Source organism: Ambystoma mexicanum, chromosome 5q (assembly GCF_040938575.1).
Source record: "Ambystoma mexicanum isolate Mex_15411 chromosome 5q, UKY_AmexF1_1, whole genome shotgun sequence".
Classification (NCBI taxonomy): Eukaryota; Metazoa; Chordata; class Amphibia; order Caudata; family Ambystomatidae; genus Ambystoma; species Ambystoma mexicanum.
In genome coordinates this window covers 936231655-936303743 of record NC_090933.1, presented here as the reverse complement: position 1 = coordinate 936303743, position 72089 = coordinate 936231655, and positions in this window count along the sequence as shown.

Sequence of the window (72089 nt, the reverse complement as noted above, 5' to 3'; positions counted from 1 at the left end):
TATAATTCTAAACTATGCAACATTAACATTCCTTCCATTAGGTATGCTGCCATGCATTTCCCTCAGGGATCTGATCTGCCATCCCACCCTCCCTGAGAGGGGTCATGAAAGGAATCTTAGGGAGGAACTGACAGAACAGACCCCTTCTACTACGCTGGCACCACCCACATTCAAGAGAGGACTCGGTTAGGGTCGCTGGGGGTGGTGATCACTCCCTAAAGGTGGCCTTTTGCAGGCCACCACTTACCTTTACTAATTGATGCCAATGTAACTACTTTTCACACTTATAAACAACAAACCTTAAACGAATACATACATCACTATAAATGTTATAGTGCAGCGGTCGCCACACTATAGTTAAGTTGAATACTGAGTACCATAGGAAATCAAAAAAATAAATTGCTAATAACTTTTGACTCGTATAACGGATTTGGCTGAAATTTTGAGGCAAACATGCACTGACGAGCCCCCCAAACTGGACATTTTGGGAAAGCTGTGGTAAAAAAAAAAAATTGTTAAGAAAATAAATAGCACACTTTCGGCCTAGGCAAAAACCGCTGGACAGAATTGGACCAGGTACAAAACAACTTGGACACGAAGAGTTGACTCAATTTCCCATGGATGGTTGGGGAGGGTCTGGGATTATGGTGCCCAGTACTTTTTATTTTTTATTTTTTTTATTTTATTTATTGTTTGGCTGTACAAAACAACCTTTCAATAGAAAACATAATTCATCATCAAAACCTACAAACATTCTCATTGGCAACTAATAGTTTCAGCCTGACTAATATATCTTTGGTATGCCAAAGATTAAGGCGGAAACGCATATAGTCTGAATTTTGGAGACAGATATTTAAAAATATATGATTCAGTGGCTCTGAATCTCTTGTATCCAAATTGGGGAGCATTCCAGTCTTTAAGATTGTAACATTTTTCCAGGGTATATATCCAATCCCTTCGATACAATTTGATTTTAGCTCGATTTGGATTATGGATCAGAGTATCAATAGAAATGTCAGCATCAATGAGAATGTTTAATGCTGCATTTAACCAATTCTTATGGTACTGATGTTTGGAGGATATTAAATATTGACCCAGAATACAAGAAATGTCCATGTGTTGCAGTGGAATTATACACTTTCTTAAAAATGCTATCAGTTTCCACGCAACAGCACTAAATAGGGACAACAGCCCCAATTCAAATCTGAGGATTGCAATAGAAACACATGTAGGGAGATTAAAAACTGAACGCCAATACCTGCCTTCCATTTTATCCCAGAATATTTGTGGTAACATCGGGCAGATTCTGAACCATACGTAACAATAGGTTTAACCTTCATAGTGTAAAATGCTAATACTTGGTTGCATGTGAATTTACCAAATTTGTACAATATAACCTTAGATTGGGAAATTAAGGCATTTAATTTCAACTCAAGGTCAAGCTGGAATACTTTATCATTTTCATTGCAACCAATCATTGTACCCAGACATCTATATGAAGATGTAATAAGAATTTGGTCGCATTTGATCGACCAATTAAATTGAGAATATTTAGTCATTTTATGATTATGGAACACCATAATTTGAGTTTTAGTTGTATTGATGGTCATAGAATTTTCCAAGGTATACTCAGCCAACCTTTGCAATCCAGCTAGAGTTTTTGAGAGCAAAATAAGGTCATCTGCATAAAAGATCCAGGGTATCTGTTCCAAGCCTAATTTGGGTGCATCAGAGTTAATATTCTTACATTTTTTGCCCATATCCAGGATGAATAAGTTGAATATAGTAGCTGCTAAAATAAACCCTTGCTTCAATCCTCGAAATGTTGAAAGGGGAGGTGTCAACATACCATCAAGGGTTAGGCGAATATAAACTGATGTATTTTCGTGTAGGAGAGCAATGAGTTTTACCAATGATTGCGGGCAGCCCATTAACATCAATTTATGTAACATCAAATGGCGATCTATAGAGTCAAATGCCTCTTTAAAATCCACAAAGGAAATAAAGAGGGGTTGCTTTTGTTGACTACAGAGGGCTTTAATTGATGTCAGGGTGACAATATTGATAGCCGTTCCCTTACCCGCAACAAAACCAGTTTGAAACCTGTCTCGCATGTTGGATAAGTTAATCCGTTGGTGGAGGTCTCTCAATATTAGGGAGGCAAATATTTTCCCCGGCACATCTAACAAGGCAATAAGCCTATAATTAGCGGGATCGTGTCTGTCGCCCTTTTTATAAATAGGGACAATCAATGAGGTACACCACGAACTCAGGATCTTTTGGGCAGCAATAACTTGTGAGAATATTTCAAACAGGATCGGTGCCCATAGGTCTGGGAACTGCTTCAACATAACATTAGAAAGCCCGTCCGGACCAGGGGCGCGCGATCTACTGGCCTTATGGATGTAGCAAAGGATATCATCAATGGTAAAAGCAATTGAAAAGGTGCCCTCTAGTTTAACAGGTGGTATAGAATGAGCACAAGGAGGTAAAGCATAAAGGCGAGAAAAATGGGCTTGCCATGCTATAGAAGCAACGTCATTAATCTGCATTTGACACTGTGAAGTTTTATAGGTTTCTGTTATTAGAGACCAGCACCCTACTGAATTCTTTGCTAAAACTTTTGCCAGCATGGTTTAGCCATCTTTCTGGAACAGGGTCGATCGGTAAGATCTTCTCCAATTCCTATGTTGGGTCTTCACAATTTTAAGTGCTGCCCACCGCTGATTGACAGGTAAAGACAGAGCCAATTTCTTTTTTTTCCTAAATAATGTTTTTCCATTCTGCATTTTTAAATCAAAACAATGAGTTGCGGCTGAAGATCTCGTTAACCCTGATGTTGAAGCAAACTGATACATTAATTTTGAATAGTCATAATGACCATTCATAGTATTTCTCGAATTCCTACAGGTGGTTTTGAGTATCTCTGTAAAATGCAGTAACTTTGGTCGGGACCATCGTTATCGATTACGAGCAGGATTGGCCTGAATTGTACCTTTCATAGACGTATACGTAGGGGGCTGGGTAATCTCATAACTATAGAGCCAGTTTAGTTTCAGCATATTATGATCGCTAACAGAAGTAGCCAAAACCTGAAACCCTTTCAAGAGATTGAATAGATCACGACTAACATAGATAAAATCAATGATTACCGTAGAGTTGCCTCTCCTCCAAGTTGTACGAGGAAGACAGTCGTCAGGAGAAGAGCCATTCACCATAAGCATATCTTTTGAGTGGATGAACATATTCCAACATCGCAAGCGGTCGTCAGAACGAGTTTTGAATTTATTTAAGTAATGCAAATTTAGATCTCCCGCTAGGATAACATGGCACCGCTTAGGATGTTGGTATATTTTCTCCCATAAGGTTTCCAGAGTTCTCAAGTATGAATCAGTGGAAAGGGCAGCGGGATTCCAATATGTGTTGATTATAAAATAATGGACTTCTGCAATGAGCAGTTGAACAAGTTGAATATATCGTGTCGGGGATTCATATGTAATAATTGACATAGTCAAAGATGTTTTCATAAGCATCAACAGTCCAGACATAGGTTGACCCTTAACAGCAGAGATAGCAGGGTTTAAGAAGGAATGATAGCCGTCCCAAGACGGACAATGGGATAGCCATGCTTCCTGAAGCATGATGATGTCATAGTCTCTTAGCTTAGTAGAGGCGACAGAGAAAAGATGTTGAAACCCTCTAGTGTTCCAACCTAGTAACGAGATCTGTTTACTGGTAGATAATTTATGCATGTGAGGTGGAACATTGGCATTTGCACGGCTGTTTAATTTTTGAAGCATTAGGATTGTTGCCCGATCTTACACGGGGAATTCTTTAATGTGTCTCTTAGATTGTCAGTCGAGAGTTAAAATCCCATGTCCCACAGCGCTGATCGGGCAGCCCATAGAGTATTTAAAACTACTCTTGAGGGCAGCCAGATTCGCGCTGTGGAAAAGTCATATCTAGATGGGAATTCTATTTGCTCAATATCTCCTGAATTGATGTCCTCCAGAGCATAGATTTCACCAAAAATAGCCAATACACTAGATCGATTCAAATCGTAAGAAGGAAACGGCATAGGCCTACATTTGATTATTAATGAATGAAGATTGTTTTTAGATCAATTTCTTTCAAAATAGTTTGGTTATTGCCATTATTAATGGCAGGCGCACATAAGGGTTCTATCTGTTCTAAAAAAGGGGCTGAAATGTGTTTTCGATTATGTACAATAGTAGGTAAGGGCTGCTTTACTAAACCTTCAGCACATTGAACAACCCTTCTACTCTCGGCTGATTGATGTTTCAGCATGTATTGCTCTATGGCTGACGATATAATATAGTCCAAGGTGGAGGGCACAATTGTGGGGTTACAATACTACATTTTATTCACAGCCATCGGGAGGTCAAGGGGTAGCACATGAGGTACTATCTTAGACGTGGAAGGCTGGATTGGTTGATACGGCATCACTTTTTGTGGCAGCGTTGGGCAGCCATCTTTCAGACCATTGACATCAACAGCACTGATTCTTATGAGAGGCGAATTAGTAGTTTTAGCATTCAGTTAAAGATCTATCTCTTTACGCAACTCAGCACGTTTTAAACTTAAATCAGTCCTCTCAAATATATTTGTTTGTGAGACATTGGTTTGGGCCTGTGGGTTGGACAGACTCACAGGATTTTACTCAATTAAAGCCACAATATCATTTAAAGGAGAATATTTTACCAGTTCTTTCTCAGCTAAGAGCTCTTTCGACTTCCTTTCAGCAGTAAGTTTAGCATATTTGGTCTGTACTACTTTAGCTGCCATAGTAATTTTATTTTTTGTCGGTAACTTCAGCCCCTTAAAAAAGGATTTTGCTATAGATGAGGGGATCTGTTGTTTAGGACGATTTTTAGTTTTTTTGCCCGTAGGAATCATATTAGAAACCTCATTATGTTTAGGTTGAGATGCTCCCGAAAAAATAGTGAATAGTTCTTTAGATGGCTGAAGACTAACTCCGGTATCATTAACTGGACCAGTATTCGATAACAAACATTCAGGAACACAACTCTTAACAGGAGAACAGGCTTCCTGTATTATTTGTGGGAAAAAGGGGAGACCAGTAGGGGGTAATGGATCAGGAGTAACAGCAGATAGCTGTGGTTTTTCCGATAAGGTAGAGGTAACTCCCTTAGTTGATTTCTGCTGTTGTAAAAGCAACCTAGATTGCCATCTAGTTAATTTCGTAAGTTGTTTGTCTTGTTTTTGAAGTTTTTCATTTAAAGTTTCATATAGTTTAAATAATGAAGATATGGCTAAATTCATCGCATGCAAGGGGGTTTCAACCAATATCGAAGGGGAGAGTGATACAGTGGACGGGAGTGACGGTGGAAGAGGGGGAAGGGCAGATTGAGAGTCAGAAATAGGAACAGTCTGGGGCCGTCGTGGTGTAGGGGCAGTATATAAAGAAACTGATCTAAGTTTCTCATCATCCGAATAAATGTGGGAAACTTCAGGCAGGTCATAATTAGACTCAGATTCTGCATTTTCATCAATAAAGGACGAATTAGAATGTAATTCAATTATAGCCTGGTCTCTTATAGCCTCCTCAGGTAATAATACAGGAATATGTTTGGTAGGTATATCCGGCACAAATGGAATACTTGAAGCTGATAAGATTACAGGGGATTTTGGGCCTGGTACAATAAGGGATTGCCTAGAGATACCTAATTTATGAACCTGAGGCATCTTGGTAACCAAATATGGATAAGATGATGTGTTGTTAATACAAAATAATTTTTCTGAACTAATAGAAGGGGCCGACACAGCGGCGCATAACCGGGGGTCCATTTTGGGTAAAAATGATATCTCTCTACCTTTCAACATTGTAACATCAGAAATAAAACACCTGGGATCATGAGATGACAATGGATTAGGATTATTAGCAATAACACAGTTGGATGATAGAACATTATTAAATACCTTCTCATCTTGGCTAGAGTGCAGAGCATCTGTTGGATATCATGGGATACTACTTTGGACTTCGCTTTTTCAATTTTTGGAACTCGTGGCTGCAAGGTAACGCGCGGCCGTGGAGTGCTTCCCATTAGCTTTCCTTTCTGATTTACTGGAGGTGAAGAAGACGGGACAGACTCCAGCTTATTTGATCTCAGAAAGTAAACGCGATGGCGCATTTATGGCACAGCTAATAAACAATTGTATTATAACACAATATTAGTGGTAAATGGATAAATATTTCTGTTGCAAACTGGATAAGGTGAAAGCTACCTACTGCAGACTATACAGCAAACAACTAGCAGTCACTAAAAAATTACTTGTCAGATATACTTGTCACTGTGTAACTAAAAAAGTGCTTAAATGCTCTATATGAATTGAGGAGGAGTAATGTGTGAAGAACAATGAATTAAATGGCGGGATCAAAGAGGGAAACACCTCCATAGACTCCCGTCCAGTTTTCATGCACACAACCAGCGCCAAAGAGCCGCACAACAGCCGATGGACTTGACGCTACAGGGCTTAACGCCGCAGGGTGGCTCTAGCGCAGTTTTCGTGGTCACACACGTGGCATAGGCTGACTCCGCCTCCTCCAGGAAGCGCTATGGTGCAGGAAAGAGCGTCGCTCGCAGTGCCTGAAGAGTGTCAGGTGCAATGAAAGTTCGAAGGAACACAGAGCAGTCACAAGAGTGCGCTCCTGACACAATCCTTAGGTGGCAAAATAATACCACATAAATATGTGATAGAGAAGTGGGTGCTCCCTTCTCCCAAAATTATAGACATATCACCCATGGTGCTTTGCAGCAGAGAGGCTTTTCAGAAACATTTCATCAGGCTAGAGCTGGGCGGGGGGGCACCATGTGAAATTGGGGAGTTGTAGAGGGGCTATAGACGAAGTTAGGAGCATGAACAATATTAGCAGGATAACAGTGGCAGCAGAGGGAAAAGTGAGTGGGAATGAAAGTGCATCACACAGAACAACAAGGGTCTGTGGGGGCATGGGAGAGGGCTAGGAAGGGAAACATAAGTTTGTGGGAGTGGGGGGCGTAGGGCAGGAGGAGAGGGGCAACTGGTGAGTAACTGGGAGGGCAGTGAATCATTTTTTTTTCTCGCTGTTTTTCCCAATAACCCAGGTTATCCGATGACTACAGTTAACCGTGGCCATTTATAGTACTTTGGCCGCAGTTATGGGGTGGGGAGTTTTTTAAAGATTGGAAATAAAAAAAATAGTATTTGGGCATGGGTGATGGCCCTTTAGTGTTTTAAAATATACAGTGGCCACGGACAAAGGCCATGGCTAGTGGCCCGTTAGTGTTTTAAAATATATAGTATAGTGTTATTTATATATATATATATATATATATATATATATATATATATATATATATATATATATATATATATATATATATTCAGTTAAAAAAAAAACTTTGTTAAAGGGACGTTATGGTTAAGTTGTGCTACTAAAAACCTATGAAATTCAGTGAAAAAATGTTGTTAAAGGGACGTTATAGTTAAGTTGTGCTACTAAAAACCTATGAAATTCAGTGAAAAAATGTTGTTAAAGGGACGTTATGGTTCCAAGTAAAACTGAAAAACCCTTGAAATTCACCAGTTCTGGTAAGCTAAGCAACCATAACTCGTGCCACCACCGTGCACTGCTAAGACTAACACCCAGGACATCAAAGATGACATCACAAATGTCATTGATGACATCACTGATGACATCACATGTCTGGGCCCACCTTTTTTCCTTTACTGACATATCTAGGCCACATGGTTTTCTTCAGTAACAGTCAGGAATTTAAAGTGGAAAACGTAGTATATTTGTAGACGTAGACTTATCCTTCAAGTATGTTCTTACAATAATTCCCTTAGGGTCCAGTCATATCATCTGAAACATATACATAGGGGAAGACACAAGCTTGAAAGACAGCAATCCTTCCTGTGCATTAAAATAATCAGTAGAGTTGTCAGCACTTTCTGATAGTTCTGTTGCTTTTTATTACTGTACTTTCCCTGTATATGTTCCTATTTATATATCTTGTATTCACACTACTTTCCTTAGAGTCCAGGCACATCATGTGATATATATACATACGGTAAGTAGCAGCTTTGAAACAGAGCCTTCAATTCTCTGCATAAAGGTAATCAGTTAGGTTATGAACACTTTTTGCTACTACTGCTGTTTTTTTTCTTACTTCAATTTCCTTGTATATACTCATATTTATATGTGGTGTTGTCTCTTTGTGTTTTGTCTATAATAATGCAATTATGTAGTAAGTGAGTTTTATTATCTACTTATCACATGTTTCACAGTATGCAAAAGTCTAATAAGAAAACAGTTATAATTTCACTATTCAACATGGCAAGTTTATGAATATTGCACCTCCATCATGTATGCTGCACACAATGCCTATGTTTCTACATGAGCACCTTAGTATACTGGATGGACGAATTAGCACTTGATATTTATTCCAATAATCCTTGACACTTTTTTTTAATTAAAATTACAATAAGAAACCCTTGTACAGACTTTTCATGAAAGATAAATGCACATGTGATGTCATCAGTGATGTCATCAATGACATTTGTGATGTCATCTTTGATGTCCTGGGTGTTAGCTTAGCAGTGCACGGTGATGGCGCGAGTTATGGTTGCTTAGTTTACCATAACTGGCGAATTTCAGGGGTTTTTCGGTTTTACTTGGAACCATAACGTCCCTTTAACAAAGTTTTTTCACTGAATTTCATAGGTTTTTAGTAGCACAACTTAACCATAACGTCCCTTTAACAAAGTTTTTTCACTGAATTTCATAGGTTTTTAGTAGCACAACTTAACCATAATGTCCCTTTAACAAAGTTTTTTTCACTGAATTTCATAGGTTTTTAGTAGCACAACTTAACCATAATGTCCCTTTAACAAAGTATTTTCACTGAATTTCATAGGTTTTTAGTAGCAAAGCTTAACAATAGTAACGTTGACTTTATGTACATGTAATATGGAACATACTGAACCACTTCTACTGAATGTAATGTCCGCGAACATTTTTGATGTCCGCGGACATATTCGGACAACAGTACCACTACCTAAAAAGTCTGGGGGGGTATGTTTAATTGTTATATTACACCATGATAACATTTAAAAAATTCACAAAATAGTACACATACATATTATATGTAGTAATACATAAGAAATGTAACCCATATATGTGCCGCACTAACCATTCATTTAAATACTATATATTCTAAAATGGAATATACCAAGAGAAGATAAATAGGCTTCCAACATAATTACCTCACAGACACTCCACAACTAAGAGCAAGACCAGACCTACAGAGTACTCAGAACATATCTTACCTGAAATAGTAAGTGTACATCATTTTACTCATATCTTTATAAACTTTCTGTATTAGATTAAAAAAAAATATATATATTTTTTTTCTCACAGAAATGTCTAGTACTCTGGAATCACTAGAGGAGCACTTCCCACATGACAAAATGTCAGAAAATAGTGAAGCTAATGGTACACACTTTACAATATAAACCATTTAATTGTTATTATTTTATATATATTTAACATATATATTTCTTTTTGTACAGAGCATACCAAAATAGAAAATATGTCTGAAGAAACTGTTATGGAAAACACGCTTGACAGCTTAAAAGAAAAAATGGATTTATTATTGAGCAATTTTAATAATTTGAAAAGTTTTGTTGAGGATCATTTTAAAACAAAAACCTCATACCATTGTCCCACATGTACTTGTCCCCCCTCACCATATCCCAGTCAATTATCCCCAAACCCTCTCCATAATCCAAAACGTTTTGATGAGACTTCTATCCCTTCTTCACCTGATACCAATCATGTTGAAACCCCTAATTCTCCTATTTTTTTTCTGTTTCTGCCTCACCTTCTCTGTCATAAATTATTAATATATGTGAAATAAAGTTACATTTTTATATTGTGTTGTAATTACTTCCCATTTTTTATTTTTTTAAAAACAATGTAGATGTCTGCGGACAGCGCGGGTGTTCTGAAATGTTCGTAAATAAACGAAAATGGAGGTGTCCTGAAGAACACTATACCTGTCTGTACTGTTCGCTAGCAAGTTGAAACTATTCTAAGAACACAAGCGGTGTCCTGAAATGTTCGTAATTAAACGAAAATGGAGGTGTCCTAAAGAACACTATACCTGTCCGTACTGTTGGCTAGCAAGTTCAAACTGTTCTAAGAACCCAATTGGTGTCCTGAAATGTTCGTAATTAAACGAAAATGGAGTTGTCCTAAATAACACAATACCTGTCCGTACTGTTCGCTAGCAAGTTGAAACTGTTCTAAGAACCCAATTGGTGTCCTGAAATGTTCGTAATTAAACGAAAATGGAGGTGTCCTAAAGAACACTATACCTGTCCGTACTGTTCGCTAGCAAGTTCAAACTGTTCTAAGAACCCAATTGTTGTCCTGAAATGTTCGTAATTAAACGAAAATGGAGGTGTCCTAAAGAACACTATACCTGTCTGTAATGTTCGCTAGCAAGTTAAACTGTTCTACAAACACAATTGATGTCCTGAAAAGTTCGTAATCAAACGAAAATGGAAGTGTCCTAAAGAACACTATATCTGTCCATAGTGTTCGCTAGCAAGTTTAAACTGTTCTAGAACATACGAGATGTCCTGAAATGTTCGTTTGATGTGTGACGCACTTTTAATTAATTCAGGACCCGAACACTGTACGTAGAACATCAACGTGCATGCGCAAACCAATGTCCGTGCATTTCGTGTCCTGCGGACAGGAGCTTCCTTCGCGGACCCGTTCGCGAAGGGATCATGTGACCGCGCCCATGCTGATTGCGTGTTCTGAATGCGGACACTGTTCGTGTCCCCGAACAATTTAAAAGTACATTTTCGAGTAATCCACAATATTTTTCCATAAAAACTCATCATGGCACAAGTCCCACATAGTAATCCTGAGTTGCTACATATCTTTTGGAACTTTTTGAACCCTTTTTTGTGTTCGATCTGTCCGCGGACAGCGCGCATGTCTGCGAACCGCATACAAGCACCCCTATAAAAGACCACGCCCTAGAGCTTATTCTCATTGTGTTTCTGGCTATTCTTCAGAGCACAGCTATTTCTCCAGCAACTTGCTGATTCCACCATCGAGATGGCATCCCTGGCTGCAGAACTGCCACCTGGTGCTCCACCTGCTTCAGCACCACCCCCATCCCCTCCACCACCACCACCTTCCCAAGGGCCTGAAGAGGGGAACAGAAGTGAGGATGCAGAGAAGGAAGAAGAGGATGACGAGAATGAGGTAGAGGAAATCCCTACTACCCGCACTAGACATGAGTCTTGGGTGTGGCGGTTATTTTCCATTTATGGGAATGGTCCTAAGGCTCGTGCGAACCGTGTTACCTGCAATGAGTGCAAAATGATACTCAGTCGCGGGAAGCACGGTTCGTACAGCTTTGGGACCACAACCATGAAGCGACACCTGATGTCATTTCACTCTGGGGCTATTCGCAAGGTTGTACCTTGCGAAGAACATTGTAGGTTGATTTCCTCTACTTCATCCTCCGTTTCTGATCCTGTCACCACAAGGACCACCTCTGTGGGACAGTGTCTTCCTCAAGCTGCCTCACAGGCCATACAGAATTCTGATGACCCTTACCTTTCGAGGGTCACAGTTGTATGTATATACTCTGCAGAGGGGAGCGACTTCGGAGTGCTTTTGAGACTATCGTCTCAGAGCACGAGAAGACCTGCTCACTACCCAAATAAAACCCACTCTACATCTTCCTCTCTCAGCTCGCCCTTTCTTATCCCTGTGGTTGGTGTCCCCCCTTTACCCTCCTTTCCCCTCCTCTCCTAGTGTGTCATGTCTAAAAAACCACAAAAAAAATACAAAATTACAAAGAAAATAAGGCTGTTTTCAGAGCCGCCTTTCACAGTTAAAAAATAGAAGTGAAGATAAATAAAGCAGGGCCCTTGTTATTTCTCAAAAGTCCGCAGACAGTTCGCGAACATTAAAAAAATTGGGGCGCTACCCTATTGTTACCATTGCATTTTTCTCTGGGAGGAGGTGGTGGCTCTGAAAAGAGCCTTTGTGAGGTGTTTATATGTCAAAAATTATAAATACTTAACACCTACTTCAAAATGGATGCTGTATTTCTAAAAAAGGTCGCAATGCATTTTGTACATTTCTCAGAAAAATCTGATTGCCAGCATAAGTAAGATGGACTCCATCTCTGCGAAAAATGTATGTACTACGAAACATAATATTTTCATTGTGAAAAGCGGACATGCCAAAATCTCTTAGAAATGCACAAACAGCCTTATTAACATTGCGCCTTGCTTTTTCCATTTGTGGACCAAATGAAGAAGAACGAAGTCACATTTGTCTCTGTGCAATCCGTGAAAATATTACTTGAGAATTAGGAAACATGTCCATGACTTTCCCAAGTCCTTCTTTCATAGCAAATTGGAAAGAAATTCCAGTCACATGTCCTAAACTGTTCCCTCCACAATGAATTACAAATATGTCAGGATGTTGCTTTGTTTCCAAAGTAGCACAGAGAGGTAGCAAGTCCAACCACTTCATTCCACGTACTCCATGCCAGTGTACTTCCACATGTGGAAATCCAAGATCTACAGCTACTCCACAGCTTTCTGCATGCACCTTCAACCAATGTATCCACAAATCTCCCAAAATCCAAACAATCTGTTTTCTGAAACACACAGCCATAGCTATCTGTTGTTCTCTCAGCAAAAAGAGTATCTGAGAAACTCTCTCCTGGCACAACACACCCACTAAACTTTCCTGACCAATCCCTTTCACTGCTCATTCTCATTTGCATGATTTCTGAACCCAAAAATCCACGGATGTAACTCCCGATGTCCGCGAACTACCGCCATGTCCGCGGACATATTGTAACATGAGCAGCCCTTCTACCATTTCCACTTCACTCTCTGTGCCATTCCCTCATTGGATGTAGCTAAGAAATCACATGACCATGCACCAATCACATTCAAGACCTCTACATCTAACTGCATCATCATAGATCAGCACTGCAAATGTACTGAGAATCTCTCTGAGTACAAGTGTCATATCTTTGGCAAGCACCACCTACAAGAAATATTGTACAAGTCTCCAAGATGCAATATGCATGAACACAAACTACAGGTATGCATATTTTCTGTACAGTACATGAACACATTTTCAAACTGACTTTTAGCGTGTGTAATCTGTAAAATTAATCTACTGTCTTTTTTCCAATTTCCTTAAATCAACTATCACTTATAAACCTTTATACTACTTACCTTTATACTACTTACTTTCTTTATACACACAATATCAAATCATGTTAAACTAACATTTCTTTAAATGAAATTTATAGTGACATTTATAGAATACATATATTCAATCAAAATTGCAGGCATGCACACTCTATGTTCCAATCTCAAAAAATAATACTTATACAATTACATTATTTATTTATTTATTTATTTATTTATTTGATTACTTTAATTTAAGCATGACATTAAGGCACTATTACCTAGAACAGCTTAGTTACAGAAATGGTGGTATTCAGTGGTACATTATGAATTTCACAAGACATACTAAAGATATTTTGTTTGTTACAGTTACTCATTGCAATACAATGTGTTCATTAAGAACATATCATATGTATTGAACTCGTGCAACGTATCTTATGTCAATAAGATAGTTTTAATGGTTATAAGGAAGGCACTGAGTATTTCAATTAAAAAAATCAATATCTAATTGAAAAACAATGCTATACACAAACAAAATTACTAATTTGTTTCTTTTACAATTGCAGTGAAGACCATTCTCCTGAAAAGAAGCAGCCGAATTTCAAGAACAAAGAAGAACTAAGAATTAAACTGCTCATTTTAGAAATAAAGTAAGTAGAATATCACCATAATATTTGTATTATTACTCAAACATACTGTAAAGTTAATTCATGCTATTTCTGTGCCTAGAAATAGAGATTGTGCACCATTCTGTCCAAAAATCCCCATGTTTAAAACAGCGATTTACAGCCAGAATGGCGCACAAATTCCTACTTTTGGACACACAAATTACCCAAACGCTAGAATTTTCATATTATAGAACAAACAACTGTTTTTATTGTATACATTAGATTTACTATTTGTACTTCTCCACACCACTAGCTTATTTTTTTCTGTCATCTGAACCTGAGTTTAGTAACATATTAATTGAAGAATACACATCCCTACCAGTTGTAGTTCCCAATGCACAATCAGACACCATTACATACATCATCTTACTCAAACACTCATGCACACAGCACACATACATTGCAGAACACCCCAACCCATACCTTCTTTATTTTTTTCAACAGACCCTAAAGAATGCCTACCAAAAGTCAAGTCCGTAGAAAGCAACGCAGAAGTAGAGCAAATGAAAATAAAAGTGTCCAACATAAGCATCCATCTCTAGCAGAATTTGTAAAAATAGTTGAAACAAAACAGCTAATACAGTCATTTAGTGAAATACAAGAAGTTTCAAGTACAAAAACTTTGCCTCCTCTATCAAAATGTAAAACAAACCAAAAAACGATTAACAGAAAATCAGCTATCACTACCGATAAAACTACTTCTTTAAATTTTAATATAGTGCAAAGTAAGCATACCAAGAAAAGTATTTTAGCCAAAATGTTCCGTCACAAAGTCCTTCAAAATCTTATAAAAACAGGAGAGAAATCAGGTTCAATGCTTAAAACCTATCGTAGGAAATTAATTTTAGAAGTGTTGATAGTGCAATTCTTCTCAAAAGAAAGTTATTCATTTTAGTGTTAAACAAAATGAAACCACTAACAAAACTAATAACTAAATTACAAAAAAGACTTCTCAATAAACAAAATGTCAACAGAAAGAACTTCTTAAGTATCTGCGGAAGTGAATGGAGTCACACTACGAGCACAGAACCATACTTTAATAAAGAAACGTACAAACAAAAGCAAACAAATACAATTGCCATACATAGCAGTGGTCGAGGTTATGAAAAAGTTAATAATACCATAATGGAACAAGAAGTACTCCTTACGAAAATATGCCCTGAAAACTTAGAATTACCCCTCCATTCAACTGAATCAGAACGTCTAGCGTACAAATGGCCATGCACGTCAATATGTAACATTCCTAAACAATTTTTATTTTTTCAAGTCTTTACACCAATTCCTCAATAAATATGTAAAAAGCAAAGACAAAATTAAAATTAAACTACTGAAAAATATGGATACCTGTCCAGTGCGCAAATACACAGGACTACAAGGACATTCATTGGCCTGCATTACAGGACCTACTTGTAAAACCACCTTCCATGATATCAAAAGAATATCAACACATCATTCAACTATAAGAAATCTAGTCTATAAACTGTACTATGCTAAAAGTCCTGCTTTAGCACTAGCAAATTTAAATAACATTCTTCTACATGGTACAGCGATAGACCTACTTCAAGAAATTGACTATATCCAGAAAAAATATTTTGGAAGTGAAAGCCATTTAAAGAATGAAATAGCTTTAAACCAAATTAGCAACAATTCTACACATGGCAACCTTTTGCTAACCACATACAAAAAAGAAATACTAAAATTTAAAAGTACATCAGCTGAAGTACCAAACGATGTATGTGTATGTTGCCGCAGAACTTTTTATAAACGTAACACGAAAACTGTAGACCTATCACATACAATAGAAGACAATGAAGATTCTAAGTGGTTTGAATTAGCTCTCTACCTTGTAGCAGAGAACAAATACGAAATAAGTGACCCCTTAATACTTTGCAGTTACTGCACTACAAAACTTGACAACAACCAAACTCCTTCACGTGCTATCACAAATAATTTGGAATTATACCCACTACCAAAACCCTTACAACAACTTAATTTATATGAGAGCATCATAATTCAAACAGTACACCCATTTCAAGCAATAATACGCCTTCAACCAAAAACAGTAAAATTACTTGCCTCTGAATTGGTAAAAGGCATTTGTGGAAAAGTAGTTTATTTACCATTAGATCTAAAAGAAAATGTGCATACTCTAGGAGTGCAACGTCCAATGCAGCAATCTTTAATTATCTTAGTAAATGGAGTACCTACAAAAGACAAAAAAATATGGCAACAGCTGGTAGATTTACATAAAGTTAGACAAGCCTTACAATATCTTAAAGAGAATAATGAATATTACAAAGAAATTAATATTGAAGAAAACATGAAAGATACAACTGAAATAATTCAAGAAACACAAGAAGCTGGTCAATTTGAGCTACTAGATCCTGCTACAATATCAAATACTTTAGACCATTATACAATTCATCCTTTGCACTCTAATGACACCATAGAAGATGCACTGGAAACGTACCAAATGTGTCAAACAAAAGGATCACCAATCAGCATATGGGAAAAAAGTATAGAAACACGTGCTTTTCCTCTACTCTTTCCTACTGGCAAAGGAGGAAGGTATGATGATAGACCTATTCAAATATCAGCTTCAGAATACCGCTCATTACGGATGTATTCTGAAGATCCCAGATTTAGACAAAATGTGGAATACATATTCCACCTACTCTTTGAAAGTGAACTAGCAACTTTATGTTACGGAGTTGCACACATATTAAAATCAGGATCCCACTTTCAAAATATAACAGCTACACAATTATTACAAAAAGTGCAACAAAAGGATGAGGTTTTACAATCAAATATTACAAATCTATTATCAAATATGCGTGGTACTAAAGAGTACTGGTTTCGACGTCATGGAGATGTACGTTGTATGATCAGAAACCTTGGCCCACCCACTTGGTTTGTTACATTAAGTTGTGCAGAATATGCATGGGAAGATTTACATGATTTCCTATGCATATCAAATCAAAACAAAACAAACATAGATATACTAACACCAGGAGAACTTTGTTCTTTGGATCCTGTTAATGTTTCAAGATATTTTCACCATCGCTTCATTGCTATGCTACATTTTATTTGTAATAAAACTGTTCCTCGCCTTGGAGAAGTGCAACACTTCTTTTGGAGGAAAGAATACCAAGCCAGAGGATGCCACTGTTTTACAGTTTATTGAAAAATATGTCACTTGTGAAATTCCATCAGAATCCACAAATAGTGATCTTCATGCACAAAATTTACAATTTCAAAGACATAAATGTGGCAAATATTGTCGTCGCAAATACAAAAACAAAGGGAAATACTACACCAAATGCCGATTTGGTTTCCCTAGACCAGTTACAAATACAGGTCAATTGAACAACCTCATGTCTTCAGTTAGACATAGTGTTAAAGGTAAGTCACCTAAAAATACATATTACATAAAAAGAAAAGAAGAAGAAAAATATATCAATGATTATAATGCAATCATTGCCCACTTATGGAATGCAAACATAGATGTGCAGTACATTGCAGACAATTCTACTGCAGTTGCACGATATGTCACAGCATACTTAACCAAATCAGAAAAGACAGAGCTCCAAGACCTCTGGAATGACCTGTCATCAGATAAAACAGTGTCTCAGAAATTATACAGCTTGGGCATAAAAATGCTCTCCAATAGAGAATCTGGATCATATGAAGCAGCTGATCGTTTAACTGGTACTGCATTGTATGGTAAATCTGAAAATATAGTATGGCTAAGTCTTGGTCCAGCTAAATCTAAAAAAAGAGTTCTAAAAACATACAAAGATATAGAAGCAATAGCCAAACATGATCCCAACAGCCAAGACATTTTAAAAAACAATTTATTGGACACATACTACCCAAACAGAAGTAATACTTTGGAAACCATGTGTCTATACCACATAGCCCAAAACTACACATACAAAAATAATATAAAACCTGATGAAAAAAAAGGTAAATACAGAGTGACAAACTGTGAAGGCAGCTTAGTTAAACTCACTAAACCAAATTTAATTAATCATATCAAATTGTCATTGAAGACTCCTCAACATAAAGAAATATATTACATGTCCCTGCTACAACTCTTTAAACCATGGAGAAAATACTAGAAAACTATGACTCATATCAAGATGCTTTCAAAGCAAATGAAAGCACTATAACTGATGTAAACTTTACACAATACAAAACAATGTTGCACAATGAACAGCAACACGAAGAAGAACTCCAGGCCCAACTAGATAATGACACTCCTGACAGTAGCCAACCTTCTGTAACAGGATGCCAAGAACCACTGGGAGAACCACTAATAATAAATGAGGCAGAATTAGCTATGATAGAAGTAGAAAACACCATGTGTCAGTATGAAGATAAAGAAGACTTAACTATACTACAATCAAAACTAAACAACTAACAACATAGCATTTTTGAAGAAGTAACAAAAAAAATGCACATGGTGTACAACATGGTGTACAAAATGAAAATAAAGAATGTTCCTGCCATAATTATAAACCTATACTACTGTACGTCAGTGGTGAAGCTGGTTCTGGCAAAACATTCCTAATCAAAATCATCAGTAAATTCCTTCAACAATTGACAAACAACAAACTGTCAGGTGTTATCACTGCCCCCACAGGTTTAGCTGCCTACAACATAGATGGCGTCACTTTACACCGATTACTACTATTGCCAGTAGAACACCAGAACAAATTAGACTATTACAAACTTTCTGCAGAAGCTGCAATGGAACTACGCAGAGTATTGAAACAAATGAAAATGTTACTAATAGATGAAGTGAGCATGGTCTCCAACCTAATGTTGGCTTTGATTCACCTCAGATTACAAGAAGTACTGAAAACAAACTATGAAGAGCGCTTTGCAGGAAAACACATTATTGTTTTCGGAGATCTTCTTCAATTGACACCAGTAAAAGGTGAGCCTATTTTTAAAACATTAGGACACAAACTCTGCCGTAAAACTGTTGGCAGCATTGGAAATGTCAACCTTTGGCAACATTCCCAATACAGAGAATTAACAGAAAACATGCGGCAATCTGCAGATCTCACTTATGCCAACATCTTAAAAAGTATCAGAGTTGGTATACTCTCTAAAGAAGCAGAAACAATATTGAAAACCTGGCAAATTAATGCACTTTATGGCGATAATGCATGTGCTACAGATGTTATGGAACAATTAGCCCACAAAAATGTCAACTGTATGGCCTTAATGCCAACTCTTGCAAGCTGTTTCAAATTCAATGAAATAATGTTAAGTAAAGAAATGCAAAAAAATAATGGAAATTAGCACCACAGACAAACTAGATGTACATGGTATGACACTACCTATGTGTGATCAAGCCACAACAAGACTATATAGTTTAGAAAAATCAATCTCAAACACAGCAGGCTTAGAAAATATATTAAAATTATCCTTAAATTGCAGAGTAATGCTTAAACGTAACCTTGACGTGGACCAAGGACTAGTTAATGGAACACTGGGTACAGTTGTTGGCTTTCAAACATACCCACGTGACAACAAAATTCAGTTTGTCAATATACTCTTTGACAAACTTTCAGAAGTTAAAAGGATAGGACGCTCAACAGCTCTATTCCTTCTCTTCAAAGACATGTATGTACGCAGAGAACAATTTTCTCTAACTCTTGCATACGCAGTCACGATTCATAAATCACAAGGTCTTACCCTAGACAAAGCAATGATAGATATTGGTAACACAGTCTCTAAAGAAGGCATGAGCTACGTAGCACTATCACGCTTACGTACACTTGACGGTCTATTTCTAATCAACTTTGATGCAAGTAAAATAAACGCTGATATTCCTTGCATTTTTTAATACAATAGACTTCGCTCACTATACACTCCCCATCTAAACACATATTCTGTTCCACAAAAGTAAAACATTATAAAAGAAAAATAAATCAAATAGAAAAGCAACAGGATGTCACTGCAAATCCTCCAAAGAGAGTAAAAGAAAGTAATACTTCATCAAGTACCACAAGCAAAAAAGAATCAATTAGGGAAAGTAAACCAGGTACTTCTTCAAAGAAGGAAGACAAACTCCAAAAAAAGCAGTCAGATACAGAACTACCTGGTCCATATATACTCTCAAATATAGTTGGTGTAAGTTGCTACGCAAATGTAGCAATGAATATTCTATTTCAATTACCACCAATTGTTGACAACATTTACTTACACAGTACAGACCCATTGTGTTTGCAAATGTTAGTACTTCACAGAAATGCAGCAAATAATCCTGACAACACGTATAGTGTTTATGGAATAAGACAACAATTGGACTACTGTGCTGGAATGGTGAAATTCACTATAAACTCACAGGAAGATCCACAAGAATTTCTAATGTACTTACTACAAGTACTGGAAAACAAAAACATACCTATAAATGAAATCTTCCAGATTTCACACATGTGGAAACATACATGCACTCTCTGCAACAATGTGACACAAGAGGAAATCCCCAATGAACGCTTTGTATATATATCAATACCTAATTGTGAATCCATTCCCTTTCAGCAACTTGTGCAAAATACAAACCATGGTAGATTATGTTCTACCTGCAATTCAGATAATCGTTCCACGTTAGTAATACAAACACGTAGTAAATACGTAATAATAATGCTTCTACGTTACAATGCAGATGGTACCAAAAACAACTGCAAGCTGACTTGATTCACACATGGTCAAATATCACTTGGTAAGAAAACCTTCACAACAAAAGGTATAATCTACCACGCAGGAGCCACAACCAATTCAGGACACTACACTGCATATATAAAAAAGAAATGTGGATGGTTTCAATGTAACGATAGTACCATTACTCTAAAGCAGAGATTACCAGCAAGTCTTACAAACGCTTATTTAATGTTCTTAAAACCAAAATTTGATAACTAAACTGTACTTAAACCTTAAGTAAACTTGTTGTAAAAAATATAAACTGTTAGAATATTCCAAAAGCTATCTAACTGCCCAAAGATTCTACAAAAATTAATCACATAAATGAATACCACTAAATTAGAGCAAAGAATAGACAATTAGAATACGCCAATTGGTATCTAACTGTCCCAAAATTTAACAATATCCAAACAGATAAATCAATACCACTAAAATATATAAAAAAATAGACAGTTAGAATACGCCAATTGGTATATAACTGTCCCAAAATTTAACAATATCCAAACAGATAAATCAATACCACTAAAATATATATAAAAAAATAGACAGTTAGAATACGCCTGCTGGTATCTAACTGCTCCAAAATTTCATACTATCCAAACAAATATATAATATGTTACTGCTCCAAAAAAAATGCAACAACCCAATGTATAAAGCATTAGCCAGAAACAACAAATGAACACTGAAAACAAACAAACAAATAAACTGTAGCATAACAGAAAAAGGGTTTTTTTTAATCCAACATGGATTTTTTTTTCTCCCACAGACCCAATGATTTTAGCAACGAACACAGAAACTGAGCAAATTGCACAGTACTCTGGTTTGTAATCTACTAAATATGAGCATCCAGAAAAAACAAATGTTGATTAGACAATGTAAAAAGTCATTACAAAATACTAATACTAACATGCTATTTTCGTTCATCACAGAAATTAACAAGAAATGCATGTACTCCAGTTACTAAACCAAACAGTAAGTATATTATACACTGTATGCCCTGGCTACAACCATCACAGCATATCACACCCATTGTATCTTATAACTTTGTTCCTTATAAATTTGTTTTTGACCCAAAGTTATAAGCAACTATAAATGTGATATGCTGCGGTGGTTGTGGCCAGGGCATAGTGTTGGGTGCATGGCCAAATCAGAACACCCCCATTTTGTTTATTTGCAAACATTTAAGGACACCCCGAGTGTTCTTAGAACACTTTCAACTCGACATCGAACAATACGGACAGCGTCTTCAGGACAACCCCTGCAAACATTTCAGGACACCACGAGAGTTCTTAGAACATTTTCAACTCGACAACGAACAACACGGACAGCGTCCTCAGGACACCCCCTACTAACATTTCAGGACAACGCGTGTGTTCTTAGAACACACCCCCATTTTGTTTATTTGCGAACATTTCAGGACACCGAGACTGTTCTTAGAACACTTTCATCTTGCCATCGAACAATACGGACAGCGTCTTCAGGACAACCCCTACGAACATTTCAGGACAACACATGAGTTCTTAGAACACACCCCCATTTTGTTTATTTATGAACATTTGAGGACACCGAGACAGTTCTTAGAACACTTTCAACTTGCCATTGAACAGCATCTTCAGGACACCCCCTACGAACATTTCAGGACACCACGAGAGTTCTTACAACACTTCAGGACAACGCGTGTGTTCTTAGAACACACCCCCATTTTGTTTATGTGCAAACATTTCAGGACAACGCGAGAATTCTCAGAACACTTTCAACTTGCCATCGAACAATACGGACAGCGTCTTCAGGACACCCCCTGCGAACATTTCAGGACACCGAGACAGTTCTTAGAACACTTTCAACTTGCCATCGAACAATACGGACAGCGTCTTCAGGACACCCCCTACAAACATGACAGGACAACGCGAGAGTTCTTAGAACACTTTCAACTTGACAACGAACAATACGGACAGCTTCATCAGAACACCCCCATTTTGTTTATTTGCGAACATTTCAGGACCCCCGGAGTGTTCTTAGAACACATTCAACTTGCCATCGAACAATATGGACAGCGTCTTCAGGACACCCCCTGCGAACATTTCAGGACACCGAGACAGTTCTTAGAACAATTTCAACTTGCCATCGAACAATACGGACAGCGTCTTCAGGACACCCCCTGCGAACATTTCAGGACACCGAGACAGTTCTTAGAACACTTTCAACTTGCCATCGAACAATACGGACAGCGTCTTCGGGACACCCCCTACGAACATTTCAGGACAACGCAAGAGTTCTTAGAACACTTTCAACTTGACAACGAACAATACGGACAGCGTCATCAGAACACCCCCATTTTGTTTATTTGCGAACATTTCAGGACACCCCGAGTGTTCTTAGAACACTTTCAACTTGCCATCGAACAATACGGACAGCGTCTTCAGGACACCCCCTGCGAACATTTCAGGACACCACAAGAGTTCTTAGAACATTTTCAACTCGACAACGAACAATACAGACAGCATCCTCAGGACACCCCCTATGAACATTTCAGGACAACGCGTGTGTTCTTAGAACACACCCCCATTTTGTTTATTTGCGAACATTTCAGGACACCGAGACAGTTCTTAGAACACTTTCAACTTGCCATAGAACAATACGGACAGCGTCTTCAGGACAACCCCTACGAACATTTCAGGACAACACATGAGTTCTTAGAACACACCCCCATTTTCTTTATTTACGAACAGTTCAGGACACCGAGACAGTTCTTAGAACACTTTCAACTTGCCATCGAACAATACGGACAGCATCTTCAGGACACCCCCTACGAACATTTCAGGACACCACGAGAGTTCTTAGAACACTTCAGGACAACGCGTGTGTTCTTAGAACACACCCCCATTTTGTTTATGTGCGAACATTTCAGGACAACGCGAGAGTTCTCAGAACACTTTCAACTTGCCATCGAACAATACGGACAGCGTCTTCAGGACACCCCCTGCGAACATTTCAGGACACCGAGACAGTTCTTAGAAAAACTTTCAACTTGCCATCGAACAATACGGACAGCATCTTCAGGACACCCCCTACGAACATTTCAGGACACCACGAGAGTTCTTAGAACACTTCACGACAACGCGTGTGTTCTTAGAACACACCCCCATTTTGTTTATGTGCGAACATTTCAGGACAACGCGAGAGTTCTTAGAACACTTTCAACTTGACAACGAACAATACGGACAGCGTCATCAGAACACCCCCATTTTGTTTATTTGCGAACATTTCAGGACCCCCAGAGTGTTCTTAGAACACATTCAACTTGCCATCGAACAATACGGACAGCGTCTTCAGGACACCCCCTGCGAACATTTCAGGACACCGAGACAGTTCTTAGAACACTTTCAACTTGCCATCGAACAATACGGACAGCGTCTTCAGGACACCCCCTACGAACATTTCAGGACAACGCGAGAGTTCTTAGAACACTTTCAACTTGACAACGAAAAAATACAGACAGCGTCATCAGAACACCCCCATTTTGTTTATTAGCGAACATTTCAGGACACCCCGAGTGTTCTTAGAACACTTTCAACTTGCCATCGAACAATACAGATAGCGTCTTCAGGACACCCCCTGCGAACATTTCAGGACACCACGAGAGTTCTTAGAACACTTTCAACTCGACAACGAACAATACAGACAGCCCCTACGAACATTTCAGGACAACGCGTGTGTTCTTAGAACACACCCCCATTTTGTTTATTTGCAAACATTTCAGGACACCGAGACAGTTCTTAGAACACTTTCAACTTGCCATCGAACAATACGGACAGCGTCTTCAGGACAACCCCTACGAACATTTCAGGACAACACATGAGTTCTTAGAACACACCCCCATTTTGTTTATTTACAAACATTTCAGGACACCGAGACAGTTCTTAGAACACTTTCAACTTGCCATCAAACAATACGGACAGTGTCTTCAGGAAACCCCCTACGAACATTTCTGGACACCGCGAGAGTTCTTAGAACACTTCAGGACAACGCGTGTGTTCTTAGAACACACCCCCATTTTGTTTATGTGCGAACATTTCAGGACAAAGCGAGAGTTCTCAGAACACTTTCAACTTGCCATCGAACAATACGGACAGCGTCTTCAGGATACCCCCTGTGAACATTTCAGGACACCGAGACAGTTCTTAGAACACTTTCAACTTGCCATCGAACAATACGGACAGCGTCTTCAGGACACCCCCTACAAACATTTCAGGACAACGCGAGAGTTCTTAGAACACTTTCAACTTGACAACGAACAATACGGACATAGTCATCAGAACACCCCCATTTTGTTTATTTGCAAACATTTCAGGACCCCCAGAGTGTTCTTAGAACACATTCAACTTGCCATCGAACAATACGGACAGCATCTTCAGGACACCCCCTGCGAACATTTCAGGACACCGAGACAGTTCTTAAAAACACTTTCAACTTGCCATCAAACAATACGGACAGCGTCTTCAGGACACCCCCTACGAACATTTCAGGACAACGCGAGAGTTCTTAGAACACTTTCAACTTGACAACGAAAAATACGGACAGCTTCATCAGAACACCCCCATTTTGTTTATTTGCGAACATTTCAGGACACCCCAAGTGTTCTTAGAACACATTCTACTTGCCACAGAACAATACGGACAGCATCCCTAGAACACCCCCATTTTGTTTATTTGAAAACATTTCAGGACACCCCGAGTGTTCTTAGAACACATTCAACTTGCCACAGAACAATACGGACAGCATCCCCAGAACACCCCCCATTTTGTTTATTTGCGAACATTTCAGGACACCGCGAGTGTTCTTAGAACAGTTTCAGCTTGCTTGCGAACAAAACGGACACATTTTGAGTCCTCAGAACACCCCCCATTCAGTTTATTTAGAACATTTCAGAACACCCGTGATGTCCGCAGACAAATTGAACACAAAAAGAACATCTACCACATAAAAAAGCACAACATTTAACCTATCTCATACCCTTCCATCCTCCCCAAACACTCCTACACACCAACACACTCTACTAAATACACATTTTGAAGAAACTTTCACTGCGCTGTCCGCGGACGTCCGCGAATCCAAGATGGTGGGTGCTACCGAAACTCTGACGCGCTTCACGCTTAACACCGTCCAATCAGCGAACACGTCGCATGTCCGCGGACATCACGTAAGCCGATTGGCCAATCAGGACACTGTCCGTGGAGCGAACAGGGAAGTGTGTCCGCGGACCGAACACAGATATCACTATTTTTTTTTACCTACTTTTTGGTCATTTTAAAAAAAACTACTGGACGATTTTCACCAAATTTGCAAAAGCACGCTTTCGGGACCAAGCCGCTGCTCCTGGTCCAAATTTGGGGAAAATCCGTCCAGCGGTTTGGGCTATAGGCGCAAGCAAAAAAATGTTCCCATTCAGTCTATGGGAAAAAAAAAGTTTTGGGACCCCCCCCTATAACTTTGTCCCCCTTAGACGAATCCTCACCAAACTTTGCAATTCAGAGTGGGCCATATACTTTTTTTGCAAATCGCCAACAATGATGACCTCAGACTTATTATTTCGTTTGATACTGCCTCTAACTACATTCGGAAAATTGTTGAGAAACACTGATGCATCCTTGCCTTAGATAGTGATCTTGGTTCTGTCTTGTCCAATCGTCCCACTATGACGTACAAACGTGTGCCCTCTCTCAGAGACAAACTTGTATCTAGTTTTTTATCTCCTACAGAGAAAGAGGTACCTTCTACGACATGGCTCTTGACCTCTCCAATGGGTTTTACAAAATGCATGAAATGCAAAGCATGTGCCCATGCCACTGTGCTCAAATCTTTTATTCATCGTGTCACCAAAATTAATCGAAAGATCAAGTATTCCATCAACTGTGACACTACCTTTGTCGTGTATGTCCTCTCATGCCCTTGCATGAGATGATACATTGGGAGTACTACATGCAAACTGAAGCTGAGAATCTTACAACATCTCAGAGCAATTAAGAACTCTGATCCAGCGTACCCCATGGCTAAACATTTTAAACAAGACCACGACAATGATGTGAAATTATTAACGTTTTTTGGAGTGGCACATGTACCTGCTCACCCCAGGGGTGGGGACCATGTCTTAAAATTAAGACAACTTGAAACTAGATTAATTCTAGATTTTGATACCAAGTATCCAAAGGGCCACAATGTTGACGAGGAACTATATACCTTCTTGGGCACTTAGTTTTCTTCCCATGCCTTCCTCGCCAGTCTGTTATTGCTCTGTCTCTTTCCTTGGGCTTTTTTTCGCTTTTTCTCTGACTTCTATGTCCATTTCGGATGTTGATTTGCTATTCTTGGATGTTTTTCTCTTTTCCTTTTGTCTTGTGTTCTGGAGATTATTTCTTTACTTTCTATTTTTATCTTATTTTGGATTGTTTATATTTTGGCTGTTCACTTTAGTACCTGTGGGGAGGTCTATATTATCATATTATTTCCATCTAATTGGTTTTAACTCGGGGTCCTCCTATTGTTTTGGTCTGGTGTGCTGTTGTTGCCTAGCTGTACTTAGATGGTTAGTCCGTAGTTTAGCTCCATTTTTTACGATTTGTGCAATGATCTGTGATTATGGGCTGTAAACCGCTATGAGTGGTTTCTATTTGCCATTTTGGTTGTCCTCTATATTTGCATTTTTGTATTGTGTCTTGGTCTAGCTGCTTATGCACTTGCACTTTAATATGGCCATGCAATTATGAGGCCATATCTACTATTTGTAGTTGCTAAGATACTGGTACCTTAATGCGTGTGTAAAGGTACAGTCATATACGCATGCAGTTCTTTAGCTAGGTGGGGTCTGAAATTGCCAAATTGGGCATCTGCCTCTATTTGCACTTTATTAATTGCCTTAAGCTTTAGCTGCTGTCGCACTTGCACTTTAATATGGCCATGCCATCTTGAGGCCATTTTATTATTATTGCTGTTACGCTACTGCCGATGCACGTGTACCTTAATACTTGTTGAAAGGTCCAGTCATGAATGCACTTGCACTTTACCATGGCTTTGCCATCATGAGGCCTTTTAAATATTCTGAGGCCTTTTTTACTTTGCACATGATTAGCCAGTACCTCGTTTATATCTATTCATATTACGAGTAGAATATATTTATGCATTGATTCGATCATGAGAGCTATAACCATTGTTCATATTGGGAGTGTTGTCCGACCTGTTGATGAAATGTTTAGGTGTCATCATTCCTTTATTTGCTGATGATGAGGTTTGCCTTGGCTCTATTATTACATCGCAGAGGTATTATTTCGGTTTTTTTAATTGGGTGCAATTATGCATGAATCTTTTAGCTTTACTAAATTCATGTTTTATTAGATTCTGCAATTTGGGGTTAATACTATAATTCCCCTCAGAATTATGAACCTGGCCCTCTGTATGCACTATGCACTTTAGTCCTGTAGACCCTTGTTCTCATACACAGCCTGCATGCAACAATCATACTTATCCATTGCATTTCTTGGCTGGCAGTGTACACGTCATCTATGCTATTGTTTGCATCTCTCACAGGCATGCACAACACATCCCGACTGCAAGGCGTCACCGCTGCATTCACGTTTTCATATGCAGTCATTGTACAGCTGCGTGGCTCTATTAACTAACATTTTGCGTGCATGAGCAACTGTTTTTCAGGAATTGTCATTAATATTTGACTGCATTTGTGTTTCGTCACTTTGACTGCACTTTTATGCTCATTCCTCTTGCTATTGGGGCATCAACTTTAATTGAAAAACTCGTTACGCATTGTAGTATTACATCTATGCAGTATTTCTGCTAAATATATATATTCCTATATATCATTTTAGTTATGATTCATTTGTACCCTGTGACTATGCATCATCTTCCTGTTTCCCTGCTCATGCACGCATTTTATTACACTCCATCATGGCTGCCAGCACCATCCTTTTTAGCCATGGACCCACGAGTTAATCAACAGAGTAATAGGACTGTAGTTTTCATTGTATTTCTAATAGTCTATTCCCCCCTTCTGTTACGTGATCAAGCGCTCAGTGGAGCGCGAAACGCGTTGGGTTCAGGTCGTGTACCATGGCGTCCTGCCTCTGTGTGTCTTTTTGTGGTTGTTGATTGTACTTATGCTTTTTTGTACAATTTTATTATCTTTATGGAAACATTAAAATACATCCGTTTTTCAACACTGTGTTTCCTTGCTTTCTGTCCGTGCTTTGGAGTTTGCTGCAATTGCTGCTGTGCCTGCGGGAGTGCGGCTCGCTTTTCCTCCTTACTTTGGATATATATATATATATATGGAAGCAAAAGAAGAGGAGAAGGTGAACCGCACTCTCCGCGGTCAGCTAGGAGACAAAAAATCCATAGAAAGACCCAAAATTAGCACAGCTCGCAAAAGAAATATACGGTCTTCAAATACTTTTATTTGACCAAAGAATTGGACAAAAATTACATAAAAAACGGCTGGGAAGCAGCAACAAAAACAGAGGCAGGATGCCGGTATGCACGACCCACACACAACGCGTTTCACACTCAACTGAGTGCTTGTTCACGTGAAGAGACGAAGGACTAAAGCACTTTTATAGTTTAACCAAAAATAGTCCTTTTTCTATTTCCCTGGAACAACATAGGTGCCTGCACAGACGGGGAAGGCGGCGGCCATATTGGAATGTAATGGCAAACAATGAACAAAAGAAATGGCCAAGTGGCCCTACAATAAAGCGAGCGCAAATTACATAAGAATGAAAGGATAGTGGATAGACGATAAAATAGACACTAGAGCACGCCTTCCATGTAGGGCAGGACCAAGGTTCCAGGGTACCACCAAATATAATAGTACAAAGTTATAATCAAAGATGCACAAACACAGTTGAGGAAGTATTAAATACACAGTACTATTGAATAAAACCATTATATAAAATAGAATGGAAGTAAACATGGCGTCTAGCAACCACATCAAAGGAACAATGAAATCAATTTGGAGCATCAAGACATAGATGTAGATAACAAATGCCGATGAGATGAGCATGATATTAAAAGCAATTCTAGTAGCCAATAAATTTTCAAAAATGCAAGACAAAAGTGACAATGGCAGTATGTGTCAACAAAGCAGATAGCAGCATTCGGGCAAATGGAATAAAGTGCAAATGCATATAATAATAGCAGCATAGGTATGGAGCGCAAGTGCGCTGCAACGAGGCAGCAATATGCAAATCTAAGACAGTGCAAGAGACAGCAAAAATGGCCCTATTTAAAATGGTAGTAAAGTGCAAGTGCAAGCAGCATACTAGTGTGCAAATATACGGGGCCATTAATACAAAATCAGGAATTATAACAATTGCAAAGTGACGGCACCATTAAAAGAAATTATTGCAACCTTGAAAGATGTAATAAACAAGACCGGAATGATAGCAAAGAACACATATAAATTCACACAGTATATGGCTGACTAAGAAAGGAGAAAATAAATGATGCCCGTAGTCACAGATCCTAGTAGAGTAGTGGAAAGGCGGAATAATCTGATGTTAGCAAAAATATACTAAATATAGAAGTACAAAATAAAAAAAGATCAACGACTGTGGAGCTGCACCAAGGAGAAGGTGGAACCACAAGAATGGGAAAAATAAAAGGACAACTAATAATGATACTGGGTACAAAACAAAATGGTGCTTAAGTCCAATCAAATTGTGCGGCAGCAGATAGACAAATACACATGCATAAGTCTAATACAAGAAACAATAAATGCAAGGACACCAGAAAAAGGGATACGGTGTAAAATAACTCAAACAGGCCAAGGATGAAGAATATTAAAGCAAATGGAGATTAAGAACCCTGGAATCAAAGAAAAATCGAGATAGATCAACAGGAGGGAGAGCATAACACAGACAAAATGAAAGAGTCAACGGCCTTAAGTCCCGAGGAACGTATAAAGCTCCTCATCGAGATTGTGTCCATTGGGGAACTTGGTGTCAAGGTCCAAAATTAATCGTGTCTCCAATTGTCTGAGCTTTAAAATGCGGTCTCCACCCCTGGGATGAATGGGAATGTGTGCCACTGCAAAGAAAGTAAGCAAATTGAAGTAATTTGCATGCTCCTGCACGAAGTGTTTGGCCATGGGGTACGCCGGATCAGAGTTTTTAATGGCCCTGAGATGTTGAAGAATCATGAGTTTCAGCTTGACAGTGGTACTTCCGATGTACCACTTCCTGCAGGGGCATGAAAGAACATAAACAACATGGGTAGTGTCAAAATTGATGGAATAATTGATAATTTGCTTGCTTTTAGTAACTGGATGCAAGTAAAATTTGCAGGGAGAAGCATGGGCACACGCTTTACATTTAGTACATTTGGTAAAGCCAATGGGGGATACCGCCAACCAATTGGAAGCAAATGGACTTTTATCAATGGGTGACAGAAAGCTGGAGACCAACTTGTCTCTGAGCGATGGTACTCGTTTGTACGTGATGGTGGGGCGTGTGGAAAGTACAGAGCATAAATCTTGATCCAAAGTTAAAACATGCCAATGTCGCTCGATAATCCTACGTACATTCTTGGAGGCATTATCGAAGGAGACAATGAGTCTAGGTTTGTCATCGTAACATTTTTGCACGGTTGAATGCCATACAGTAATTTGTCCCTGCACAGTCCTCTGTCCTTATTGTAGGCCATTTTAGCGTTCTTTTTGGTATAACCAAAGTCGGTATAACAGAAAGTCGGAGGCAGCTCGGGCACTGTGCTGGTCAAAGGAGGCCAAGTCGGTGCAATTCCTGCGGTAACGAATACATTCGCCGTAAGGAATACTGCGTTTCCATGGCCCCGGATGACAGCTGGTGGCATGCAAGGGTAAGCCAGTGTTAGATGGTTTCTTGTGAAGAACTGTGTGGAAACCAGAAATATCCAGGGTTACCACCACATCGAGATAAATAACCTCAGTGGTACTGTGACATTCAGTAAAACATAAATTCACTGTGTTAGTATTGATGGCTCTAACAAAATGTTGCCAATCACTGACGGTCCCCTTCCATATTACAAAAACATCATCGATGTAGCGCCACCAGGCAACAATTTGGGTGGAGAAGCTGGATGCAAGTAAATCGTGTAGAAATGTGGCCTCCCACCAACCCATCATCAGGTTCGTGTACGATGGGGCAAAGGTACTGCCCATAGCAGTACCCCTGACTTGCAGGTAGAAAGTGCCATCAAACAGAAAGACATTTTTGGTGAGGCAGAAAAACAACATCTCCAGAATCATAGAGCTGTGGCCATGAAAATTCAATGAGCATGTTTCCAGAAAGAATTGACAGGCCCGCATCCCAACCTGATGGTCAATGGAGGTATACAGTGACACAACCTCGAGGGTGGCCAAAAGAAGACCCTCTTCCCAAGGAATATCATTCATGTGCTGTAAAAAATCCCTTGTGTCCTGCAAATAAGATGGCAATACAGAAACAAAAGGAAACAAAGACTCATCAATAAATTGGGCCAAATGCTCAAGAAGGGAACCGCAAAGTGTAACAATAGGTCTCCCTGGTGGGTGAGTGAGAGATTTGTGTCTCTTCAGGAGAAAATAAATGGTTGGGATGGTGTGACAGGAGGGAACAAGAAATTAAACGAGATCATCATCTAGAAGCCCATTATCAGCCCACTTGGTGCAAAGATTGCCAGGTTCTGTCTGTATATCGTGAAAAGGATTTTTGAGTAGTTTAGCGTAACACAGTCGGTCCATGAGTTGGTGGTTGGCTTCAGAGACATATGGACTCTATCTTGGATGACAATGTTCGAACCCTTATCAGCCTGCTTAATAACAATATTGGGCAGGTTTTGTAATTCGCCTATAGCCTTAAACTGTGATGCAGTGAGATTATATTTAATACTGTCAGTACTAGTCCGTAGTTTTCTCAGATCATTGACACACAAATCATAAAAGGCTTCCAAGCAGCCACCCACGGGGAATTGCAGATTGAATTTGGATTTGTTCTTGAGTTTTGTATGCACATCCCAGTAAGGGTCAATGTCAAAATCAGTAAAGTCAACATTGGCAGAATCAAACTCGGTGTCTTCAAGACTGGCTAGATCCAGAAGGGATGGGATATCGAAGATGAGGAGGTTGGTACGACCTGTCCGAGAAACAGAAGGTTTCACACCAGTAGGGTTTATAATGAAGAATTTCTTAAGCTTGATCTTGCGAAAGAACTTGTCAATATCTAGACGAGCTTGGACATAATCAAAAGCCTTGGTGGGGCAGAAATTGAGTCCAAGAGAGAGGACTGAAGTTTGAGACTTCGTAAGTATGTGGGAGGACAGATTAATTATTTGGCACATGTTCATAGTATTGGTAATAATTTTTTTGCTCCGGAGCCCATTGCTCTGCCCTCCTGGTTTGCGCCCAAGCCGTTTCCCACGGTGGCCTCAGCGGGTCCTTTTTGGGATTTCTGTCCTTTGCCTCTTCCTCTTGGCTTGCCCTGCCCTCTGCCACGTTTTTGATTTTTCCCATCTTGGCAGAGTAGCCGCATCTCGTCTAAAAAATTAAGTTTGACGATAGGTTCCTCATTTTCCGAGACTGACACATCAGATTCAGATGAAGTAGTGCCAGGATCACCAGAGGCAGCGGATGCAGGCTTAGTCACAGGTTTCCGCAAGGAATCAAAGCGTTTAGCAAAGATGAATATCCTGCCAGTTTCATAGTCAAGTTTATCCCTTATAAACTTACGATGTTTGCGCTGTTTGATGTCATCTTCATATATAGTGAGAGCCTCATTGATTTTTGTACGTAATTGCTTACCCTCCTCTGTGCTGGGAACTTTATTTAGTTCTGTTTCCTTTTTATCCAGTTCTTCCAGAGCCAGGACAGAATCAGATTTTGCATATTTAACCAAGATGGTAAGAAAATGGGCAGAACAGCCCTTGCTAGCTTCCCCCCATTCTTGAAGCATGCGGGGGTCTTGGTCCTCAAATGATGGCATTGTCATAATGCGCAATCCTCGAGGAATACGTCCAACATCCAAATAGTTCTGCAGTGAGTGTTCCTCCCACCATTTCGAGTTCTCCTTCCTGCGCAGCTTCTCAATATCTTTGAGTAAGGTAATCTCCACACTATAGTTTGAGTTAGCCTTTTTTGCCCTAGTAGTGGGCAAAGAAATAGGCAACTCCTGCTGTTTGCTAAACCAATCCTTGGCCTGAATGAGCCGTGCTGCTTCCCAGGCGTCCTGCATGTTTAAGCCACTACTAACCAAGCCGTAAAAAAATATGTATAAAAGCAAAAATAGCAAAAATAGCAAAGAAGACCTAGAAAAATGCGAGCTAACATGTGTTAAGATCAAAGTCAGGACCGCAGCATGCCAAGCTAGTGCCGTACAGCAGTATAGAGAGGCAAACAAAAAGCCTATATATAGTATAGTGTTTTAAAATATACAGTGGACACAGGTGAAGGCCGTGCTCACTGGCTTCGGGTTGAAGGCCCTGGCTAGTGGGCTGAAAAGACATGTATAGTGGTTACGGCTGAAGGAAAAGAGAAACATATTGGGGTAACATATACCGTGGACACGGCTGAAAACACTAACACAGTGTGGAAAAAAACGATGTTAAACTTTAGTTGAACAGATTTATCGCAACAAAACCCTTAAAATTCAGCACATTTGGAAAGTCATGACCGGGTTTACTCAGTGCGTTACCGTTGCAAAGCCCAAGAGCACATACATATTATTAGAGAAGGCATTCACAATAACATACAAAATGGCATTATGGGGGATATAGCATTATGGGGACATTAATGGGAGTGTAACAAGTCCCTACAATGTGGAGCATCTGAAAGGGATCGGAGCAGTGAAAATAAAATTGAAGCAAAGAGCAATTTTACCACGAGCTGGGCAATATCCCTGACGAGAGAGGCAGACAAGGGTATTTATTAGACAATTGCAGCACTAGTGAAGCAAGGCATCCCGATACCATCAGAATCACCATGCAACATGGCAGTGTACCCTGTCAAAAAGGCAACAGGGGGTCATGGCGTTTTACACAAATCATTGCACCCTCTGAACCTCATTGTCAAGAAATAATTTCCTTTATTTCCAAATCCAGTGACAATTTTGTGTAGCATTCCCCATGGAAGCTACCAACTTTACAGTCATAGATTTGAAGAATGCTTTCTTCTCTATACCACTACAACAAGACTCACAAGACTTAACTACATTTCTATATAGAAATAAGAACTGAAAAAATACTAGACTTCCTCAAGGGTACTACGAATCACCTTCCTTATTCAATAGAGTCCTTCAGTTTGACTTAGGAAATGTAAAATTAGAGAGCGTTGTTATACAGTACGTAGATGGCATATTGATTTGCAACAAGACAGAGCCTCATCATGAGTTGGGCGGTAACGCCGGCGCTAATAAAGCTGGTGCTATCTGCCCTACCGCCAAACCCACCGGCGCTATTAGTGCCGGATCACGGGTTTGGCAGATTTGGAATTCCACATTCCCCATTGAGCCCATTCGGGAATGCCCCATTCCCCATTGGGCTCAATGGGGAGATTTCATGCTCATACCGCCGGCGGATTTCCCGCCGGCGGTATGAGCGCAAATTTTCTGTGGATTTCCCCCCAGCTCAGAGCTGGGGAGAAATCTGCCCAAGCCCTGATTTAACGTACCCTTAAATCCGGCAGTAACAGCGCTACCGCTGGATTTAAAGGTTACAGCCAAACTCGTGATGAGGCCCACAGTGTAAAGATAACAGTGCATATGTTGACTGTACTAGCAGAAACGGGGTACGAGGTAGACAAGGCTAAACTGCAGTATTGCTGGAAAGAGGTATTATACATTGGACAACTGATGCCACAAGACGGGAGAAAAGTGACACCAGAAACAGCCGATGCGATATGCAGGACCGCAAAGCCCACAACCATAAGACAAATGCAGCAGTTTCTAGGACTATGTAATTATTGTAGGGGTGGGTATTTGACTAAAGCACTTACTATAGGCCCTTCTTAAGTGCACTGAAGGAAGCACAAAGATGAGAGGGTACATTACAATGGACAAAATAAATGACAGAGACATTTGACAAGCTGAAAGAAGCAACATGCACAGCTCCAGTGTTAGGGATCCCAGAATATCAAAGTGGATTCTTCTTATTCTCGCACTCCAATTGAGTGGTTATGACTGCAGTACCGACACAGAAGACAAGCATGGGGCAAAAACATTTAGCATATTGCAGTGTAAAATTAGGCCCAGTAATGAGAGGACACTACGCATGCAAGCAGGCAGTGGCTACTACTGCATTCGCAGTAGACAAATCAGAGAGTATTAACATGGGATGCAGCACCACTATTTATGTGGAGCACACCCTCTTTGCAATACTAGAAAGGCCCAAAAGTACATTGACAACACAGAGAGCTTCAGGGTACGGGGTGTTACTGTCAAACCCAGCTTTCAAGATAGTGAAATGCCGACTTGTCAAATCAGCGACTTTCCTCGCCGAACCCGTAAAGGAGGGCGATTATGCGCATGACTGCACAGCCAACATAGAAGAATTTAGCGACACCCCAAAGGTACAGGAGAACGCACTTGAGAGGGGAGATGTGCTTTATATTGATGGGCGTCAATTATTGACCAAACGACTGGGGAAAGACATACTGGGACAGCAATAGTGGAATTAATAGAGGACGGGACGAGCAAAGTGGTGAAAAACACACATCTACTGTCACATTTATCAGCACAAGCAGCAGAATTAGTATCTTTAATATTGGCACTAGAGCACAGCAAAGGACAGGAAATGACAGTGTAATTCAGATTCAGCCTATGTGACATCCACAGTGCATTCTGGGCTGTCACGTTGGCTGAGGACGGGCTTCAGACGTGCTGATGGGTCACCAGTGCAGCACACATTACTATTGGGCAGACTGACAAAGGCACTCCAGTACCCACTGCACATGGCAGTGGCAAAGTGCCAAGCACACACAAGGGTGGAAGACCCCATCTTTAGGGGCAATGAGGCAGCAGATGCAGAAGCAAAATGTGCTGCCTATTTTGGGGACATTTTTTAAATGGATACTTTGTATCTATTACGCTCACCTGATATCCCCGGGGGCGTCTGGAAGGCTCTGAGATCTGGAACCCTGGATGCGTAGTTGCTCAGTGCTGAATGATGATTCTTAGTTATTTGTAGAGTGAGCTATCCGTCGTGCGTTACTTGTGCAGGGGGGCTTGACGTTTGTTGGCGAGCTGCCGAGTTGCTTCACTGGTGCAGTACGCCTTCCTTGGGCCCAGGCCTGCTGTGACCCTGACTCTGCGGTAGGCAGGTAGGTTTGTTAATTGTAAGTCTTTGTTCTGTTTATGGTGGGAATTTGTTAATGTCTTCATCTCCTTTTTTTTCGGGTGCAAAGGTCTTGATGCTGGCATGCCGGATGGAGAGGCACGTTTCTAGGTAAGAGAAAACGCGAAGCGCAGCGCCTTTATTGTCTTCTGAAGCTAACCTGTGTTTTCTTCTTCTTCTCCTCACAGGCTGCTGTGGTGATGCGAGTGGATGAGAGCCCGATGAAAAACAGGCCACCGGAATCCGTTAAGGTAGTACAGCGCTGTGCGGTTGTTTAATATTGAAAGCAAACCTGAATATGTCTCTTTTCCTTTGCAGATGTTGCTGTGGTGCTCCGGATGGAAGCGTGGCGTAGCGCGATGGAATTCAGGTAAGACTGATGGGATTCTAGGTTTTGGAAGCGCACGTTCTAATATTGTTTTTCCCTTGCTCGTTATTGCAGGTCGCAAAGTTCGAACAGCAGCTGTGGTAGCGGTTTGCCGGAAGTCCTTAAGCTAGTACTCACAGTTGAGTGATGTTTCTTCTTCTCTTGGTTTCCACAGATTGTAGCCCAGTTGAGATGCTGAGTGCTGGATGGTGTTTTCTCAGGTTAAACAGAATAATCTTGTTCTTGCACTTGCAGGATTAGAGGAAGATGCTGAAGACCAGGAGCTGGACACGGTGAGCATCACGCTGCTGGTTGCAGAATAACACGAAGCATGTTCTGCAGTCAGGGTGTGGTTTATATAGCCCAGGTAAAGTAGTACCAGGGAAAGTAGTTCCAGGCCTGCCACACCCAAAACACTAGACCGCATGGCTTGGTTCTTACAACTAGACTGTGTGGGTGCTTCCATGTTGGATCTAAAGGTCCATGTACATAAATGGGACCTCGTTTGAACAACCCATTCTTCCTACAAATGAGCCTGGTGCCAAAGACGCCAGGACTGGCTCCATGAGCCCTTTTGCAGTGGTTTGAAGGCCCTCAGGGTTCTGGTGGGAGCCTGCTTGTGGCACAACTTGTGCCCCCTCACAGTGGTCATGACAGTATCCCAGTGCGCAATTGTGCACAAACAATGATACTAAAGGAAGGATAGAACACATTACCAGTGACACAGATTATGAAATTGCACGGAGCTGCACCCTGGGAAAAAAAAGGTGTTATGGATAAAGAGGGGATGTACAGTGTCTCCGACAGTTGCCTTATGGCGGCAGAAATTACACAGGAAAAGTGGTACCGCTATTCCCACTATTGCACACTGCACTGACACAATTACACCATCCTACCCATTTAGGGAAGGAGGTGCTTGCTGCTCATATAGGAGAAGATTGGTTCTGTCCTAACTTGGCCAAACACATGCCAGAATTCAAGACTAATGGTCTAGTTTGTAAACAATTTCAGCAGGTCATACACTAAGAGTAGTGAGGGGAGCCATACCTTGCCCAATGAATCCATTCCAGCACCTGCACATCTGAAAGACCAAAGAAATATCGAGGCTTAGTACCACAAATGAAATACACCAATCACGTGTCGAAAAGATACAAGTATCTTTTATTACTGTACAGTATCAAAGCAAACAGATAGCTATCTGGCACCCAACACCTGCAGTGTGTACCAGCAGACACAGTGAAGGGTGAGAGTGCTGGACATCTTAACACAGACCTTTTTATACATTTCTCAAAACATTGTCCAGCCCCTCTCCAAACTAATAAGTTACATGATAGGGTTCGTGCCAGTTCACATGTCAAATATTGCAATATTGTACAAAGGATTAAACAAGTTTGCATGTCCATGAAGTTTCAATGCTGGCGTTGGTTCTCTGATCCACAGTAAGCCTTATTTCAAGAATCACCACAATGCAGTCCTGCAAAACCACACAATCTGAGTTTGTTCTACATTGTCTCGTTGTTTATATGAGGATGAGGCTTGTGAGCACAGACAACACTTGGATTGCAGTTCATTCGAGTCGCAAGTTTTCTTTGCATATGACAAAGAGTCTGCTCTCGGTCAGCCCAAACATTAACAAGCTCAAAGGTCGTTTTGGCTCGGCTGCAAGTTGAAAACACAGTCCACCATTTTAGAACACAAAGCAAGAGTTGAAATCAAAATGGTGGATGATTCTTAAAATGGCGGCAAGGTTGATCGAAAAGTGAAACATTTCAGACGCGGTTTTCTGTGCAACGCAAATGAGCTTGGGCCAATATTTATAATAAGGCGGTATTATACGAATACAGTTTAACACGTCGACTATGTTGACATGCTCCAAATATGCCAGGGCTACCGCTACATGATAGTGGTTGTCTGCCTATTTTCTCGATGGATCGAGGCTGGTCCCTGTTCCCATCCTGATGCCCTTAGAGCAGCAAAATTCCTGGTTCGAGAAATCTTCCCACGATGGGGCGTGTGTGAGGTTCTGTGGTCTGACAATGGTCCTCAATTCACCAATGAGATGTTCCAACACATCACAACCTTGTTGGGAATACAACACAAATTCTCTTGTGCCTATCACCCACTAGCAAACGGAATGTGTGAGCACCTCAACTGGCTGCTCCAAGAAGGCATTGCCAAAATTAAACAGACACTGAATAAAAGCTGGCTGCACGGTCTTCCATTAACATTATTCGCAGTGCACAACAAACCAGGGTCCGACCACCATTTAACCCCAGATGAGCTGGTGACAGGACGGCGGATGCGACTTCCCCTGGCTCCTCCCACTAGGGCTTTGAAAAATGCAGAAACAATGTGTGATGTATTGGGTCAGGAAATGTACGAATACACCGCTTCCTTGATGGCTAATGCCTCTTTTATTTATCGTCAACTGCAGGGACAGCGGGAGGGACCTGAAGCAAGAGGAGAAAACAATGACCCAGAAGCAAATAAGGACATTTGAAGCAACCACAACTGTATCCGCTGGATAGGGTGTTGTTTAGGGAATTTATCAGGCAGTGGTTTAAACTGTGTTTTAGAGGACCGTATACAGTAGAGCAGGTCACTGATCGAGCAGTAAAACTAGAAGGGAAGAAGACTTGGAAGTACCTGGGGGTCATCAAGCCCTGCAAAGCGGTGGCCTCTCGTAGCACCAACAATGAAAGGGACAATGATCGACAAGCAAAAGAACAACATAAATGCCTTGAAGCATCACCACCCAGCAGAGGCCAACCTATGATTACTTGCTCCAGAGCAAGAAAGATAGGGAAAGGACTTCTGATACATTCACAGTGAGGGCACACTGTCTATAATTTTTCTTTGCGCAGACTGATAGCATTCCTTGTTAAAGAGTGACTGTTATTATTGCATTGTCTCATGCTTACCCTTGATCCTCATCCTGAAACCTTCCAAGGCCAATTTGGCCAATTTGTTGGGAGATTCAACAGTAAAAAAAGACACAATCCTAATGTGATTGTCTGTGTTTTTATAGCTTATTTGGCCCAAGTATACTCACACCTAGAGAGAGGAAATCTGTCTGTGCTTGCAGTACTTCATGATTCTATAATACACATAATTTGGCAACAACTATTTCTTCTTGCAATGACCCAACAACATCAAGTTCGTGGTGGTTGAATTAATAAAATACTCATACAATAATGCCTTGTTTAGTGCATTTCAGGTGGGCAACAAACATCTTCAAGACTACACAAGAATTCAAAGAGGTGTAAGTGATTGGGGGCATTATTAAAAGAATGCGTGTTGTGAACAGTGCCTTATTCCCATGTGGTATTTTTGCCCTCATCTTTTGGTGAATGTTATACGTTGCAAGTAATACCGCTGTAACCTCTACTAACATAACTCCAACTCCAGGAGGTGGAACGACAATGTCAGGTGGAAAGGTAAGTACTGTAAGTACATTAAGGAGAGGTAGATGCAGTGCTGAGGCAGACATGGGAGGGGTTGATCTCTATCTCACTGATACTGCTCGAGTATCTAATAACATGTGGTACAAGCACATGACAAAAGTAGGTAAACCACTGGGGAGAGCTGCTGTGTCTGCTCACTAATTCCCTATGCCAGTGAGTCCCTCCAGGACGTTTGTAGCAACTGAAATACTAGCAGCAAGAGCACAATGCCTTATGTACCTGTTGTTGTTTACAACCCCAAGAAGATTCCAAGGGAGAACAGCAACATTGCAATGGATATCCAAGGAAACATTCCCATATGAAGATAGCTATATAAAAACACTTGACATGATGGACGATTCTTGGAAACAAGATCAGGCTATACAATGCATAACTGATGGCCCACACAAAGAAGAGACAAAACAAAAACACTGAAAAGTTTTCCATGTGCTAAGAAGGGATCCAAGGAAATAGGAGGAGAACCAGGATGTTGGGAAGGACCACAGATGCTTGTGTATACGTGTACACAGCTGAAGGATGGAAGAAGGGAGTAGTAGGTAGCAAAGCACATACACTCCCACATGTTCCAGTAAACACAGTACAAGCAGAAAATGATAAATGCCTGAAAGCTGAAAGAATGGGCTGCAAGTGCAAAGATACTGATCTGGGTGGACAATGAAGTTGGACCAATACCCATAATACCACTGAAGAAAGCAGCATTGTGTTTCCAGGATGATGGTGTATGTATTGTAATGTATTGTATGCAAATTTATAGAGCACGACAAAGACCAGAAGGCATCAAGGCGCTGGGTAGAAGCAAATGATCAGGATCAGAACAGACACGTTTTTAGCTGTCTACAAAAAATGGAAAGTGCTTGAATGCTCCTGACGTGGAGAGGGAGGATATTCCACAACGTTGGAAACAATACCAAAAAGGATTGTCCTCCCTCCTGAGAGCGACGGAAATGTGGGACAGTCAGCAGAAGCTGATCGGTCTAGCGGAAGTCTCTCTTAGGTTTATAAAAGAGACAGCTTCAACTGAAGGAACGTAGCGCCTCTGGAGTGGATGGCACGATGGACCATACAGAGGATCTTGAACTTCACACGAGACCTAACTGGGAGCCAATGAAGATGCCAAAGTAGGTCCTTAGAATGGGCTAATCTAGCGGCACAGAGAGCCAGTCTGGGTGCCGCGTTTTGGAGGATCTGCAGTCGATGGAGCAGAACCTCTGGCTGACTCAGATAGATGCCATTGCAGTAGTCAATGGCACCCATAATGGCGGCAGTAACAATTTTGCCACTCACCTTGTTGGGAAGAAATGGGAGCACCTTCTTCAGTACCCTAAGTTTAACAATGCCACTCCGGCAGACCACAGAGATATGCGCCTCTCTGGAGCCTGACATCATGATCTTAATTCCAAGACTTTTAACAACAATGGTAGGTTTGGGACAGGGGCCCAAATAGTCAGGAGTCCAACCAATGGGTGATTGGCCAATAACTAATATCTCAGACTTCTCACCATTCCACTTAAACCAGTTTTCAGACATCCAACAGCAAATGGCTGAGAGGCAATCTCTCAGGAGTATTGCAGAACTTTCCTTAGGGGAGTTAAGGCAGACAAGATTTGGGTAGTTTCTGTATACATAAAGAAATGTACACTGAACCTGGCAATAAGCCTAGCCAGGGCAGCCATGTATAAATTGAAGAGCAGGGTGGAAATTGCTGATCCCTGAGGGACTCCGCAATCAACCACCATGAGGGGAGAGGTAAAGGGAGGGAGAGACACCCCTTGGGTATGATCAGATAAAAAAAGAAGAAAACCATTTGAAGGACCTTCCCAAAACACCAGCGCCCGAAAGACACTGTAGCAGTCTCAGATGGTCGACAGTATCAAAGGCTGCGGAGAGATGGAGCAAGATAAGAGCACTCATCTCTCTGCGGTTTTGTGCCATTGCAACATCGTCATGGAGAGCCACCACAACTGACTCTGCACCCATCCCAGGACGGAAGTCCGCCTGGAAAGGGTGAAGGATATTGTTAACCTCAAAGTAGGTAGAGAGCTGAGGGGTTACAATTGATTCCAACAATTTGGACATATCAGGAAGCAGCGATATCGGACCGTAGTTTTCTACAGTAAAGGTTGGAGAAAATGAAGAGTGCAAGTACACCGGAAAGCATCCAAGCATTAAGGTTGGGACAGCAGTATTAATGGATCATTATTGGGCATTCGGATCTAAGGCGTATGAGAAGCTGCCACCCAAATGGGGAGGAATATGTTTGTTGGTACACATCAATATGCCAGCACTAGTAGTACCACAAAAGGACATCAAAACAGAAGACTTCCCTACGATGGACAATACAAGAAGAAAGAAGAGGTCAGTAGAAGCGAGTAGAGTGAAGAGGGAAAACTATTTCTCATCAGCATCGGAAGCATCTCTGGATGACATACTACCTGAACGTCGATTGTTTAGTAGGACAGAGATGTTCTTTGCATCAGTAGTTCCAGCTGTACAGACATACACAAATGCAAAATGACTCCAGATTACGAGATGAGAGCTGATGAAGACAATAAACTCAACTGTAAATGGCTTCAATGTGATAAAAGAAGAGCTCTGAGCAGTAAGGTTGATGGCCCTCCAGAACAGACATGTCCTAGACCTTCTGACAGCAATGGAAGGAGGAGTTTGCACCAAGATTGGCTCTTCTTGCTGTACATTCACGCCCACAAATGATGAAGCAAATGGCACACTAACAGAAGCAGTGTCCAGGTTGTCAAAAATGCATGCCAGGATGGAGGAGGAGGTGAAAGGAACAGGAAAAGATCAAAGCTGGCTGTCATACATATTTTCATGGATGCCAACATGGATGGAAGATGTACTAAAAGTATTGTTAGGATCACTAATATTGGTATTAGTAGCACTATGTGTGATTATGATCTGCATCACGCAATGCCACAAAATGACAGAGAAATCAATAGGCATGAAAGTAATAGTAGGTATAAATACAAATGGTGAAGAAGATAAGATAGTAGAAGAAATACATAAAATAAGGACACAGATAAAGGAGTGCCCATTGTTCCCAACTGAGATGATACAATTTGATGATCCTGTGAACAACAAGAGGTACTGGGCAAAATGGGTATGGTGTAACACAGAAGGAGACTGCAGTAACATGACATGGAGTTTCAATGACCATGCAAATTACTATGGACATCTTGGAGGAATAACAAAGATATGGCTACCAAAAGCAACTGTTACTAGGTTTGGTGGAGTTTTTGACCAGTCGACCAGTGTCCGGATCCAAGTCCACCTCCCCTTTCTCCTCACCTGACTCCTCCGAGGTACGTACACAAGGATCAGTCTCAACCTTGCCTGGCTTCTCCTTAGTCCTTGGAACCTTGCTTTTCTGTGTTCTGGTCTTCTTTTCGTGAAGATAAGGTCTGGCCCCTCCGGGGGCCACCTTGACAGAAGAGTGAACCTATCACCGGGGAACTCCAGGGGGCCAGCCTCAGTTCTAGGGAAAAAGCCCGAAGGCGGAAAAAACCCTAGTCCATAGATGGGTTCGGAAGGTAGGTCCTTTAGATGGTACAGATCTATAATTTGCAGTTCCAAGATGTCAGGGGTGATGACGTAGTCAGTGTAGCTGAAGGCAGGAATCCAAGAGACAAAAACCAAGGTACGGAGTAAAGGGGTAGCAGACCCTGTGATAAGGGTAGGAAAGAGAAGGTAAAGAAAAGAAAAGGATATAGAAGTTAGAAGCAACAGAAAAAGGACTACTGTACCAAATCAGGGAGAAGGCAACTGAAATGTCTCAAGTAGTCTGAAGCAGCGCTAACCCACCGCGACCAAACGGAAAGGAACAACTCGCCAGAAGGTATTACGCCGAGAAAGTAGAAAAAGGTAGAAAAGTAACAAAGGCTAAAGAATCGCCGAGGCGACTAGCACAGCGCTTCCGTGTCTGTGAAAGAAAGAAATTACCAGTCCGAAGGGCTGAAGGAACAGCCGATAGCAAGTCCAGTAAGGAAGCTCCTGTTCCCGGACGCGGAACACAGTGCGAGAAGCACCCTCGCGGCCGGAGTACTAGGTTGAAGTAAGGTAGGTTGAATATTTAGAGCAAAGAAAGAAAATAGGGAAGCGGAGGGGTACCGCAGCAGATGTAACAGCGGCACTCGTGAGCGCAGAGCAGAACTGTAGCGAGCACAGAGACAATAGAAAGGTAATGAATAGGGATAAAGGGAAGGAACAAGGAGAAATGAGGACTAGGAGGTATACACAGGATGGCGATAATCCAAAGTCGGAGCGTTGAGAGAGTGAAACAACAGATACAACGCGCCGGAAAGTGGGCGGAGCCGGATTATATAAGCTCCAGCGTCATGTTGGGCGCCATGTTGGGTGAGGACTAGACCGATCACCGTCGGAACCGCCAGCGATACCAATGTTTCCAATCTTGGGTCCTGACAACCAGAGGGGGGACTGAAGAGAGGGACCCTGAAATGCCCCTCTTGATCCCCCTAAGCATGAAAGCCCGAAGAGCCAGAAATGCAAGATGCCAGTCACTGTTTGGCCAGGAGGGCCAGTGACATATACGAACAGCTATTCTCTCAGACAATCATTCAAACCTTATCCAGCTGACGTCTTCCTGGATACAGGTGTCTCACTGGACCTGATTGGTTAATTACAAATATCCAGCTGTGCTGATGTCATTAGAGACACCACAACATAGTAATGTTATCCATGATATAAACTTGCATCCCTGAATGAAGTTACACAGACACACACATGCACACATGAAGAACATGCTTACACAGTTCTGTAGATAAAGGACACATACATATACATACTGTCAGAAACCTTTCTCTTTCACTAGCAAAACGCAGAAATACAAGAAAAGCAAGAGATGCAGAGCAAGCTTGCAGCCACTTATTGCAACTAACCATATGGAACTACAGGTTTGTATAGGGAACCTGAAAGGACCAAGTAACACTAATCCATAAGGAAAATGATGCAACATAGATGTATAGAAATTGTAGCATAACTATATTGTAATTGCATGAATCCACAGGCCTCAGAATATGGGATGAAGGAAAACAGACTTTGCAGCACACTGTCTAGGGCTGGTGCTCGCAGCCAAGGTCAGAGGTGAGCAGAATATTCCTTGCCCTAGAGACAAGGAGCCACCTGCCAAATCACAGAATAAATCCTCACTTAATGTAGAGAGAACTAACTCACTTTTGCGGTCTTCACCCACATGATCCAGCCGAGCAGAACAATGGCCATTTACCCAAGAGGAACAGTGTCCAGTGAAGGAGACAAGAAATTATGCATGTGTTTCTTTTACAATGTTGCAATCTGCAGGCACTCTCTGGGGCAAAGTGGTTATACCAGTAGCAACAATGGGGACACATAGTCTTTCTCATCACCTTGAAAAGGTAAACGGAACGCTGAGAACAGAGCTGGGTCCCAGACATGGGGAGACTCGCTTCAGTCAATCAGGGAACACAAATTCAGGGGTGAATGGGAAAGGGCAAGGGCCAATGGTAATCTTGTGACCCTGCAACAATGTAATAGATCATTTTTGGGGAAGGCACAGGCAAAGCCACCTGACATGTGAGGACCAGTCAGCTAACCTCTATAGGTGCCGTCTATAGGCAATACCACACCAGCCACTCAATAGCGAAAGCTCTTAGGTTTTTTATGAAGAGCACTAACTTGCATCGCCAAACCCCAACAAAAGCCCCTGACATCGGCTCAGGAGCTGTGATTGCTGGAGATTTTCATATTTCCTGTATGATCCCTGTCTGTTATGGAAAATAAAGGACAGTTCTAACTTGCCCTTGTCTGAGTCCTCCGTCTGTGTACCGGGGGAGGGTTTGTTGGACCCTCAGTGCTCTGTACGGTGCTAGTGTCGTGTGAACCCCGGTCCTCTGGTATACCTAAACAATGACACACTTAATTTACTTCAGGTGGTGTCCCCATTGCCATGAGGATACTGGTGCAGTCACCACTGAACTCCAGCCAATTTTATGTGGGGCAGGGCCTGACCCCTTTCTCCTCTACATCTGTGCAGCACAAAGGGGTGGACCTGCATGAACTCTCTGGTGCTCCGCAGCTCTGCTCCTTACCCAGGCCATAAAGACACGGTGGTCGGGGACTTACACTCTTCACCATCTCACCCTTCTGGCACTGGGTGTTTTGGACTTTAGAGACAACAATCCACTCCCTCATTTCCTCCCAGGCCACTTCCTGCATACGTGACCTGGGTGATCTTCTCTGTGGGGCCTGCCTTGTGTGGCCCCCCCAGGTGGACCGACTGCTCCATAGGCCCCCCAAGTGTCCAGGCTGCACAAGCTATGCACATCAGGCCCACGGTTGATGCCAGGCCACACCTGGCATATGTGGCTCCGCAAGTAATTTCCATTTAGCCTGGGGGCTGCTCGAGGACATGGCCGCCAAGGAGCAGATACACACAACCTCCTGCTCTTTCTCCTTCTCCAGACCGTTAGCCTTAACGTTTTTTTTCCTTAACATTCTCTCCCCTTCCCATTCCACACCTAGGTCAGGAGGGGTGTGACTCTATTTATTTTTCTCTTTGACACACAGTTAAGTAACCACACAAACACGTAAACAATGCAAAATAATATATTATTATTATCACACCCTAATGTCTGTGTCTTTATTTCTTTATTTACCTCATGGGACAGATATGTTGCCTACCTAGTCGTCCCCAAATTGGGCCAGGGCTACATTTGTAGTTGCATGTGTTGAAGCACTATGATCAGAAGGTATTTAAGTGCTATGTGCAACAGAACTAGAGGCGAATCATAGTATGAACATAAGTTGGTGTACAAACCAGATGAACAAAGTATCTGTATTATTATTCGAATAGAGAGAAAAATGTCCAAAGGGCCCTCTTTACATATATACTTACAGCTGACTGTACAGTCCCATTTGGGGTGCCTCACATTAGCAAATGAGGTGCAAGGCCAGATACAGGAAGTAATAGGAAGATAACAACAAGAGGAGACAGCATTGGCATGCATTGATTATAGACTAACAAGCTACATGATTTGCTTTTGAGGTATTTGCATATGCCATAAGTTGTAGTATTACATCTAAACACAGGGGATGGGGTGACATGGGGTTTCATATTGAGGCATAATCGAATCGACAGCTTGTGTGCTCCTTCCAGGAAAAAAAAGCTTCTTCTGGGCTGTTCGAATCCTGATACAGTAGGGATGTCAAGGCTTAGTGTATATTAATTGTGGGAAGGCAGCTGGGGAGGAGTAGAAGCAAGAGAAAGCACAAGGAGTATGGGAAAAGCGAGGTTGAGGAGTGCTTGAGATTTCAGGTGAAGGAATGAGTAGCAACTGGTGTAGATAGCCAGGTAAGTTTAGAGGTGAGTGATGTGGAAAATCCAATGGGATTCCCCCCAGGAACCTGGTCTGGGACCCTTGTCATGTGGCCAGGGGAAGGCAGGCGCTCTCTGATTCTGATCCTAGGGGTGGTGTACTGTGGGAGGATCACATGGGGGCGGGGGAATCAGACCAGGAAGTCTGGAAGTAACCCCTTTTTTAACTTTCTCTGTAACCCTGCCCTTCTGATGGACTTTTGCCATACTAAAGAAGTAAGAACATAACATTTCTTGAAAATGGACTACATGTCCCAGATTCCCTTAGGGACTGTGAAGATGAAGAGGGCTGAAGAGGCATGTAGAGGCCAAGGACAGGCAGACAGGCATAATACTTTCAGCAAGGTCAGGCAATTAGATCGAAGGGCCCGCACCTGCAGCCAATGAACCTACCTGAGTGGCGTAAAAGGCTGGAAAGAGGGGAAACAGTAGAAAAAAGCTGGAGCAGGGGCTGGAAGGTTGTCAGTAGTAGCAGAAGAAGCAGAGCATGAGGCTGGCAGTTCACTAGGAAGTGTGACCACGGAAAGGACCTGTGTGCAGAGGCAAGCCTAGGGAGAAAGAAAGACTCTCCTTCACCAAGGCCAAATCTGAGACAATTGTGCTGCAGAGGGCCATGGGTCCCAGGAGTGCCTGTAGCAGACGAAGCAGAAGAATTAAAGACGGAAAGCAGAAGAAGCCTGCAACCGCTGTAAAAGTGGAGCCCCTGAATGAAGCTCCGTACTCTAAATCATCAGGAATACCTTGCCAGTATCTGTAACCAGCCTAAATTGATGCTTGCATGTAAGTAACAGTGAGTAAAACTGTTCGCAGCCATGGAAAGTTACTATAGAAAGGGAATTGGATCACATGCTTGTTTCACTGAAGTTAAAATGCTGGCATGAAGAGAAAGCCTTTGTTTTCCCCATTGTTGTACTTGAACTGTTGCTGAACAGTCAAGTGTCTCCTATTTAGGTGGAGAACGTTGCCGGTAAACCTTTCAGAAGCAGTAGTTCAAATTCCCTTAGTGTTACAAGGCTATCTAACATCAAAGAGAAATCAGGCATATGAAACTCTGTTTCCCAAGTCTTATTAAAGCATAAGGCTGTCCGAATAAGAGGGAAAGCATACTTTTAAGTGGAGGTTTGTCATCAAAAGAAAATTGCGTGTACCTAAATTTGTTTCTACAGGGAATCCTACCTTTTGTAACATTAAGAGCAATTATTTCAAAGTCGCTGAAGTTGTTGAAGTTACGAAGAGAACCAGCATTGCCCAAGCCAGTAAGCAAAGCCTCCCTAAAGTGAAACCAGCCCAATTAATAACTAAATAGCATTGTTCTAAGATTGGTGAAACTGATGTAAGTCCATAGCCCTCTGATACAAGGGTAACAAGGTTATCCCAGGCTGGAAGAGTGGCAATACAGCTTTGGGGAAACTACTGTAAACAAGAAGGTGTACATGAAGCTGGGGAAGGGTGTTGGGTGTTGTTAACGAACAAAGTCTTAATTTGTGGAGCTGAGACTGTTAAAGTTGAGATAGAGAAGCAGTCTGGAAGCCAAGACAGATTTTGTGGTAGCTGCAAGACAGGTAGGAAAGGCAAAGAGGCTCCCCTTTCGCATCATACAAGAAAGAAGAGTGCCTTGCCATCCTGTGGAGGTCAAAGCGTGTTGTTTAAGTTGCCTAAAAATACTTTAGAAGTATCAAGTTGCATCAGACACAGTAGAACTGTGGTTGTCTATAATTTTGTCAGAACTTTATTTTTTTTTTATTTTTTTTTTAATTTGAATTTTATTAGTTTTCAAGGTAGAAGTTTGACAATCATTTACAGGCAATTTCCACCAACAGGTCATATATGAGAATTTTCACAGAAAGAGAAGCAGTATATAAAACATATAGAGGGTAATTCTTAGAATTTCGCAGAAAAGTGTCGCAAGCGGCTGGCGCAGAGTGTCCGCGTGCGATTGACTGCGCCAGGCACGTGCGCTAAAACCGATTTCCGCACACAGCGTATTCATGGATTTTAGGCTCCCAAACCAGCCGTGGCGCAGAGAATCGCAGCGACCCTGCAGCAGCGCTAGTAACGCCCCGAAGAACGCCCTCGCGCAAGGAAAAGCCATCAAAATCGCTAAATCATCGCAAAGGGCTGCGCTAACCCTGGACCAGTTCACCGGGCTAGCAAACAGCAAACGCCAAGCGGGGAACGTGTATTTCAGGGGTGCGCGGGAAGTTCCACACGCGATTGGCCCAGTGCGAGCAAGGTATGTGTATTTCAGGGGTGCGCGGGAAGTTCCACACGCGATCGGGCCTGGGGGAGCGGGCTACGTGTATTAAAGGGGTTCGCGTGAACTTTCTCACGGGATCGGGCCTGGGGGAGCGGGCTACGTGTATTTCAGGGGTTCGCGTGAACTTTCTCACGCAATCGGGCCTGGGGGAGCGGGCTACGTGTATTACAGGGGTTCGCGTGAACTTTCTAACGCGATCGGGCCTGGGGGAGCGGGCTACGTGTATTTCAGGGGTTCGCGTGAAGTTTCTCACGCGATCGGGCCTGGGGGAGCGGGCTACGTGTATTTCAGGGGTTCGCATGAAGTTTCTCACGCGATCGGGCCTGGGGGAGCGGGCTACGTGTATTACAGGGGTTCGCGTGAACTTTCTCACGCGATCGGGCCGGGGGAGCGGGCTACGTGTATTTCAGGGGTTCGCGTGAAGTCTCTCACGTGATTGGCCCCGTGCAAGCAGGGTACGTGTATTCCAGGGGTGCGCGGGAAGTTCCACACGCGATTGGCCCAGTGCAAGCAGGGTACGTGTATTCCAGGGGTGCGCGGGAAGTTCCACACGCGATTTCAGCAGGGTATGTGTATTCCAGGGGTGCGCGGGAAGTTCCACACGCGATTTCTGCAGGGTATGTGTATTTCAGGGGTTCTGGGGAGTACTACACGTGAATTGGCCGTGTGGGTCCTCCCAGGTGTATGCTCCACAACCTCCACGGCCCCTGCAGGCAGCCCACACCACGGGGGACTACCCTGCACCCCTGCTCATGTCCCGCAGGCAGCCCATCCACCATGAGCATGCCCCCCAGCCAACCCACATGTCACCTTGCACTACTGATCAACAATGCATGTCTCCCACCACCCCCACCCCCCAGCAGTGCAGGGGCAGCCTCCACCAGGCCCCCACTCATGTCTCCCACCACCCCCACCCCCCAGCCACCAGGGGCACCCTCCACCAGGCCCCCACTCATGTCTCCCACCACCCCCACCCCCCAGCCACCAGGGGCACCCTCCACCAGACCCCCACTCATGTCTCCCACCACCCCCACCACCCAGCCACCAGGGGCACCCTCCACCAGGCCCCCACTAATGTCTCCCACCACCCCCACCCCCCAGCCACCATGGCCAGCCCCCACCAGGCCCCCACTCATGTCCCCCTGCACCCCCACCCCCCAGCAGTGCAGGGGCACCCTCCACCAGGCCCCCACTCATGTCTCCCACCACCCCACCCCCAAGCAGTGCAGGGGCACCCTCCACCAGGCCCCCACACATGTCTCCCACCACCCCACCCCCAAGCAGTGCAGGGGCACCCTCCACCAGGCCCCCACTCATGTCTCCCACCACCCCACCCCCAAGCAGTGCAGGGGCACCCTCCACCAGGCCCCCACTCATGTCTCCCACCACCCCCACCCCCCAGCCACCAGGGGCATCCTCCACCAGGCCCCCACTCATGTCGACCACCACCCCCACCCCCCAGCCACCATGGGCAGCCCCCACCAGGCCCCCACTCATGTCCCCCTGCACCCCCACCCCCCAGCAGTGCAAGGGCACCCTCCACCAGGCCCCCACTCATGTCTCCCACCACCCCCACCCCCCAGCCACCAGGGGCAGCCTCCACCAGGCCCCCACCCATGTCCCCCTGCACCCCCACCCCCCAGCAGTGCATGGGCACCCTCCACCAGGCCCCCACTCATGTCTCCCACCACCCCCACCCCCCAGCCACCAGGGGCACCCTCCACCAGGCCCCCACTCATGTCTCCCACCACCCCCACCCCCCAGCCACCAGGGGCATCCTCCACCAGGCCCCCACTAATGTCTCCCACCACCCCCACCCCCCAGCCACCATGGGAAGCCCCCACCAGGCCCCCACTCATGTCCCCCTGCATCCCCACCCCCCAGCCACCAGGGGCACCCTCCACCAGGCCCCCACTCATGTCTCCCACCACCCCCACCCCCCAGCCACCAGGGGCACCCTCCACCAGACCCCCACTCATGTCTCCCACCACCCCCACCACCCAGCCACCAGGGGCACCCTCCACCAGGCCCCCACTAATGTCTCCCACCACCCCCACCCCCCAGCCACCAGGGGCAGCCTCCACCAGGCCCCCACTCATGTCCCCCTGCACCCCCACGCCCCAGCAGTGCATGGGCACCCTCCACCAGGCCCCCACTCATGTCTCCCACCACCCCCACCCCCCAGCCACCAGGGGCACCCTCCACCAGGCCCCCACTCATGTCTCCCACCACCCCCACCCCCCAGCCACCAGGGGCAGCCTCCACCAGGCCCCCAATCATGTCTCCCACCACCCCCCACCGCCCTGCCACCATGGGCAGCCCCCACCAGGTCCTCACAATCCCCAATCATGTGCGTAATGGTCAGCCTCCACAGCCAAAAAGCCCTACCAAGTAACCCATTCACCCACATGGAAATGGAAATCACATGTTACACCCCCAATGTTCATGAAGCTAATGAAGCCATGTCCGTCACACACAATGGTTGCAATTGAATGGGAAAACACACAACATGACATGCATGAAACCAATGAGATGATACCACACAGTGAAGTATGCAAACAAAATTGTATTGAAAAAAAATAAGAATGCTAAAGAAAGAAAACTAACTACAATGTGAATGAGAAAAAAGTAAGCTGCATGTCCGTATGAAAAAATGAAACTTGAAATCCAAATAGAAAACATTTTTGTCCAAAGTCAAATGTAAAAAAATCTCCATGCAATAAAGAACTATGTACAAAAATAACAAGGGTCCATGAGCCCAACTGAACAAAGGAAACCTACTAAAAAATCTACCTAAAAATCAACTATATACAAAAAGTGGAGCAGTGTCCGTCGACTCCAAATCATAATACGAAAGAAAGGAAGCCTAAAACTAAAGAACTATATACAAAGGCGGCGGGCAAGTCCAGCGGCTCACTCTGTGGTGTCCCGGGCCAGGGCATCATCGAACTCCTGTTCGATGTCCCGGAGGCGGTCCAGTTCCATGGCCCCGAGGGTCCGCAGGGACGACGCTGTGTCCTCCTCCAACCCCCTGCGGATTGCCTCGAGGCACTCGGCCCGCCTCAGGGCCCTCCGCATGGAGTTCTCCGCCCTGACCATTGTGAGCCGCGCCTCTTCCGCCCGCCGCCGCTCCGCACCTATGGCGTGGCCCAACCGCTGCCACACGGAAGACACTCTCTGTCCTGGGTCCCCCTGCCCTCCGGCCGATGCCTGCCCCTCCGATGTCGAAAGCCCCGAGCCTTCATGGCTCCCACCATGTTGCTGCTGCTGCTGCTCTGCCTCTGCCCGTGCACTGCCTCCTGCTGCCTGCACATCCTCCGCCGGCTGGGGTGCACTTGTTGATGTGGCCACCCCTGCTGGACCACCGACTCCCGACTGTGGCAGGGATGCCTCCTCCACCAGCCTGGCCGCACCGTCAGAGGCAGCTCCACAGGGCACCCAGGTGACTGATGGGGGGGAAGATGGCACAGAGGACGACTGGCGCGTAGGGGGTCCAGTTGAGGAGGGGGTCGGAGCAAGCCCCATCAGACGGAGGAATCCGGCCTGGGTGACCTGTCCCAGCAGGCTGACGTGGTCAACGAGCCATTCGAGATGACGTGCAGTCTCTCCATGAAAAGACTGCAGGTCACCTCGCATGGCCCGTTGACGCAACGCCACACCAGCCAGGACAGGCTCAACCCGGACCTGGATAGCCACGTCCGCAGGCAGAGGAAGGCCAGTTGACGTCAGCTCATCCCCTGCCTGGAAACGGGTCTGGACGTAGGCATCCCTGCTGGTGCAAGATGATGCAGGGACAGGATCGGGGACAGGATTGCACACAGGCACCTCCGCGGCGGCCTGTGCTGCCTCCTGTCCCTGGTCCTGGACTGCACCACTAGCACCAGTGGGATCCCCACCTCCAGACCCCGTCTCTGGTGCTTGCACGGCCTCCTCCTCCACCAGACCCCCCACCAACCTGGATGACTCCGTGCCATCTTCCCCTGTTGGGCCCTGTGGGGTCCCAGCTGCCCCTTCTGCTGCCGAGGAGTCCAACTCCAACCTCCGCCTCTTGGACCTCCCCCCGGCAGCTGCGGCCTGGGACGCGGCACCGGACTCCTCACTCCCCGACGAGATGACAACACGGGAGGGGAGCCGGGCCTTGCGTCTCCGGCTGGCGGTCGGATCCCCGCCGCTGTGCTCCACAGCACCTTCTCCGCCCTCTTCATCAGTTGACGCTGCAGACAGGGAGAAACAAAACACAGGCATCAGGGCACTGTACAATGGACACATACACACATGACAGTTGCACATGAGTGGCATTGGCAAACCTCAGACATGTCATCACAATCCCCAACACACATGTCATTGCAACTCGCACACATGAGCCATACCACAGCCATATCGCAACTGCCACCACCATCCATACACATACAACAGCATGAGCAGCCAAAGGTGACCCAGACATCACATGCAACACAGGAAGTGCACCACACATGTACACACACCACCACACTTGCATGCATGTGTACACCTCGGCCAAGTGTCGCACTGTTCAGACGGGCATCCATGTCACATCTGCCAATCAGGCTTACACATACTGCAGTCACATGCATCCATGTTGCATCACTGTTGCACCCTTGTCAAATACACACACATGCACATGTACACAGTGCTCATACATGCAGCCCAATACAACATACATGCGTGACATCACGGACATGTCTACTTACATACACATACATACAAACATGTGTGCATGCACAACTGCATTTGCCATGCAAGCCTACACACACAAGCACCATCCATGTCTCACACATTACAGCCCTCGCATGTGTCAGCCCCACGGCCATGTACACCCCCACCCATACTCGACCCCATACAAACAGATGTGCAACCTGCACAGTACCGAATAATCACCACACGCACTGCTCACAATCAGGATGCATGTACACTCACCGCTCGACTCCAGACGGGTCTGCTTCTCCAGGACCTGGACATGGAGCGCTGGGGATAGGTGTTCCAGGACCCTCATCTGTTCTTCCGACAAGTGGCCCCGGCGCCCCTTGGCATCCGCTGCCTTCAAGAGGCGCCGGGCCTTGTTCAGGGTCCTGGACCTGAAGTCCTCCCAGCGCTTCCTGACATGTTGTAAGTCCCGGACTGCCACCCCCTCCGCGTTGATGGCAGTCACAATGTCAGTCCAGATCCGAGTCCGTCCTTCCTTGTCGGCGCGGGAACTTCCGAAGAGGGCATCATACTGCCCCAGGACTTGCTCCACCAGGACACCAACTTCGGTGGCACTGAAGCTGGTGCCCCTCTGCCTCTCTGGCCGGGGGTTGTCAGTGGTCACAGATGGTGTTTGCCCCGACATGACAACCCCAGAGGCAGGAGTGGGTGGGCAACTGGGTCCTGGGGCTGGGCTGTGGAGCGATGGAATTCCAGTCGGGAGTCTTCGGTACCAGCAGGGGTGGTCACAGCAACAGCACCCCTGGCTGATGTGCAGGCAGCAAATGGCAGTGCACGTGGGCAGCAGGCAGTCAGGCAGCAGCAGATGGTAGGTGGGAGCGTGCTCGGGGCTCTGGGGGGCAGTAGTTCGGCCTTCTGGGCAGGAGCGTGGTCTTCCGTGTGCTTACGCGTGGCCAGCTTGGTACGGAGTGATTTGGCACGTGAAAATCCTGCACGTCAGCGTGAAAATCGAGGAAAGGCCCTTAGCGCGTAAGCGCGTCAGCACGCATACGCGATTCTATTGGACCAAAGGCCCTCAGCGCGTAAGCGCGTCTGTGACGTGACCCGCACGGGTGTTTCCCACACAGCACGTGATGACAGAGCACACGTGGAAAGACTGCACGTTAGAGTCTCATCGCGTGTGATTGGTGGAAATGGCCCTACACGCAGAAGTGACAAAGCGTGTAATTGGAGGAAATGTCCCTACACGCAGAAGTGACAAAGCGTGTAATTGGAGGAAATGTCCCTACACGCAGAAGTGACAAAGCGTGTAATTGGAGGAAATGTCCCTACACGCAGAAGTGACAAAGCGTGTAATTGGTGGAAATGGCCCTAGCGTGTACACGCCGCGTAAGTGACGCTGGACGTGTGGGCCTGTATAAAAGGTACGCGTAGAACACCACTTCCTTGTACGTGCTTTTCGTGGAGAGCGAGTGGGTGAATTCTGTACTTCTTGTCGTTTCACACGCGATTTACTTCACAGCGTTTCAAGTTCGTATTCCCTGTTACCTCTGACAGCTTTTTCTCTTCTTTCGCTTTTACTGGTTTACCTGGGCCTGTTCCCTCAAACAGTGTTCCCTTCTACTGTTGTCCTGTCTCCTCAGACAGCGTACAAATCTTCTTTTGGCGGGGGTGTTGCCAACCAAACGTGCTCCTTTTACACGCTCGTTTACCAGGCAGACGGTGAGTCACGCACGTATCTAACATCTGTGCTTGCCCCGTGTGTAGCCTACCCGTTCAGAGGTCATTCTAGGCTGCGTGTGACACGCATACGTTCATTCTTGTGTTTCTGGGTGCCACAGCATAGTGCAGGTTTTTCTTTCTGCACACGTGGTCTAGGAGGGGTTGCGTGCACGTCATCTCCCTTTTTTGGGCCTCCTGTGCGTTGCGTGACCCGTCATCTTTCCCCAGGGGTTACATTCAGCCTTGCTAGAGCACTAGGGTACAATTACCATCTGGTACCCAACCCCTTTGACCCCCAATTGCCCAGGACAATAGTCTACATCCACTCCCATACGCACATTAACATCAGTGCCATGGCTGGGAGGCGAGGATTCCGTAAGGGTGGCAAAGGTGGAAGAGCCACAAGTGGTGGCCGTGGTGGATCCAGTAGGGGACGTGGTCGTAACTTGCAGGGTGAGCCTGTCCCCCCATGTGTGGAGGACCAGTCACGGGCACCCATAATCCCCCCCCCTCTCCCCCTCCCATTGAGGCTGATGTGGCTGACACCATCCATGCTCAGCCCTTGTTGGACCAGCCCATTGTGGCACCAGACCTGGCTGACTCCATGGCTGACTTCCAGGTCAGCAGGGCTACGACACGTGCGCTGGTGCACGTTGATGCCATCATGCCACGTGGATCTGGGGCAGCAAGGTCATCTGCTGCACCAAGGAGGCAGGGCGGAGAGGCTGCAGGGGCAGCTGCGGCTCCATCCACCCCAGCCCTCACACACCCAGCCAGGACAGTGTCGGTCCTAGTCCATGCTGCTGACATTCCCCCTGACACCATCACACTAGAGCCAATGCCTGCACCAACTCCCATGCTGAGTGTGCAATCCCACACTCCTGATACAGAGTCCACCAGGGCTCCTGCCCCTAGTGTCCAGAGCGGCGCAGGACACTCAGGATCACCACCACCTTCCAAGCGGAAGAGGAAGAGTGCTCGTCCGGCACAGGCTGATGCCCCAGACACGGCTACACAGTCCGGCCCGTCCAGGAAGCCCAGCTTCACGGATGACGAACTGAATGCACTTGTCGAGTATGTGTCCGGACATGACAACGAGATGGTCATTGTTGCAGGATCCAAGACCACACCTGCACAACGCCAGGCACACTGGCAGACCGTTGCGGACATCGTAAGTGCCCTTGGAATTGTGAGGCGCACAGCCAATGATTGCTATAAGCGCTGGAATGACCTAAAGCGCAGGGCAAAGAGTAAGCTGGCCTCAAGTCATGCCGCAACTCTAGTGACTGGAGGTGGGTCTCCAGTAGTAGACATGGAACTCACTCCACATGAGTCAGTCGCTGGGACCTACGTCACGGAGGAACAGATCCAAGGCGTGGGAGATCTGGCTGATTACGAGGCATTGTCCGGTGAGTGCACATGCATGTGTGTGTCATCCATGTGCATGGTGTGTGTGTGAGGGCTTCTGTTTGTGTGCCAGGTGAGAGTGTGTGCGCCTGAGTCGTATGGGTCAGCCATGTGCTTCATGCAATCCTTCCTACGCAGCTGCATTTGGCCATAGCAGTATCCCTTCTGCCAACAGTAGACATCTAGCCCAACTGCACGCCAGTTGCCCTTGAAGTGTCACCTTGCCACAACATATTTGCTTATTTTTCACTGTTCATTCAGTCAGTTTGTTTGCATTCCACCACTTTCACTAGGCATGTCGCTGTCCACTAGTCACATGTCTGACATGGGTATGGTAAAGTGGAGTGACTTTGTTACCTGGATATCATTTGTACACACATGTCCCTGTGCAATTGGACCATTTCAGACTGGCAGCTCCAGGTGAAAAATCTGACCTGTTAGAATTAGAAAAGCAATTACATGCGGGAACTGGACTGAATGAATAGGTGCTGCCCTCCTCTCCATCTTCACTCAATAGCAATGGTACATGCCATCTGTGTGATGGCATGTGTGTTTCACCTGGCAATCACAGGCCAATGTGTGATGCCACTGCCAGGCAGCATGCAGAAAATGTGTTCATCTTCCATCTTGGTGTCATCAGTGTGTGCCATTTGCCTGCACTTCATACGCAGTGAGGGTGCATGCATGGGAGGGTTTTAGTCATGTGGGACATGTGTCTATCAAGTACTGGTTCTCTTGCTTCTCAGCCCTCATTGTGTGCCATGGTGCTAATGCCTGTTTCCATTTCTTTGTTTTCATGTCTTTGCAGGGGAAGACACACCTGATACTGCTGGGGTTGTGGAGATGGTGCAGACCCAGGAGGGGTCCGAGGGCCGACCAACCACCAGTGAGGGACGTGGTGTGGTGGTGGGGGAGAACCCACAAGTGCTGCAGGTCGTGCTCTCAAGGGGTGTCTCTGGCTGCACCTCCCCCGAGCTGTACTCAGGTGTTGATTCGGATGAGACCTACGTGCCGTCGCAGGTGAGTGTTCCAGGGAGGGATTCTGTTCTGTCTCACCCACCTGCACTAGGGTCAGGACCCTCCATGGGGATGTCAGTGTTGGCAGCTACGCCTTCGGTGGTTACGGATGCAGGGTCACACTCCGCGACATCTGATCCTGTTCCTGGGCCAGCAGATCAGAGGGGGAATGCAGTCCTGCAGCCTCAGGCAGTGCCGGCACAGCAAGGCGCAGTTCGCCTTGCCCCAGACAGGTGTGGTGCCCGCCGACGTGGTGGCCGTACGCCACCCGGCAATACCGCATGGGAGCAATCCATTTACGGTATGGCAACCCAACAGGCTGCATCATCCGAGATGATGGCTCAGGCCATGGATAGGGTGGCCACTTCCATTGTCCCCCCAGAAAGGCTGATGGAGCGACTAGAGCAGGCAACCGACTCCATCTGCCAGTCACACAGGGAGGACATGTTGGGGTCCAACAGGGACAGGCGGGCGGCACTGGCGACTCTGCAGGAGGCCATCTCCATTGAGTCCCAGGGCCACAGGGAAGCCCTGAGGCAGGAGCTCCTTCACCTCAGGACGACTCTTGTTGAGCTTGAGGCTTCAACACACCAAAGGACAGAACAGCAGCTGGAGCGTCTCACCCGTACGCTCTCAGCTGAGATGCAGGCAACGAGGGCGGAGGTCCGGGCATCCCGTGAGTTGTTGCATGGGGACCTCCGCACACTCATCCTCCAGAACCAGACCTACCACACCCGCATGCTTGCAGCCATGGAGGAGCAGACTAGGGCCTTGCGTGGGCTGCCTCCCATAGTGCAACCACCTCCGGATGCAGCTGCACAGGGTGATAATAGCGACAGCAGTGATACTCCCACAATAGGGTAGCCGTGTGGGCCATGAGCCCATGGAGGTGTTTTATCTTCCCAGGATCCACGCAGGTGGGTTCTGGTGTGCATCCTGTCCTCGGACCTCCTGGGTGGCCTCCCCAACCCCCCCCGGGCCCATCAATGGCCATTTTTGATTGTTTCTTATTTTTATTTTTATTTTGATTTCTTTTATTCCCAATTTTTTTGGGACGATCTGTTGGCTTCCGTGGTTCCTGTGGGCATACGCTGCATTGTGGCTGGGCACATGCAGGCTTGTAATGTATTTGGTTCAGATGCTTGGGTTTGAGTCACACACACCCCTCCTGCTTCCCGTTTCCATGGGCTTGCAAAGGGTGTGCCCAAGTGACAATGAATTACACAGTGACGTTGGACTCCCATGAGCTGTGTGGCCAGTCTGTAGTCAATACTGTGTATACATTCATAGTGCATATTGCTGTTGTGTTGTACACTGCATGTTGCATTGATGTGTAACTCTTCTTCTGTGTCTACCTCCCAATTTGCAGGTCCCTTCCTCATGTCCACACAAGGACCTCTAGTCTGGAGATGGGGACCATGTTGGCAGCAGTGCACCTACAACTCTACATGGCGACAACACTGCACAGTTGGTAGTGGTGGGAGTGCAGGCATTTCCAGGTGGTGAGACTACTAATATGTAACATTTGTGATGTCATGTTAATGGTACTACGTGCTCAAGTATGTTGTTGGTCCGGCATTGCTGTGAGCATTTCAGGTGTTGCAGGTTTCTAATAGTGCCACTGTACATAGTGAGACTGATGTCATGTTGTGGGGATTACTTTGTTTACCTGCAATTAGCATGACATGGCACGGTGTGTCGTGTGGCGGTGCTGGGGTTGGGTTGGCTGACATGGCACTGTCCTCTTGTTGCATTTTGCAAGTGGGTATTCATTTTAGCTGCTTCAATGTGTAACTTCACAAAACTGCATTGGTGGTGTCTGTGTGCGTAGGGATGCACACATTGTGACACTTCCAGGTGAACAATCTCAGGCTGACATGGTATTCCCGGTTCATTCTCCAGACATTCAGGATCAGTGTCAGGTTGAGTCATCATTGATTGTCAGATGGAATGTGCCAGGGCAGTGTGCACTCCACAGGGGTGTGATTTCTATGTGAAGTAATTAGCCACTAGCTGTGTACGGGCTGCCTCCCCCCGTGCCCTTTCCCCTCCCATGCGCAGCAGCTGTGCATGTGGTTGGGGATGTGGGGCCACCACCATGTCCACGGCCAGGCCCCGGCGTGTTGCAACGTTGTGCAGGACACATGCTGCCACTATGATCCTGCACACTACTGGGGGAGCGTATAACAGCTGCCCGCCAGAACGGTCAAGGGAGCGAAAGCGTGACTTTAGCACTCCGAATGTGCGCTCCACTATGCCCCTGGTTGTAATGTGGGCTGTGTTATATCTTACCTGGGGTGGCGTGGTGGGGTTCCGAATTGGCGTCATCATGTGGGGGCTGAGAGGGTAGGCACTGTCCCCTGTGGAGGTGGTGATTGGTATCATTGGTGGGGTTGTGACCTTGCTCAGTATCCAACATGCATGCCTGTGCAGTGGCATACATACTCACCAAGCAGCCATGTATCGCCATGCCGCCCAGCTTCTAGGTCCCGGCTTAGGGTGGACATTCGGTAAATGAAGCTGTCGTGGGTGGAGCCGGGATAGTTGGCATATACTGAGGTGATGATTCCCTTGGCATTACATGCTACGTGCACGTTGATGGAATGCCAGTGCTTGCGGTTCCTATAGATGTGCTCAGATGCCCTGGGGGGACGTAGAGCCACATGGGTGCAGTCGATGGCACCTAGCACTTTGGAGAATCGTGCCACAGCGTAAAAATCCAGGGCGGCAGCATGCCTTTCTGCAGGTGTTCTGGGCAGGTATATGTGCCTGCGGACTGATGGGCGTGCAGTGATGATGTTCAAGACCTGGTGTAGGCAGCGTGACTGGGTGGCCTGTGACACCCCACCCACTATGGCACTTGTCCGCTGAAATGATCTAGTGGCTAAGAAGTGCAGTACATTGAGGACCTTCTCCAGAGGGCTGAGTGCTTGGGAGCACAGGGTGGGTGATGTGAGGTCATCCTCCCACTCACTCACCAGGTCCAGTATTATGTGTGGTGGAAACCTGTACCTCCCATACACCTGGTCATCAGGCATCCCGAAAAGGCTGGTTCTGGGTGTGAATATTCTGGCCCTGACTATCCTCCTCCTCTTCCTTTGGTAGCCCACTGCCACTGCTGCTAGGAACGGTATGTTCATCCTGCCGTCTGAGCTTGTTATTGTTAAAGTCCGCAAATTTATGCTTTGCGCGTGTTCTAGGCGAGCGTGTGACCCGCGCACCCCTGGAATCCAGTTCCCAGTCCAATAGCGTGTGGAAATTCACACGCACCACGGGATACAGCGTGTGACCCGCGCACCCCTGGAATCCAGTTCCCAGTCCAATAGCGTGTGGAAATTCACACGCACCACGGGATACAGGTTCGCTGACGTACTTGCGTGTGTAAGTGCCCGCGCACCCATTAAATACACGTACATAGGCCAATCGCGTGTACGCACACTTTTGTCCAATTACACGCGATGACACTCTGACATGCAGTATCTCCACGTGTGCCCCGTCATCACGTGCTGAGTGGGGAACACCCGTGCGGGTCACGTCACAGACGCGCTTACGCGCTGAGGGACTCTGGTCCAATAGAATCGCGTATGCGTGCTGACGCGCTTACGCGCTAAGGGCCTTTCCTCGGATTTCACGCTGACGTGCAGGATTTTCACGTGCCAAATCACTCCGTATCAAGCTGGCCACGCGAAAACACACGGAAGACCACGCTCCTGCCCAGAAGGCCGAGTTACTGCCCCCCAGTGCCCCGAGCAGCCTCCCACGTGCCATCTGCTGCTGCCTGCCTGCCTGCCTGCCTGCCTGCTGCCACCGTGCCCTGCCATTTGGTGCCTGCACATCAGCCATCTGCAGGGGTCCAGTTGCTGTGTCCACCCCTGCTGGAACTGAAGACTCCCGACTGGGATTACATCGCTCCACAGCCCAGCCCCAGGACCCAGTTGCCCACCCACACCTGCCTCTGGGGTTGCCATGTCGGGCACTTCCACATCTGGCACCAGTGGCAACCCCAGGCCAGAGGGGCAGAGGGGCACCAGCTTCACTGTCACCGAAGTTGGTGTCCTGGTGGAGCATGTCCTGGGGCAGAATGATGCCCTCTTTGGATCGTCCCGCGCCAGCAAGGAAGGACGGCAGAGGATCTGGGCCGACTGTGTGGTTGCCATCAACGCGGAGGGGGTGGCAACCCGCGACGTCCTGAAGATCAAGAAGCGCTGGGAGGACTTGAGGTCCAGGACCCTTGTGAAGGCCCGGCGCCTCGTGGAGGGGGGCCGGAACCGCATGAGTTCCATCCAGATGAGGGTCCTGGAACGCGTACGCCCAGCGCTCCACGCCCAGATCCTTGAGAGGGAGGCCCGTCTGGAGTTGAGCGGTAAGTGTCCATGCATTACTGTGTGAGACAGGGCATGTTGCGGTGTGCTGGTTCTATGATACTTGCCTGTATGTGTGCCATAGGCCATGTATGTATGTATGTGTGCAGCGACATCATGGTAATGCATGTGCGACCAGTGATGTGTGATGCACATGGTTGTTGCATGTGTTAAAATGCCGCATGGGGAGCCCTATGCAGATTTTGAACATGAGAGCATGCCAGTCTCTGTACCTGGACATGGGTGGGGGTGAGGGATGGGTACTGATGCCAGGTACATATATGGTAGCCATGTCTGTGTGCCTGACCTGCGTGTCTGTGACTTATGCATGCCATGGATGCATGACACATGTGTGTGACAATGCACAGATTCAGTAAAGCAGCCAAATTACCCTTGTATCCGCTGTGTTTGGTGTGTTTGGGGCCAGATGGATGTGACTGAGGTGAAGTGTGTGCATGTGATGGGCATGAGCCATGATGCATGTGAGTTACATATCATTGAATGTTTCAAGAGTCCATTGGACATGCATGGAAATGTCCATGGCATGCACCATGCCTGTTACTGTGTGTGTTTTGCCTGGACTGACCCATGTGTTGTGGAGGGACATGATGGAAGTGTACTTTGACTGTGGTGCTCATCTGCTATTGCTTCCTGTCTAGGGGACCATTGTACAGTGCCCTGATGCTTGTGTTCTTTGTCTCCCTCTACGCAGCGGCTAGTGAAGAAGAGGGCGGAGACGGCGCTGTGGAGCAAGGCGGCGGGGATGCCCCCACGGCTGCAGCGGAAGGGGTGGGTGAGCCCCCACAGGGGCCTGCTACGGTGGGAGACGGTGAGGAGCCATCCAGGTTGGTGGTTTGCACAGAGGAGGAGGAGGCCGCCACTGGGGCACACATGGGGCCTGGTGGGGGCATCCCTGCTGGTGCAAGTGGTGCAGTCCAGGGCCAGGGGCAGGAGGCAGCACAGGTCACCGTGGAGGGGCCTGTGCATGTCGCTGTCCCTGACCCTGCGAGTGCACCACCATGCACCAGCAGGGATGCCCCGTCCCAGGCCTGTCCGCAGGTAGAGGGGATGTCCATGTCACCTGACTCCCCTCCACCTGCGGACGTGGGAACCCCTGGCCGTGCGGAGAAGGTCCTGATTGGGGTCGCGATGCGCACGGCTGTGATTCGTGATGCCGTGCGTGCTTCCCGGGAGGAGCACGCACGTCATCACGAAGTGCACCGTGCCGACATGGCCCAATTGGGATCGGCCATGTTCGGGGGTTTCCTGCATGTGTTGGCCAATGTGGCGGCCCTCTCCTCCTCTGTGCAGGCTATCCACCAGTCGTTCTCCTTGCCGTCTTCCAGCCCAGATGCCACCAGGGCCCCCTGTGGACCTGCCCCGACCAATGCAGCCAGCTCAGTGGGGATCCCATCCCTGCCACAGTCGGGAGTCAGAGATCCAGCAGGGGTGGACACCAGAGCAACTGGACCCCAGCAGATGGAGGATGTGACGGCATCATCGGGCAGGGCACGTGCACGACAGCGTTGGTGGTTTCCATCAGCCTGGATGCCGTCGTGCTGGCACAGGCAGTTGCGTCGGAGGCAGCAGCAGGCTCAACGTGGGAGGCATCATGGCTCGGGGCCATCAACATCAGGGGTGCAGGCATCGGCCGGAGGGCAGGAGAACCCTGGAATGGGAGTGGCTTCCGTGTGGGAGCGGTTGTGCCAGCGGATAGGTGCGGAGCGGCAGCGGGCAGAGGAGGAACGGCTCACGATGGTCAGGGCGGAGGACTCCATGCGGAGGGCGCTGAGGCGGGCTGAGTGCCTCGAGGGTCTTCGCAGGGAGTTTGAGCTTGACACTGCGTTATCCCTGCAGGACCTCGGGGCCAGGGAACATGCCCGCCTCCAAGCCATTGACCAGGAGTTCGATGATGCCCTGGCCCATGACAACAACCAGTGAGCCGTCCGAATAGCCCGCTGCCTTTGTATATAGTTGTATAGTTAGGGTTAGGTTTCCTTTGTTTTTTTGATTTTTTTTTGGTTGCGATTGGACAATGCACCACTTTTTTGTATATAGTTCAGTTTTTAGTTAGTAGTCATAGTTAGGTTTAATTTGGTTGGGCTCATGGACCCAGGATGATCTTCTTCATGGTTCTTCATTGGCTTATTTTAATTTTTCAGATTATTTTCTTGGACATTCATCTTGTTTTGTTTGATTTGCTTTGTGTTTTTTCTTATTTCATTTCCATTCTACTTGCTGTTCAATACATATTATTTTTTTAATCTTCAATGTGTCGTATCATCTCATTGCTTTCAGGCATGTCATGTTGGGTGTTTTGTCATTCACTTGCAGCCATTGTGTGTGACAGACATGTGTTCAATTGCATTATTTAAATTGGGGGTGTAACATGTAATTGCCTTTGATATGTGGGTGGGTGTGATAGTTGGTTGGGCCTTTTGGCAGGGGAGGATGGGCATTACGGACATGATTGGGGAATGTTGGGACCCAGGTGCAGGGGGGCATGGATTGGACATGGGTGGGGGCCTGCTGGCAGGTGCCCCACAGTGCTGGGGGGGTGGGGGTGGTGGGAGACATGAGTGGGGGCCTGGTGGAGGGTGACCCTGCACTGCTGGGGTGTGGGGGTGGTGGGAGACATGAGTGGGGGCCTGGTGGAGGGTGACCCTGCACTGCTGGGGTGTGGGGGTGGTGGGAGACATGAGTGGGGGCCTGGTGGAGGATGACCCTGCACTGCTGGGGTGTGGGGGTGGTGGGAGACATGAGTGGGGGCCTGGTGGAGGGTGACCCTGGTGGCTGGGGGGTGGGGGTGGTGGGAGACATGAGTGGGGGCCTGGTGGAGGGTGACCCTGGTGGCTGGGGGGTGGGGGTGGTGGGAGACATGAGTGAGGGCCTGGTGGAGGGTGACCCTGCACTGCTGGGGTGTGGGGGTGGTGGGTGACATGAGTGGGGGCCTGGTGGAGGGTGACCCTGCACTGCTGGGGTGTGGGGGTGGTGGGTGACATGAGTGGGGGCCTGGTGGAGGGTGACCCTGCACTGCTGGGGTGTGGGGGTGGTGGGAGACATGAGTGGGGGCCTGGTGGAGGGTGACCCTGGTGGCTGGGGGGTGGGGGTGGTGGGAGACATGAGTGGGGGCCTGGTGGAGGGTGACCCTGCACTGCTGGGGTGTGGGGGTGGTGGGTGACATGAGTGGGGGCCTGGTGGAGGGTGACCCTGGTGGCTGGGGGGTGGGGGTGGTGGGAGACATGAGTGGGGGCCTGGTGGAGGGTGCCCCTGGTGGCTGGGGGGTGGGGGTGGTGGGTGACATGAGTGGGGGCCTGGTGGAGGGTGACCCTGGTGGCTGGGGGGTGGGGGTGGTGGGAGACATGAGTGGGGGCCTGGTGGAGGGTGCCCCTGGTGGCTGGGGGGTGGGGGTGGTGGGTGACATGAGTGGGGGCCTGGTGGAGGGTGACCCTGCACTGCTGGGGTGTGGGGGTGGTGGGTGACATGAGTGGGGGCCTGGTGGAGGGTGACCCTGGTGGCTGGGGGGTGGGGGTGGTGGGAGACATGAGTGGGGGCCTGGTGGAGGGTGACCCTGGTGGCTGGGGGGTGGGGGTGGTGGGAGACATGAGTGGGGGCCTGGTGGAGGGTGACCCTGCACTGCTGGGGTGTGGGGGTGGTGGGTGACATGAGTGGGGGCCTGGTGGAGGGTGACCCTGCACTGCTGGGGTGTGGGGGTGGTGGGTGACATGAGTGGGGGCCTGGTGGAGGGTGACCCTGCACTGCTCGGGTGTGGGGGTGGTGGGAGACATGAGTGGGGGCCTGGTCGAGGGTGACCCTGGTGGCTGGGGGGTGGGGGTGGTGGGAGACATGAGTGGGGGCCTGGTGGAGGGTGACCCTGCACTGCTGGGGTGTGGGGGTGGTGGGTGACATGAGTGGGGGCCTGGTGGAGGGTGACCCTGCACTGCTGGGGTGTGGGGGTGGTGGGTGACATGAGTGGGGGCCTGGTGGAGGGTGACCCTGCACTGCTGGGGTGTGGGGGTGGTGGGAGACATGAGTGGGGGCCTGGTGGAGGGTGACCCTGGTGGCTGGGGGGTGGGGGTGATGGGAGACATGAGTGGGGGCCTGGTGGAGGGTGACCCTGCACTGCTGGGGTGTGGGGGTGGTGGGTGACATGAGTGGGGGCCTGGTGGAGGGTGACCCTGGTGGCTGGGGGGTGGGGGTGGTGGGAGACATGAGTGGGGGCCTGGTGGAGGGTGCCCCTGGTGGCTGGGGGGTGGGGGTGGTGGGTGACATGAGTGGGGGCCTGGTGCAGGGTGACCCTGGTGGCTGGGGGGTGGGGGTGGTGGGAGACATGAGTGGGGGCCTGGTGGAGGGTGACCCTGCACTGCTGGGGTGTGGGGGTGGTGGGTGACATGAGTGGGGGCCTGGTGGAGGGTGACCCTGCACTGCTGGGGTGTGGGGGTGGTGGGAGACATGAGTGGGGGCCTGGTGGAGGGTGACCCTGGTGGCTGGGGGGTGGGGGTGGTGGGAGACATGAGTGGGGGCCTGGTGGAGGGTGACCCTGCACTGCTGGGGTGTGGGGGTGGTGGGTGACATGAGTGGGGGCCTGGTGGAGGGTGACCCTGCACTGCTGGGGTGTGGGGGTGGTGGGAGACATGAGTGGGGGCCTGGTGGAGGGTGCCCCTGGTGGCTGGGGGGTGGGGGTGGTGGGTGACATAAGTGGGGGCCTGGTGGAGGGTGACCCTGCACTGCTGGGGTGTGGGGGTGGTGGGAGACATGAGTGGGGGCCTGGTGGAGGGTGACCCTGCACTGTTGGGAGGTGGGGGTGGTGGGAGACATGAGTGGGGGCCTGGTGGAGGGTGACCCTGCACTGCTGGGGTGTGGGGGTGATGGGAGACATGAGTGGGGGCCTGGTGGAGGGTGCCCCTGGTGGCTGGGGGGTGGGGGTGGTGGGAGACATGAGTGGGGGCCTGGTGGAGGGTGACCCTGCACTGCTGGGGTGTGGGGGTGGTGGGTGACATGAGTGGGGGCCTGGTGGAGGGTGACCCTGCACTGCTGGGGTGTGGGGGTGGTGGGAGACATGAGTGGGGGCCTGGTGGAGGGTGCCCCTGGTGGCTGGGGGGTGGGGGTGGTGAGTGACATGAGTGGGGGCCTGGTGGAGGGTGACCCTGCACTGCTTGGGTGTGGGGGTGGTGGGAGACATGAGTGGGGGCCTGGTGGAGGGTGACCCTGCACTGCTGGGGGGTGGGGGTGGTGGGAGACATGAGTGGGGGCCTGGTGGAGGGTGACCCTGCACTGCTGGGGTGTGGGGGTGATGGGAGACATGAGTGGGGGCCTGGTGGAGGGTGCCCCTGGTGGCTGGGGGGTGGGGGTGGTGGGTGACATGAGTGGGGGCCTGGTGGAGGGTGACCCTGGTGGCTGGGGGGTGGGGGTGGTGGGAGACATGAGTTGGACATGGGTGGGGGCCTCCTGGCAGGTGCCCCACAGTGCTGGGGGGTGGGGGTGGTGGGGGACATGAGTTGGACATGGGTGGGGGCCTGCTGGCAGGTGCCCCACAGTGCTGGGGGGTGGCGGTGCAAGGGGACATGAGTTGGTGTTCATTAGTTCAAGGAGACATGTGCCTTTGCTGGGGGGCATGCCCATGGTGGGTGGGCTGCCTGCGGGACATGACCAGGGATGCAGGGTAGTCCCCTGTGGTGTGGGCTGCCTGCAGGGGCCGTGGAGGGTGTACAGGGTACACCTGGGAGGACCCACACTGTCAAATCACATGTGGAACTTCCCGCGCACCCCTGATATACACGCGCCCAGGCTATTCGCGTGTGGAACTTCCCGCGCACCCCTGAAATACACGCGCCCCCAGGCTATTAGCGTGTGGAACTTCCCGCGCACCCCTGAAATACACGCGCCCAGGCTATTCGCGTGTGGAACTTCCCGCGCACCCCTGAAATACACGCGCCCAGGCTATTTGCGTGTGAAACTTCCCGCGCACCCCTGAAATACACGCGCCCAGGCTATTCGCGTGTGGAACTTCCCGCGCACCCCTGAAATACACGCGCCCAGGCTATTCGCGTGTGGAACTTCCCGCGCACCCCTGAAATACACGCGCCCAGGCTATTCGCGTGTGGAACTTCCCGCGCACCCCTGGAATACACGCGCCCCCAGGCTATTCGCGTGTGGAACTTCCCGCGCACCCCTGAAATACACGCGCCCAGGCTATTCGCGTGTGGAACTTCCCGCGCACCCCTGAAATACACGCGCCCAGGCTATTCGCGTGTGGAAATTCCCACGCACCCCTGAAATACACGTACCCTGCTGTAATTGCGTGTGGGACTTCCTGCGCACCCCTGAAATACACGCGCCCAGGCTATTCGCGTGTGGAAATCCCGGCGCACCCCTGAAATACACGTACCCTGCTGTAATCGCGTGTGGGACTTCCCGCGCACCCCTGAAATACACGCGCCCAGGCTATTCGCGTGTGGAACTTCCCGCGCACCCCTGAAATACACGCGCCCAGGCTATTCGCGTGTGGAACTTCCCACGCACCCCTGAAATACACGCGCCCAGGCTATTCGCGTGTGGAAATTCCCACGCACCCCTGAAATACACGTACCCTGCTGTAATTGCGTGTGGGACTTCCTGCGCACCCCTGAAATACACGCGCCCAGGCTATTCGCGTGTGGAAATTCCGGCGCACCCCTGAAATACACGTACCCTGCTGTAATCGCGTGTGGGACTTCCCGCGCACCCCTGAAATACACGCGCCCAGGCTATTCGCGTGTGGAACTTCCCGCGCACCCCTGAAATACACGCGCCCAGGCTATTCGCGTGTGGAACTTCCCGCGCACCCCTGAAATACACGCGCCCAGGCTATTCGCGTGTGGAAATTCCCACGCACCCCTGAAATACACGCGCCCAGGCTATTCGCGTGTGGAACTTCACACGCACCCCTGGAATACACGCGCCCCCAGGCTATTCACGTGTGGAACTTCCCGCGCACCCCTGGAATACACGTAGCCCGCTCCCCCAGGCCCGATCGCGTGAGGAACTTCACGCGAACCCCTGTAATACACGTAGCCCGCTACCCCAGGCCCGATCGCGTGAGGAACTTCACGCGAACCCCTGTAATACACGTAGCCCGCTCCCCCAGACCCGATCGCGTGTGAAACTTCACGCGAACCCCTGAAATACACGTAGCCCGCTCCCCCAGGCCCGATCGCGTGAATAACTTCACGCGAACCCCTGTGATGAACGTACCCGGCTGAAATCGCGTGTTAGACTTCCCGCGCACCCCGGTATACACGCACACGTATTTTTTGTCAGCGGGTGTCCGTGTTTGTGGGTACCCCTTTGCACGTCATTTTTCCTGGAGGGCCACAGTATGGGACATTCATCATGGCAGTATATAGGTGCTATTTGTTGGCGCACCTTTTGGCGCACATTTCTTACAGCCGCAGAGACGCTACCGCCTGCTTTCTTGTGGCGGTCGTGTTTGTGCCTGTGCGCTGGTTTGAGCGTGTGCTTTTTTGCCCTATTCTATTCCATGAATACGTGTTGTAGGCGAGCGTGTGGGCGTTCCGTGCACTTGTGCCCTGTACTTCCCCCGTGACGCCCACGTTTTGGCAAGTTGTTCCCCATTCCGAGTGTTACGCCCGTGTTCCGCCTACTTTTGTTGCGTGCGCCGCGCTATGTGCGAATTTCGCTGTGGCCTGTGCGATTTTCGCTGTGACCTGGCGCACGCTGTTAGATGGCCTGTGCGCCAACGTGCGCCGCGCACTTTTTTATCGCACATCCGCTGGTTTTCTCGCGCACGGCCTTCCATGAATCGACGTGCGCTGCTTTTCATGCGATTTTCTCAATTGCACTGCGATTTTCGCTATTCCACTGCGATTCGCACGTTTTTGCCCACTTGCACCGCGCTAATTATTCCATGAATCGGCCTGTTAGTGTCTATAGCAAATCACATACATTTTCAATAATGTCATCAAACCCAAATACCCCCCCCTTTTCACATAATACCATCTGAAAGGCTAGAAGAGACCAAAATATACATCCGAACCAATTTTAAATGTATGACATAGGGCACATGATCATAATAGATCCTGCTAGTTTGATATAGAAGACAATGTCAACCACTGATTAGATTATCTCTGAAATGTAATAACGCTTTGCACACATTCTTTTTATGTCACATATTTAGCATGAAATTCTGACCATGCATTCTCAACTGAGGTGCGATCCCTGTGCAGGGCTGCAGTCAGGTTGTCCATTCTATATATATTCAGGGCAACACCCAACCATTCAATTTTGCTAAGGAGCCTGGCTCTCTTCCACACCATGGTGAGACAGGCTCTTGCGGCCATCAGTAGAACTTGCATCATTTTGGGTGCTTTCCTGGTCGTGTCCTCCGTTTCAACCAAGCCAAACAGGATCAAGAGTGGTTGTTGCTCTCTTTCGTCAACATCTAA